General features: G+C 41.6%; 4 protein-coding genes and 1 long non-coding RNA gene across 9 annotated transcripts in view; 3 read left to right on the forward strand and 2 right to left on the reverse strand.

Moving 5' to 3' along the window:
- The window catches only part of LOC131706676 (uncharacterized), a 7,064-nt gene extending 2,589 nt beyond the window's left edge, over nt 1–4,475 (forward strand). Inside the window, exons 3-6 of the mRNA XM_059008239.1 lie at nt 991–2,352; nt 3,224–3,336; nt 3,671–3,764; nt 3,981–4,475. Of these exons, the coding sequence (XP_058864222.1) occupies nt 991–2,352; nt 3,224–3,336; nt 3,671–3,764; nt 3,981–4,140 (1,729 nt within the window). The 3' untranslated portion in view covers nt 4,141–4,475. The remainder of the gene's footprint in view (nt 1–990; nt 2,353–3,223; nt 3,337–3,670; nt 3,765–3,980) is intronic.
- A 3,097-nt stretch (nt 4,476–7,572) lies between these two features.
- On the reverse strand, nt 7,573–17,382 carry LOC117962334 (evolutionarily conserved signaling intermediate in Toll pathway, mitochondrial-like). 4 transcript variants are annotated; one of them, XM_059008119.1, is made up of 8 exons: nt 17,251–17,382; nt 13,228–13,386; nt 12,211–12,646; nt 11,096–11,319; nt 10,355–10,412; nt 9,498–9,646; nt 9,291–9,396; nt 7,573–8,686 (listed from the first exon to the last, which is right to left on the reverse strand). In XM_059008119.1, the coding sequence occupies exons 1-8, from the start codon at nt 17,251–17,253 to the stop codon at nt 8,469–8,471; spliced, it is 1,353 nt and encodes a 450-aa protein (XP_058864102.1). In that variant the 5' UTR covers nt 17,254–17,382; the 3' UTR covers nt 7,573–8,468. The 4 variants fall into 4 exon arrangements, with proteins under 4 accessions (XP_058864102.1, XP_058864103.1, XP_034769444.2 ...); XM_059008120.1 differs by having other exon boundaries at nt 17,247–17,382; XM_034913553.2 differs by lacking the exon at nt 17,251–17,382 and adding an exon at nt 14,257–14,407.
- A 1,962-nt stretch (nt 17,383–19,344) lies between these two features.
- Nucleotides 19,345–21,239, forward strand: LOC117966831 (forkhead box protein D1-like). The gene has a single exon (XM_059008122.1). It carries the CDS (start codon nt 19,949–19,951, stop codon nt 20,909–20,911), a length of 963 nt encoding a protein of 320 aa, XP_058864105.1. The 5' UTR covers nt 19,345–19,948; the 3' UTR covers nt 20,912–21,239.
- Nucleotides 21,240–45,232: 23,993 nt separating this feature from the next.
- LOC117401980 (protein lyl-1) lies at nt 45,233–57,599 on the forward strand. 2 transcript variants are annotated; one of them, XM_059007883.1, is made up of 4 exons: nt 45,233–45,675; nt 49,884–50,893; nt 53,996–54,090; nt 56,209–57,599. In XM_059007883.1, exons 2-4 carry the CDS (start codon nt 50,415–50,417, stop codon nt 56,787–56,789), a joined length of 1,155 nt encoding a protein of 384 aa, XP_058863866.1. In that variant the 5' UTR covers nt 45,233–45,675; nt 49,884–50,414; the 3' UTR covers nt 56,790–57,599. The 2 variants fall into 2 exon arrangements, with proteins under 2 accessions (XP_058863866.1, XP_058863867.1); XM_059007884.1 differs by having other exon boundaries at nt 56,224–57,599.
- Nucleotides 57,600–71,277: 13,678 nt separating this feature from the next.
- LOC131706567 (uncharacterized) overlaps nt 71,278–71,896 on the reverse strand; it is a 54,542-nt gene continuing 53,923 nt past the window's right edge. The window contains exon 4 of the long non-coding RNA XR_009310648.1: nt 71,278–71,896. This exon is cut by the window's right edge and continues 546 nt beyond it. This is a non-coding gene — a long non-coding RNA (uncharacterized LOC131706567).

The raw sequence follows: 71,896 nt of genomic DNA on the forward strand, positions 1-71,896 counted from the left end.
TTAAAAGCTGCATCTGCTTCCTGGTAGCCAATTACTTCCTGTGCAGAACATTAATGGACTCAAACAGTGGCACTGGAACAATTTTTAAAGTGGGGGTGCTGAAAGCCATTGAACAAAACTGTAACCCCTGTATGATGGAAGCCATGCAAAGGCAAGAGGGTGCTGCCGCACCCCCAGCACCCCTCGTTCCAGTGCCCTTGGACTCAAAAGTAATTCAACCTTAAAGTAACTGTAGCTAACAAACCCAAGCCACGATTCAGATAGAGTAGCACTTTCTTGGTCCTTTCCCCACCCCTTCAATGGTTTCTTACATGTCAATAACCAATCAACTGCTTCCCTTATTGATTGACATGCTTTCAGCCAGTAACCTGCTTTGACCCAGAAGACACTGCTAAGGTAAAACGACCCAGAGAGTCGTGGAAGGCGTGGAAACTGAGAATTGTGTTTACTTCAAGACACAATGCTTTAAAAAAAATACCTATGTGTGTTGTTTGCAAACTGAGCCCTATGCAGCCAATGGAAGTGCATGGTTTATTGAACTGTTTTAAGAACATAAGAACATAAGAAAGTTTCCAAACGAGAGGAGGCCATTCAGCCCATCTTGCTCGTTTGGTTGTTAGTAGCTTATTGATCTCAGAATCTCATCAAGCAGCTTCTTGAAGGATCCCAGGGTGTCAGCTTCGACAACATTACTGGGGAGTTGGTTCCAGACCCTCACGATTCTCTGTGTAAAAAAAAGTGCCTCCTATTTTCTGTTCTGAATGCCTCTTTATCTAACCTCCATTTGTGACCCCTGGTCCTTGTTTATTTTTTCAGGTTGAAAAATCTCCTGGGTCGACATTGTCTATACCTTTTAGGATTTTGACAATGTTGACCCAGGGGACTTTTTTTTTGTTATTTTGTGGCTACAATCGCTTTTTGAAAATGACAACCTTTCCCTGGTTTAGAACAATTGAATTGTGTGACCCAATTGGGTTTGGTTTCTTTCAGGAGGACCGGTGATGCTGCAGGTCCCACTCAGGCTTTGAGGACACATTCTGCTCAAGAGGTCCAAGTGCCAGAGACCGCTATCCTCTACCTTCTGCAAGAAACAACCAAACTGGTTCCTCCCGTTAAGACGGAAATGCTCGAGTCATCTATAGATGGGAGCGCTTTGCAGAATGCACCAAACTCTCCAAAACGAACCGAAGGCCGCGATCCTCCCGCTCCGCCCAGGCTAAGCTGCCCAAGCGATAAAGCGAGCGACGCGGTAACCGGCGTGCATCCCAGCGCCTACTCCGGTTCTTTTAAATTCCTGCCGAGTCTGGAAGGATGCAGCTCCCTGGACGTGATGAGTCTCATTAGTGTTCAGTGCAAGAGACTGATGAACCCGGAGAGTTTGCTTGAGCCCGCTTTGCCGTCGACAGCCGCTTTTGGACGAGTGAGGGACGCAGAGAGGGAAACTTCTAGAGAAGTGGGCTCGGAATGCCCAGAGGTCCTCACGAACGATGCTGAGAAAGAGGCCGGTGCTGGGGGTCTTCAAGGGGGGCCCAAGAAGGTGGCCCCTCATGACCCCAAGGATGGCTGCAATACAAGTAGTGCTGATGGATTAGTTTTTGTACCACTGAGGGTTGTGGAAGAGAAGAGAAGAACAGAAGGCAATGGCATGCCTGCGTTGGGCGAAATGGTCCAGGTTTATGGAGAAGACCCTAAGCAATGTAAAACAGAAGGTAGCTCTTTCCAAAGCCTTGCTTTCAGAACACCTGGTTGCCCAAGAAAAGTCAAAACTACATCGGATCTCCTTGCTGATACTTCATTGAATAGCAGCTCTGGGCCCTTCTGTGCAACAGAGGGATGCTTTGGGAAGGAAGACAGACCGGCAAGCATGCTGAAACTGGAGCGTGGTAAGAATTCAGCTGTGGGATGCCATAGAAACTTTGCAAGACTTTCTATGGATAACACATCTGTGAGCCAGACTGGCGTTTCCTACAGAAAGATGGACAGTAATTCCAATGAGCTTCAGCAAGACGAACCAGACCCGTTTGAGAACAGGAACAACGTACAGTCCTCCCCGGTTCCTTTTAAAACGCAAGCAGTTTCATCAAACGAGTTCAGTGAAATGCACGAGTTCAGCGGACGTTCAGAAAGTTGTGGAAAGTTTGCTGAGGCTGAAAAGCAGGAGGGTGGTCAGAAGGAGTCGACTTCTCCTGCTGACTTGAGCGAGCGGAGGAGAATGTCAAGGAAACAGAGACACCCGATGAAAAGTGTGAATCGATGGGACCCAGACTTCAAAGGAGTCACTATCCATATGCAGACACAGCTTAACAAGGACAGTGCGGACCAGGGCCGTCTCCTCATCACTTCACAATACAGGTACCACCGCTCCAGCTCCACCGCCTTGTACCATAACGCAAACCAAAGCTTAAATGTTTCAAGGTTAGACGAGGGTCAAACGGTCACAGTTTTGCCTAAACATTTTAACCATTGTCAGATATTCAATATTATTATCGATACTGAATATTTGACATTATTATTATTATTAGTTTATTTAGCAGACGCCTTTATCCAAGGCGAATTACAGAGACTAGGGTGTGTGAACTATGCATCAGCTGCAGAGTCACTTACAACTACGTCTCACCCGAAAGACGGAGCACAAGGAGGTTAAGTGACTTGCTCAGGGTCACACAATGAGTCAGTGGTTGAGGTGGGATTTGAACCGGGGACCTTCTGGTTACAAGCCCTTTTCTTTATCCACTGAACCACACAGCCTCCATTATGAAGGCTGCAGCCAAAACATTTTTAAACTGGACTCACCTTTTAGTTTTCCGTACACCTAACGAAAAAAAAAAGACGACACAAATTGAAAAATGTGACATTTCAAAATCAACACAAACTACTGTACTACTGACTTCCGGTGGACTCTACCCCCCCTCCACCACCTCCCTCCTCCACACCCGATATAATTTTGTAGTTTCTTTGATTTACATGATGATAAATAAGATAACTACATTTAAATTGATGTCCCAATCCTAAAATTCTGGGTGATGCAAACCTTTTTGGTTTTAGCTGTATATAATTACTTACTTCAGGGTCTGGATTGAATTTTAATTGGTTACATTAAACAATTTAGAACAGGGGGGTTGGAACAAAGACCAGGACTGGAAAAACCAGCTTTGGACACCCCTCCCTGTCTTGCAGTAAATTCCTTTGCAAGCATGCTAACCGACCAACGCTTGTTTTGCAGTGCGAGATACTGGAAGATGAGTCGCAGAGCGAGAGGCAGCAAAACTCGCTCTCCTGTCAATGCTGGCAGGACCAGCAGCTCCGAAGAAGAAAGTGATTCGCCTTGCCCAATAAGTAAGGGGGCTGCATCATCACAGCTGGAGTCATATACCTGATATTAGAACTACACTGCATTGCATTGATCATAATCCAAAGAGAGATACATTTCAAGGTCCATTGTCATTAAACAAGCTGAAATAAGATGCAGTATATTTGTTTTGCATAACAAATACCATATTTAAGAAACTTGAGATGCTGTCTGAACACAATTTACTACAGTTTACAGACTTTAGCGTCATGTACTGTGAAAGTGTGCGCGTGAAGCCCATGACTGCAGAACTGCTAACGATTCAATTAAAAAAAAAGAAGGGAATTTTGGTTTTTTTTATTTGACTTCTTCCCCTCGCAGAGAATAAATGCTGTGCCTCTTGCAACACGAAGAAGACTCCGCTGTGGAGAGACGCTGAAGACGGGACTCCACTCTGCAATGCGTGTGGGATCAGGTAAAGGATTCTTTTCAGTTCCTTTTTGAGCAAAGCAGATTTTTTTTTTTGGACCCCCTAGCGAAGTTCCATTCCAACATTATGAGGATTCCGATATGTTCTGCCCAGCCGTTGCTTGACCCATTAACGGGCCATTGTCCTCATACGAGGACAGGCTACTTTTGTCATTTCTAACTGGCATCTGTCTTACCTGTTGTTGTTTTAAAAAATTTTCAGGTACAAAAAGTATCGGATCAGATGCTTTCGCTGTTGGCACATCCCCAAAAAGGATGGCAATTCAAACTCCAGGTGTCTGAAGTGCGGCGACACGAGAGGACGGGCGGTGCCTCGGTGCCGGGGCTCCCCGGAAAAACACGAGCTGATAGAAAACTCTTAACCAAGACTTTCACTGAGGCTGCCGCCAGAGCTCGTGTTGGGACCGGCGTTAGGCAACAGACTCCAAATACTGACTTTGATAACCGGTGGCCGCTTTTAACAGTTGTAGCTGTCCCCTCGCTTCGTATGAATTCATAAAGACCTCTTTATCACGTGATGTTAAAAAAAAAACCAAAAAAAAAACACGAACAACACACTGTGACTTTTTTAAATCTGGGAACTCATCAGAGTGTCCGGACCAAGTCCAGTACTGTACATTGGACCGCAGCGCTGTTTTCTGGTTAGAAAGATGCATTCGTTTCACCACCAAAAAAGAAGCAAAAAATGGAAATTGCTTTGGGGTGGGGTGGGGTGGGGTGGGGTGGGGGGGAATGTATTTTTTTTTTGTGTGCTTTACAAAAACAAATTGTATAAATGTAATGATATGTTTATATCAATGTTATTGATAAATGCTTTTTTTTTTTTTGTTAGCACAGGGCAGGGAAACAGTGTTTTGCACTATTGTGTGCGCAGAATGACAGCAACAAGCCTGCACTTGTAGTTATAACCCCTCCACTGTCCGCACACTTGCACGATGTTATGTTTCCTATCGACGTGTCTATTTTATGATGCACACATGTTTTTTTTTTTTCAAAGTTATGGCAGGGCGATTTCTTGAACTCCACAGAGTTCACACAAACTGTTTAAAAAAAAAAAAAAAAAAGTGACACATTGGTTTGTTTGGTTGTTTTCGGCAGCGGTTGCTTGTCTTTCAACAATGTGTATTGACGGTGTTTTGAAGGGACACCTGCGCCCTATTAAATTTAACCCTCCTTTCCGATTCGTAAGATGTGCTTCATTGAATCTTATTTCCAGTACCGTCCGTGTTTGCCATTGCTGCACTCTGTGCTTGGTTTGTGGCTGAAGTTTCCAGAACACGTTAAGTGCTGTTGTCTTCATTTGAGGACAGCCTTTTTAAAATAAAGGGTATCAGACCTGAGTTATTAATGACATTTCGAAACAAGAAAAGAAACATTGTTTAATTCAAAATGATATCATTTTCCAATTTGAATTAAGAACCCATCCCTGAATGTGGCGGACATAGGCTACCATAAAATCATATGTTGATAATGACAAACTTAATTCTTATCACCCCAACTATGATCTTACATACACGTTTGATTTTGCAGGTTGTTTATTATTATTATTATTATTATTATTATTATTATTATTGAGTCATTTTGCAGACGCTTTTATCCGAAGTGACTTACAGAGACTAAGGGGGTGAGCTATGCATCATCAACAACTGCTACTGCTGCAGAGTCACTTCCAATAGGAGCTCGTTTGTTTTGCTGTGTATTTTTGCTGTTTTTGTACGGTAAGAATCACCGTCTATCGCTTTCTGGAATGCAGTTTCCCCTCAGAAGTTAAAGAACAAACAAGCGTTGGGACGAGAGCAAAATCCTGAGGTGCAGCCAGGAGGTCTGCGGCTCCAATGGGGATGAGCCGGTGCACAGGAGTCTGATTCCGTCTGATTCCACCTGAAGGATAATGTGAATTAGTGATATACTGAACCTGCAGGTGTTCTGTGACGATCCTTCCAGAGCTCACAAACCTTCTAGAACTCAAGTTTCATTCTGACTGACAAGCGAATGATCTGGATGATCTGCAATGATTATTATTATTATTATTATTATTATTATTATTATTATTATTAGTTTATGTAGCAGACACCTTTATCCAAGGCAACTTACAGAAACTAGGGTGTGTGAACTATGCATCAGCTGCAGAGTCACTTACAACTACGTCTCACCCGAAAGACGGAGCACAAGGAGGTGAAGTGACTTGCTCAGGGTCACACAATGAGTCAGTGGCTGAGCTGGGATTTGAACCGGTGACCTCTGGGTTACAAGCCCTTTTCTTTAACCACTGGACCACACAGCCTCCTATTATTATTGTGAATAACATTCACATTTTGTTACAGGTCAGATTTAATTAATGCAGTGAAATCAAAAGAAAGGTCAACACGTCTCTTCTAATAGTTGAGGTTAAGGTTCTCCACAATGCATGTAATAATAATAATAATAATAATAATAATAATAATAATAATAATAATGAATACCTTTCCTAATAGATGAGTTGAATGAGTTCCACAAATTATTATTAATAATAGCGCAGAGATCTGTCATTGGTTGTTAAAAAGTAGACGGATATGTTTCTATTTTTTTTGTTTTGTTAACTGTTTGTAGCTTTCTCCATAAGGATATGAGACGACTACAAAGCGGTGTGGAATTAGACATGTTAACTGTAACATTATTCAGCAGGTTTCATCCGACTTTATGAAGCTAAATTAGTTCATTCTAGAGGGGGAGTCCAAAACGTTTGGCTGTAGCTGTATGTTTAATTTCCGCTGTCTACCATCACCTCATCTGCCAGGTTTGTGAAGAGAAAACCAATTCGGGCTGTGAAACGCGTGGTTTGGTTTGACACGGGACCAGAAAAAAAAAAACATACAAAATCGGAGACCAATATTTGGAACCCCCTCCCCTGAAATATTGAACATTGGCTCTTTGGATGACGGTAGCGCGGGCGATTTCAAATGGAGCAATGTTCGGTGTCCTGAACAAAAGGACCAAGGAAGTTAATTAACGGTGAAAAGTGGCAACGGGTGTAGCTGAAGCACTAAAAGATCTTGGGGGTACCTCCCCCAACCGGCGCTGCCTTTTCTTATTTTGAGCCCCGGAATTAACCCGCTTCTTGCAGAAGTGAGAGGAGGACAGTGTTTGGAGCGGCTCGCTGACAACGCGCCTCCACTGCGGTTTCTATCAGGACCCTGGATTTCAGATGGGCGATCAGAGAGGAAAAAAAAACCAAAACCCTTTCACTGGGAACGGCAGGTAAGAAGTTAAGTTCATCCAGGGTTAACACACTGTGAGGTGAATGCGCATGCGTTTTGTTTGTGTGCTTTTTAGAGAACATAGTGATACAGTTCGGTGTTTTATGTGGGAGAAATCGGGGCAATTTGACCTGGTTGTGTTTTACCGCCAAACCTTTATCACACTGCACACAAGCGCGCAGGTTTGCTGTTGGGACTACTGAGGCCAACGTTTTGCTTCAGCTAGAATTTTAGCATCGAGACATCATTTAAAAAAATAATATATATGATTTTAGATATTTTATTTAACATCGTGTAATCAAGGAAACTACAAAATGATATCGCAAAAAAAAAGTCTACCGGAAGCCATAGTAGTGGTATAGTAGTATTTCATATTAGATTTTGAAAGCTGTGTGTGTAATTCAACGTGTTAACGTAACAACATTCAGCAGGTTTATGAAGCAGCATGTGTTAATTCTATCGGGTGACGCAAACCCGTTTTGGCCACAGCTGTAGGTAATTGCCCACTGTGTAAGTCTGTGTTGTATTGCAAGCACAAAAATAAAACCGAAACAAAAGGATTGTTCAGATTTTATTTACTCCAAAGAGATTAAGATCTGAAAAGGGTGAAGCCCCATTTGTTTTTTTACATTTCAATGCATTGAGATAAACCTAACCTGAGCATACATGATCAATTGCATGCTATCTGTCCTAGGCTGGTTTTGATTTCGAACAGTAAATCTGATTTGAAGGCATCACCGACTGCACCTTGCTCCAAATTAACCCCCTTGTTGCACGACAAACATTATGCAAATCAGAGTTTAACCCTTTAAGGTACAAGGGAACACACGTGTCCCACAAATAAATAAAAATTATACTAACTTTCTGATTTTTTTGCAATGCGGTGCACGAAACAGGGTTTAAAATGTACTGACAGACAGGCAGGTTGGATCCGGTCATCCGACTGGCCAGCTTCCTCCTTGTGATGCTCGAGTCCCTCTCAAAATGTGTTTGAAGAAGAAACCGTTTTGAACAAGCGTTCAATGCCTTGTCTAGCTTAAAGGGTTAAACAGATGTTATTCACAATCACATTTTCATTCCAACTGAGCTCTCAATTACTTAACTAAACCCTTAATTTGAACTAATAATTTGCTTTTTTTTTTAATTGTTCTCAGCTCCTAAAAAGATTTTTAAAATGTTACAAATAACTTGAAATCTGCAACTTTAAAGAGATGAGGACAAATCGAAAGGTCGGCTGGTTTCACAGACCCCGATTTCCACTAGCCTTGGGCTCCGTTACCTCGGTAACATTAGGAGGTCCAAGACTAATCGATGTCAGTGAAACCAGTGTTTTAGAGTCCTGAGTGGCATAAGCATAACCCTGCATGTGCTGCTGATGTTCAGTCACACTCTCTACTCCATACTCCCAACGTTGTCGGTCGTTTAATCCTCAATATTTATTTGGACCCGCACCATCATTGTGTCATTTTCCGGCTTTGTAAAAGGTTCTGGTCTTCCTTGCGCTCCGGTTCGGAGGAAGTCTGGATCTCCCGGGGCCCGGAATTCAGCCGGAATACGGTGGGGGTGCGGCCCAGGATGGGGTTTGTTTCCTGGAGCCCGGAGATCCACTTGCTGAGGGTCGCCTGATCTCCAGAGCTGGCCATGCACAAAGCAAACACGGGGCCCTCCTCCACTGCAAGAGAACAGAACCACGGTGAGTGTACTGCCCCGTCCGACTGATCCACCCCTCCTGCTCTGCACTGGACCTGCCTGACCTCAGCACCATGTTACTGGATCCTCAGCTGATGTGCTATCCTTGCACTGCTAATGTGTCACTGTAGATTTAACTCGCTGCCATCATAACTTGTTGCATCCTAGTTCACAGTGTATTCTAGTAGTATTATTATTTGCAGTGACTGTAAACTACACTGTATTTAAATATGAAGCTTGCATTGTAACCCTGTGCTGCCCTGGAACACCTGTGTGAGTCGCCTTGGATAAAGGCACCTGCCAAATAAATAAATAAATAATAACGAATCTGAAGAGCTTTAAAAATAAACTTATTGCTTCAATATTCGCATAACTCTCACCGCGGATTCCTCGCTGTACATTTTACTTGTAGCGCTGCATTCCTTTCTGCAGCTTTTAAACAGTAAAACAAAGACCGTGAAATTATCCTGCCCATTTTCAAAATCCACCACTTAAAAATCGAGCTTTCAAAAAACTAATAATAATAATAATAATAATAATAATAATAATAAAATAAAAAAAAGTCTTACAAAAGACAATTGGTTTACCTTCGTCCACGTCAAAGTCATCGTCGTCTCCCAGGTCCCGGTCCAGGTCCAAGTCCAGCTCCAGAGGATAAAAGAAGCTCCTCTCTGGGTCGACGGGCTCTTCAACCTGAACGCAAACACAACTGTTTATATCTGTGAAACCAGGGCCCCTTTGACCTAGAGCTGTCCGCTTTCCCCCAGCCTGATTTAAAAGCGCACCGTGCTGACCTTTTCCTCGGGCGGCAGCGGGTCAGCTCGGAGTGTGTAGAAATAGACGCAGGTCTTCCTCAGCCACAGCGGAAAGGGTCCTTCCACAAACACGGGCCTCTCGGGGTTGTGCTTTGACAAGAGTGTCTGCTGATCGGGGCTCTGAATCCCTGAGAGGAAAACGGAAAGAAGAGGATGAAACAAATTGCAGGGCTTTGTGTGCTTCTCTGTGTATCTCGCCCGCACTGCATGCATGATGTTTAAACTTTATAACCAAACTGTAGCAGTGCTCTGCTAAAAAAAAAAAAAAAAAAAAAAAGCAAATACAATTTAGAGCTATTTTATTTACTGCCATCTCAGATTTGTTTACAGAAACTTATTTAATAGTAACAGGAAATTCTTGAAGAAATATATATATATATTCATTATATATATATATATATATATATATATCTATATATACACGAGTAGAAGTTTTTGTCATGAGACTAGTGAATTTCAAAATTATTTATTTCTAAGCTAGAGTAGTTGGAGCATTCTCTTAAGGGAGGGAGGGAGCAGTTCAGTCTCCGTGCCTCAAGCCTGCCCTGGACTGGAGGGAGCACCCTTTCTCTTAGGGGGGTGAGGGAGGGAGGGAGCAGTTCAGTCTCCGTGCCTCAAGCCTGCCCTGGACTGGAGGGAGCACCCTTTCTCTTAGGAGAGTGAGGGAGGGAGGGAGCAGTTCAGTCTCCGTGCCTCAAGCCTGCCCTGGACTGGAGGGAGCACCCTTTCTCTTATCTGGTCAAACAGAAACTGAATATAACTTATATATTAGATGACTACATATAACACAGAGCAAATAAAAAAAAAAAAACGACATGAAAATAATTTCCATATACCTACGACATAGAGCTGAGATGAATCTTCACCACATTCAGAGAGGTCTGTGGAGGGCATCTACAGGAAATGGGGTTGAAAAAAAAATGTAATCTGAGACTCATTTGCTTCAGTTTTGTACAAGAATCTAGTTACATAAAATACAGTAGCTTTTCTCATTTAAAAACTGCTCAGGAATTACAGGGTTAATACTCTATACTGTGCATGCGCGAGTTTCTGAATTTAAGCGAGGGTTCATGCCAGAAGGCACTTTCTGTCTGTGATTTCTTAATTGATGAACAGCCTCTATATCGGTGGCTGATCGCAGTCTTTGTTTTGCATTTGTTGCCATGAAAAAAAAGGTAAAATATAGCAAACTGTTTGAACCTTTTACCTTCCCACCCTGTTTACAAAGACGTGGTAAATTCTCACTCCAAGTTTAGACGACAAACTGGATGGTGAAAGCGACACAGATAGATAAGATGACAAGTGACACATTTAAATAAAGAAACCAGCGGCCGCGTTAAGTATCCGAGCGACTCAGAGCGAGAATTTTTCTGCTCACTCTGATCGCTGATGAAATCCGCTCTGCAGCTCTGAGCTGCTCAGGGGGAGCGGAACTGAGCGTGTCGTGAAGTGGGTTCTTTCAAAACCCAACGGCGCTTCGGTCCCGTATTCTCCTCTGAATTTCCAACGGACCCTCCCTTTTAAATTCAGGCGGTGTAGACGATGTCAGCGTGTATGTTGCGTGCCAGCGGCTGTACCTCGTAGACCGTGACCCTGGCGTCCAGGTCTCCCGCTATCCTCTGCAGACTGAGTCTCGCCAGGTCCACAGGGTCCCGGGGCAGCTCTCTCGGGACCGGGTAGGGGTTCACGTGCTTGAAGCGGGGGAACCAGTACATGAGCCGCTGGTACTTGCGCATGGGGTGACCCTTCTCCCCGAAGATCTGCACGAGAAGGACCTTCGTCTCCACGTTGGGCATGACGCCTGCGGGACGAAAGACGGAGAGAGAGAACAAACGCGTTAGAGGAAGGATGAATGAGAGAGACGGAAAAGGAAGAATTAATGCAAGAGAGAGAGAGAGAGAGAGAGAAAAAGAAAGCAACATCCTGTTAGATGCGATTTTGTACTAATTTGTAGAAAGCCCTATTATTCTCTTGGACAGTATGAAGGTTTTTCGACGGGGTGTCCTGTCTGCTAGATAAAAATTTGCTCTGTGTAACAACGGAACAGGAACGGCTAAAGCAGTGGTAATGTGGCAGCAGTTCGGTCTCCATGCCTCAAGCTCGCCCTGGTCAGAGAGAACAGAACTTGAAGAAACTTTCAGCTACAGTTGAAATGATTTACAGTTGAATTATTGTTTATTTTTTTTTTTTTAACAGCCTTTTTTAAAGTGGTGCAGTAAACTTGTTATTTTCAAGATAAATATATCGGCATGACAGCGTCTATATATATATATATATATATATATATACAAATAGACGGGGCAGCAGTGTGGAGTAGTGGTTAGGGCTCTGGACTCTTGACCAGAGGGTCGTGGGTTCAATCCCAGGTGGGGGACACTGCTGCTGTACCCTTGAGCAAGGAACTTTACCTAGATTGCTCCAGTAAAAACCAAACTGTATAAATGGGTAATTGTATGTAAAAATAATGTGATATATGTATAATATGAAATAATGTATAATGTGACATCTTGTAACAATTGTAAGTCGCCTTGGATAAGGGCGTCTGCTAAGAAATAAATAATAATAATAATAATAATAATACAGAGGGACGCAACACAGTAGTCTACAGGACTATAAGAAGCTTTCTTTCTTTCTCTTTCTTTCTGTGTTTTAATGGTTTTCAGAGAAAGGCTCTGCATTGCTGAGGACGTACCGTAGTTCTCCATGTGCTCCAGCAGCTGCACGCCACACTCCTGCTGTCGGGGGTAGTGGTTGAACATGCGCTGGATGTAGTTGCGAGGCACAAACACCTCCTTGGGGAAGACGTCCAGCAGCTTGTTGTAGACGGACAGATCCCCCTCCACTCCGAACTCCGGCATCTTCTTCAGGGCAGCGTAGATGAACTCCACGTGACCCCGCCGGCGCACGTCCTCCTTGCAGAAGACCTCGAGGACCCGGGTGAACGTGGCCTTGGTTCTGGAGTCCCGGGCCGCCCGTTCAAACAGGTCCTCATAGGTGACCAAGGTCTTGCCTGCGCCAGTGTGAGACGACTCCCCCTCCTGGTTGGAGCGCTCAGAGGAGGGGGCAGGTTTGGCGTCTGGACGTCTTGCGCTGGAGTGGAAGCATCTGGAGGGCAAGCGCGTCGCGCGCTGAAGAAATGAAATTCACTGTAGTATTACAAAACAGACCGTGTGTCAAAATGAAATGCACTGCAGACGCTGAGGTTTGATTTAGTTTTATGAAATGCACAGCTGTGGCCAAAAGCATTGCACCCCCCCCTGTAGAATTAACTAATTCTGCTTCATAAAGTCGAATGAAACCTGCTGAATAATGTTAACATATTGAACTGCACACCACTTTGTAGTTTTCCATATAAAATGGAGAAATGTGACATTTCAAAATCTAACATGAAAAACCGTACTACTATGATGGCTTCCGGTAGACTTTTTGCGATATCATTTTTGATTGCATGATGTTAAATAAAATATCTAAATTATGCTTCTCTCAATCCTACAATTCTAGGTGACGCTAAGCTTTTTTCCAGAGCTGTGTTGCAAGTTTAATGTTTAGTATAACAGCGGTATCTGGATTGTATGTGTGGCTTCTCTGTGTCCCAATACTTCCTGACAAACAAGACTCTCTCTCTCTCAAGCGTTATATTGTGGAGATAAAAAAAACCTAACTGTATTTTCAGCCCAGCCACCATCTCGCTCCCTCAAAAACGACCTACCTGCCCAAGGCTGGCATGCTTGCTTCTGAAGAGCCCAGCAGAGGCTGTGTGAAGTGCGGACGGTGAACGAGGAGCCGGACTGCGAGGGGCCAGCGCAGCCAGGACCCTGGCCAGCAGCAGTGAGCGCGTGCAGTTCATAGCCGGACACGTTGTCCTGACCTGAGAAGCAGAAGAAACAGAGCATGAAGCACCATGTCACTTGGTAGGTCTGTTGTTTAAACACACCAGCATGCAGTATCACACTAAATGCAATCCCAAGATTTTTTTTGTAGTTGTGGATCAATCCTGATGCACTGATCATCCAATCGCCAAACCCCCATACACAGAAGTTTCAGCCTCATCCAATTGCAGTGCAGCAAAGGGAGCAGCGCCTGAAAAAGAGGACTTGGGAGGGAAACGTTGATAAGCTGAAAGCAGACAAGAAGTATTTTTTTTTATTTCTTAAAAAAACACTGGGTCTCATGCATTTGCTGCAATGCAAAAACGTAATAATTGGACACAGACACTTTAGTTATATCAGATTAGGGAACAATGATACAAATAAGCCTGCCTTACAAAATGCATAAAAGTAACGGTGTTATTATTCGTTGCACAACCTGTAATAAATAAACCTATGTAGGTCGAATAAAACCCGGGTGCAACAGATCGATGGACAGCAATGGAATGGAACGATTCCCAAGCCATGATTTTAAAGGGATCGTGCAAAATGCAAACATGCATGTATTTATTCATGCATTTGTTTATTTTAATTTAAGTTAAATACATAATGTGCACCTCTGATTTGGAAGACAGTAACGTTGCATGTTGATTTTTTGACAGTTCGGTTAGTGCGCTGTACTCATTACTTTAAAACAAGCACATTTTATTCTATTTGTGTACTTAGAAGATCTGCCACGAAATATGCAAAGCCTGGAATTACCAGTATGCTTAAAATGTGATAAAAACCATTTGGTACGCGGTTAGAACACATGTCTAAGTACAGCCACTATTTGCGTGTTCGTACGTCGTACGTGCAGCTGTAATACTCACGTAATTAAAACGAAACGCTTCTTATTTATTTGTGAAATAATTCTCCTTCAGATGTGAGGTCATAGGCGCTGCCATATTGAAATTCAGGTCATATGTGTGCATTTTCTGGTGCAGCACCGTTAATACTTCCCCGATTGCCGCAGGAAAGATAGTTCCCCTGGTTTACACATTTTGGAATCGGTTTTCTGGTAGTAATATACATTCTCGCCACTAGGTGGTAGCAACGCACCCCTGCTAAATACAGAACGGATTATACGGATTATAAAACGATCTAAGGAACTGCGGTTGTAGAGACACGTCGTATGTACCATGTCTTAAATACGTATTGTATGTTGTTTATTTTCAGTTTTAAATCACTGTAATTTAAAACTGTAGCAGTGTGGAGTAGTGGTTAGGGCTCCGGACTCTTGACCGGAGGGTCGTGGGTTCAATCCCCAGTGGGGGACACTGCTGCTGTACCCTTGAGCAAGGTACTTTACCTAGATTGCTCCAGTAAAAACCCAACTGTATAAATGGGTAACTGTATGTAAAAATAATGTGATATCTGTATAATGTAAAATAATGTATAATGTGATACCTTGTAACAATTGTAAGTCGCCCTGGATAAGGGCGTCTGCTAAGAAATAAATAATAATAATAAATAAATATAAATAAAGATTTAATCATTGTAGAAAAAAGGGTGCAAAATTTGTACAGGAGCAAAAAACAAACCAACCCTTAATGTTTAAAATAAAATAAATATATAAAGATATATAGTTATATATTATAGAAAAAAAATATTATTGTTGACTGGTTGTGCGTGTGTAATTGTTGTAAAGTAATACAACACCATACAAATTGCTTTTACATAGCTATAGCACTCCTGCAGAGTCCCGGGACACTTTACAGTAAAATAATAAAAAGCCACTGGACAATCAATCGAGCTCAAGAATAAGTTTCCTATCTATGAATCTGTTTTATAATGCACGGGTGGTTTTTTTTTTTTTTTTTCTTTGTTCAGGACAATTCTCAAACTCCACAGAGTTCACGCAAACTGTTTAAAATTGCTATACATTTTAATAGAAAAATCGTGACCGAAGGAATAATATATATATATATATATATATATATATATATATATATATATATATATATATATATATATATATATATATATATATATATATAATTGATATGACTCTAAAACAGCTCCATGTTAATCGGTCTGTCTCTTTTAGCCTAAAGGTAAAAATAATGTAATTGTATGTAAAAAATAATGTGATATCTTGTAACAATTGTAAGTCGCCCTGGATAAGGGCGTCTGCTAAGAAATAAATAATAATAAATAATAAATAATAAAGGGTTGGATAGCTCTGTGCTTTTAATACATGTAGGGTAGGTTATAAAATAAATACGAATCCACACATCATCCACGCTGGGTTGCTGTGTCAGTATTTCACTATACCGGTATATTTAAAAACCCACAATAACTGAATGGATTTTCCTTAAAGCTGTATAGTTCTGTTATTCAATATGCTATAATTCCCCCTTCTAGTTATTAAAACCACGGTGCGTGTATTTATTTTCCCGTGTTTGCGGCTGTTTTTAATAATCGAAGACATGCATGGTAAATGTATAAAATGATCTCCTAAAACCGCCAGGCTCCAGCCCACCCACATCACCCCCTGTATTAACTCTCCCCGACCTGTCCTACGGGGGAAGACGAGATCAGAGGCAGGAAACGCGGGCATCCCGGGAAGCAACCGTAGACTCCTTCAAAATGATCTGAAACATGCCTTCTCCCTCGCGCGAAGTGACGCGCTCAGTGTATGCGTTTCATTTATTTGTTATAATCTTGGGTATGCAGTATCCAATACACTTAAAACACATATTATAGCATGCCTATATATATATATATATATTAGCTCAAAGAGCCAGCTGCCCAACGTTTCGATATGTTGTACATATCTTTCTCAAGGGAGCCTGTGTTTGAATCCAAACATTGGAGGTATTTATAGGTTTTTGACGGCATGACAACTACTTGTTATTGTTTACATTCAAATTCATGATTTATTCTTACATGATGTCATGCTGTTCTATATATTGTGACATCATTTTTACTTCTATCTTTGAATCTGTATTAATTCTAATTAACACTACTTTATATAAACTTATATTTTTATTATATCATGCAATGCTGGCTTTGAGGATCAGTCTAGATTTGGCCTCCCCAGCGCATCAGCATGCATATATATATATAGAACAAGATTATGTACAACAATGTGAATAATTATTGTATTTCTTGCTCTTATTGTATTACTTGTATTGTAACACTTGAAATGTATTTGCTTACGATTGTAAGTCGCCCTGGATAAGGGCATCTACTAAGAAATTAATAATAATAATTGATTAAATAAATCAATTCTATATCAGGTCGGCCTATAAAAAAGCAGTACCTAAACAAGCTGCTGCTATTTATGTTTCGAAGGAGGTATAACCGCAGGGTACAAAACTGACAATACGTTTTAAAAAAAAAACAAGTTTCAGACACAAAGCCCTTGTTCAGCTGTGTTTACTTTTCTTGCTACACAGCTGAAGAAGGGCGTTTGTCCGAAACGTCCTGAAATAAAATACTTTTAAAATCATTGAAACCTTTTGTGTACAATATCTATCTATCTATCTATCTATCTATCTATCTATCTATCTATCTATCTATCTATCTATCTATCTATCTATCTATCTATCTATCTATCTATCTATTTTTAAGTACCACATAATAAAACAAACTGGTTTGGTAAAACATAATGGTTACATTTTGAACTCGTTACTGCTGTTTTCCATATAATTGCATTTCTGTGAAATTGTAAACGGCAGCAGAGGAAAAAAATGTGCATACGCTGAAAATATAATCTACCGAGTCAATCACGGAAGAACTGTTTCACACTGAATTCCAATTAAGAATCCTCGGTATGATTTTTATAATCATTACAAGACTATCTGTTAAAACTCACCAACCATCACATGTTTGTCCGCTCTTTTTATTGCTGGTATGTTTACCAGTTGAGTTTCCCGTGTTTCAGCTGATTTATACAGTCTTAACAAAACAGCAAAGCAACGACAACAAATGAAACTCCAACCCAAAATATACTCTCTATGCGGCAGAGGATCCGTTTAGCTTTTAAAAGGGACAGGAAGAACGCCCTGAAGGGGTTTGGTAATTAGTGGCAGGGAATCCTGTACAGAATAGCGCTGTGTTTTACAAACACGTTTAACTGTGCACATTAACAATGCATGTATCTTATAACTTCAGTAAAACGCGTTTAACCCGTTTAGGCAAATGCTCCTGAGCTACACGTTTACAGTGTAAAACACGGATGACACGTTTATCTATTAAACACCTAGTAAAAGTGTAATGGAACTAATTTGAATATCGATAAAACAAAAGTGATCGCACTAATGATAATTTATACAAGGCATATTTACAGAATGCCCAATTAGTTAGGCATCTTAAACAACTTCTAAAAAGTCTCATGCATTTTATCATTTTAAACAAATTCCATATGTGGCCTGTTAAAGTCATCAATTAAATTTAAGCAATCACTTAATTTGGCAATTTGTTTCAGTTTTCCAAGATTTTCAGGTCCAGTGGTTGGGTTTAATACGCACAGGAAATCGAAACTGCAGAAGCAATGGGGTGTTGGAATAAATTTGCAGACTCCTGTGTACTTAATGAACTTTCAGTGGCATAACTTTGAATACATATTGCCAGTGAACTTAACACTGGAGCCAGCGTTCAGTGATCTAATCCTATACAGCAGCCCCTTGTCGGATCAGACGGATTGATAATAATAATAATAATAATAATAATAATAATAATAATAATAATAATAACACTGCGCATTAAATCCCCATTTTAATAAAGTTTTTTGTGTAGGCGTTTTTGTTTTTTTGTTTTTTTTTCGTAGGATACAAATGATTATTTTCAGAATTTGAAAACGTATTATTAAATCGAGCAAAAAAAAAAAAAATCTAAAATGTTAAGTTATTCCCAAACAGGTCAGTACGTGTTCTATTTGTCTGGCAATTATTTTAAAACAATGCGATTGAGCACTAACGACTACAAAGATTGGCTTCAGTATTACAACATATTTTTTTATATCGTTTGTGGTACAAAGCCTACAGAGTATGTACAGGAGTATCTATTATATTGGAGGTGAACTACAGGTAACAACAATACGTCATTAAAGGAATAAACTAGGGCAGCAGTGTGGAGTAGTGGTTAGGGCTCTGGACTCTGGACCGGAGGGTTGTGGGTTCAATCCCCAGTGGGGGACACTGCTGTTGTACCCTTGAGCAAGGTACTTTACCTAGATTGCTCCAGTAAACACCCAACTGTATAAATGGGTAATTGTATGTAATGTGAAATAATGTATAATGTGATATCTTGTAACAATTGTAAGTCGCCCTGGATAAGGGCGTCTGCTAAGAAATAAATAATAAACTCTAATTGAACTATGCATGGAAATAGTCCGAGGCGGGCTCTCAATTGAAATCTAATCATAATATTTGAGCTTCTACATTTGCATCTGTTTACACATTACACAAGTTTGAATGTGTCATATAGAGAACGCCTGTAAAATGCCCCCCCCCCCCCCCCCCCCCAAATAAATAAATCATTGAAATGCTTTTCGGTGAAGAAAGACACATCGCATTTTTGGACGAAAAAAAAAACGCATTTACTTGAATGAGCTTGTGGGCAACGATTACGATCACGAGATCACGATTTTTTCAATAGCACTGCATCGTCTTTATTGCATAACATAAACGAATGAACTTAATGGAACGCAGAGCAGACCGATTATGCAGTCTTTCGTCTGGTCATTTGCTGAAATGCAACTATACGTCAGCGTTGGAAATCGTATTGTTTCTGTATGGGAGCATGTTTCTTGAATTTAATGTAACACCACTTTTTTTTTCAATATAATGTTAAAACAGACTAATGCAACGTTGTGATAATTTAGAAATATGGGGATGGTGCTGAGGGGGTGGGGGAGGAGGGTTGTCTATATTTGGAGAGCTTTGACCAAGTGAGTGAGATCATGTGTAATATACGTGTGCACACAGTTTTTAGATTAAATATAAAATGAGGCTATTGGTGTCCAATGTTCAGAGGAGGATACGGGGAGTTTAGTTAGGCTACAGCAGGAAATCCGAACCTGGAGAACATACGCAATCTCTGCGCCCTGGAGAGCTCAAGACGTGGAATTCCACGGTGACGTCACGGTGAGCTGACCAAGCACGGTTTACAATTCCATAGCGAATTTACCAAGTTTTTATCGCATTAGTCCAGAGGACGCGGAAGACTTTTTTTTAAAAAAGGGAGCTTTCTTCTGTGTACAATTGTTCTTCAACTTCAAGAACGCAAACATTTTTTGGTTTGGTTTGCAACGCTCCACTTCAACTGCTAAAGAACAGCTCGTTTGGGATTGGGTTTTGTGTGGGTCTTGTGTTTTGCCAGTGGTTATAGAATAAAACACATCATCCGTTTCTGTTCTCGTCTCGCTTTGGGGAGGCACGCACAGATGTTGCTGGGGTTTGTGAGTGGAATTTAAATAGCAAACCGGCTTGGCACAGGACACCTTTTGTTAGTTTCGTTGTTTTTAAAGCGTCACTCAGCGGCGAAGGGGTCATTTTAAACCAGCATTTATCTGAGATGACTTTGAATTCCGAAACGGAACCCGACCACATGGAGGAATCTGACATCGATGTGGTTGGCGACGGAAGCCAGGAAAGCAAGCTCCAAAGACTCAAAACATCCACCTTGGCCGAGGAGACTCCCAGTTTGGACGTGGAGTTCAGTCAAACATCTCCAGGCGCAAATGGAGACGTGGGCATCGGCACCCTTCCCAGCACCCCGTGCGCAGGCAAAAACAACCCGCCGGTGAAGCCACCTTACTCCTATATCGCCCTGATAACCATGGCTATCCTCCAGAGCCCCAAAAAGAGGCTCACCCTAAGCGAGATATGCGATTTTATCAGCCACCGCTTCCCTTATTACAAAGAAAAGTTCCCGGCTTGGCAGAACTCCATCAGGCATAATCTGTCACTCAACGACTGCTTTGTCAAAATGGCTCGGGAACCCGGCAACCCGGGAAAGGGCAACTACTGGACCCTGGACCCCAATTCTTCGGACATGTTCGAGAACGGGAGCTTCCTGCGGCGGAGGAAGCGGTTCAAGAGACAGCACTCCAGGTTCGGTATGCTGAAGGGACACTGCGGTGCCAGCTCGCTGCCCAGCTTCACCTATGGAACCCACGGGCTCGGCGCTGCCCGTCTCCAGTTACCCGGTTTGGAATTTTATCAAATGGGGTTCCATCCCAGGCAAGCACAGTCCGCAGCCCTGTTGCCTCCCGCCGCCAGCCTCTTGCCGACCCTGTCCACGCTTTTCTCCAGGACACAGGTCGGTGGTGGCAAAGCGTTTCTCCCTCAAGCTACCTCGGTCCTGGAAGCGGATTCCGCGCTCCAGGTGTCATCCTTCGTGGGTGGCATCGCCGCCCCACTCCCATCACTTTCCCCGGCTTTGGATAACAGAACCCCGGGGTCACGTTTCGTTTCCAGCGCGATGCTCCGTGCCCCCACTTCCCCACATTTTCTCAGCTTGCAACAGGGGTACTAAACTTTACAAGCCTTACACAGCAACTCGGGGTTGGCAAACAAACTTTAGCAACAGCTGAGCAAAGCGAGTAACTTTTAAGAGTTTTTTTTTTTTGTAATCAGTTGGTTTTAACCTCAGGTAGGAATGCTGTGTGTGTGTTTGTGTGTGTGTGTGTTTGTGCGTGTGTTTGTGTGTGTGTGTGTGTGTGCCCTACAGCTTTTTCAAAATGTTTTTTTTTATTTGTTTAGAGATGACCTTATCTGAGGGATATTGTTTTAAATAGAACCTAAATCATTTGTTCAAGGTTGTGTATAAAGATCGTGCATTTTCTATGTCAGTTGCAAAAATAACAGCAGATTCTATTTATGTGTGTGTGTTTGTGCGTGTGTGTGTGTGTGTTTGTGCGTGTGTGTGTGTGTGTGTGTGTGTGTGCCCTACAGCTTTTTCAAAATGTTTTTTTTTATTTGTTTAGAGATGACCTTATCTGAGGGATATTGTTTTAAATAGCACCTAAATCATTTGTTCAAGGTTGTGTATAAAGATCGTGCATTTTCTATGTCAGTTGCAAAAACAACAGCAGATTCTATTTATGTTTGCAGTTTCTTATCATTGTGCGCATTCAATAATAATAATAATAATAATAATAATAATAATAATAATAATAATAATAATAATGAAAAAAATAAATCTCATTTTCATATTCTAGCAATACGATGAAAGCACATATTTGGAAACTCGCTTTTGTTACCTAAATGCGGAAAATAATACATGTAAATATATTTTAAGTGTTTAAGTGTTTAAAAAACAAACAAACAGGGAAATGAGTGCTGAATATTCACTGCAAATTAAATACATTGAATAATACATATATTTGTGTTTTTTGTTGTCTAAATAACGCGTGGAATGTATATGCTTTTGATAAAGGAGCGCCAATACAAAATAAAATGACGCTATATATATATATATATATATATATATATATATATATATATATATATATATATATATATATTCTAAAATAATTTCCGCTATACCCAGCCTATATGTATTTAATTAGTCATTCAGCAGACGCTTTTATCCAGAGCCACAGAGACACTAGGAGGTGAATATGCATCAGCAACTGCTGCTGCAGAATCACTTCCAACGGGACCTCCTTTTCAACCTCTTATTAAAATGCGTAAACGAGTTCTTTTATCAAGGAATATTGAAATGGTCTGTTAAGTGTTTCCCTTGTGCAGCTGGATAGTGTTATTCCCCTTTAGTAATGTGAAACGCTGAGGAGAAATACGACGAGTGAGTTGACAGCTCCGACGTACGCAGCAGGAGCGCCTGCAGCGTTGAAACGTCTTATAAACACCAAGATTTTTTCTTTTAATTTTTTTTTTTGGTTTCAGTTTGGTTTCACTTAATTTCCGTCACTTTGAAGACTTTGATTGAGCTAATAAACAAAACCGAGACAGAAAATAAACGCCGCTGTAAGTTAGTTGGCAAGCCAACTAAATGACTAGTAGTATATATTTTCTTTACTTCAAAAGGAAGAAAGAAAACAAACGTGGGTCTGATTTTATAATGGAAATAATCTATTGCAAAGATGTTTATTTGAATCCGATACAAGATTTGTAAGCCTTATAAATCCCAAGTCTTTGCAGATGCAGCAACGCCCTGTGCTGTTTAAATTGCAGAAGGTGTCTTGGCAATGTTTAGCTCTTGGTCCTGTGGGAGATTTATAGATTTTTAAAAAAATCTATCTATCTATCTATCTATCTATCTATCTATCTATCTATCTATCTATCTATCTATCTATCTATCTATCAAAGAAAAAGGTATATACAAAAATGTGAGTCGTTTTTCGAGATTTACGATTATACTGTAAATCACTTTCACGAATCAGCCCCCAAATGTAGTCTCCCATCATGTTCTCGTTATACTGTCCTTCATTGACAGCTCATCCAGGAGCCTCAAAGCCGTGCTGCTCCATAATGGTAACAAGTACCCGTCTCTTCCCCTGGCTCACTCGGTGCACCTCAAAGAGGATTACAACAGCATCAAGACCTTGCTGGACGCCTTGAAGTATGATGAGTACGGCTGGGACCCCCGGAAGGTGCTGATGCCACCACTGCACATCAAATTGGGCCTTATGAAACAATTTGTCAGAGCTCTAGATAAGGAGTCGGCAGCCTTCAAGTACCTTCAAGACTTCTTCCCTAAGCTGTCTGAGGCAAAGGTCAAAGCCGTTGTCTTTGTCGGACCACAGATAAAGAAGATCCTGGAGTGCAATGAATTCCCCAAGAAGCTCACTAGTAAGGAGAAAGCGGCTTGGAACAGCTTTGTCGCAGTGGTTCGGGGCTTCCTGGGCAATCACAAGGCCGAAAACTATGTGGAGCTGGTTGAGACTCTGGTGAAGAACTACGGCACAATGGGCTGTAGGATGTCCCTCAAAGTCCATATCCTTGATGCTCATCTTGATAAATTCAAGGAGAACATGGGAGCGTACTCGGAGGAGCAAGGCGAGCGCTTCCACCAGGATATACTGGACTTTGAACGCCGCTACCAAGGACAGTATAACGAGAACATGATGGGAGACTACATTTGGGCGCTGATTTGTGAAAGTGATTTACAGTATAATCGTAAATCTCGAAAAACTACTCACTTCTAAATCTTTTGTAGTCATTTTTGTATTACTTTAGTATAAATACATGTTAATTTGGATTCATATGTTGTTTTTTTCTGACTTTATGTGAACGAAAAGACACAAATTCGCCCGTTTTCTCATTGGAAATAGGTAAATTTCAAAATATCACTGTCCTGGTCACAAAAGCAAAGTTTGTGGGGAATAATAGCCATTTTCTATACTTTTGAGGCATAAGCAATTAGGAAATAACACTTACTACCCAGGAACCAAAATATATATATATATATATATATATATATATATATATATGTTACACGGTGTAATTGATGCAAAAAATATAAATCAACAGCTGTCTTTCAAAAGAAAAATTCCGGAGGGTGATCACGTGATGACTTCAGATTAGAATGTTAATTCCAAGAGGTTCCAAAGCACTTCCAAAGCTGTTGTTTTTTTTTTTTTTTTTTTTTTCAAGTCTGCAGTTGTCCCATAGATTTTGCATATCTACTGTAAGCTTATCTCCATCTACAGGCATTTCATTTAGGGATATAGCGTCGGTCCTATGTTGAACACCTCCCTGAAGTTCCATCGTCACCGCTCTCTTTACCGAAGAATACTCTCCCGTACACCAGGCTGCGCCGGCGGCTGGTGAGCACACCTGCATTAAATGGACCCAGCACCACTTGTGACGTCAGTCGGGTAACTTAAAGGTTCGAGAATACCCAGTAAAGGAGCCCCCCCTCCCCCCGGCCTGAATCCCTTCATATATTCATTAGGACAACCCACGGGCGGCTTCACTGAAACTATCGTTTGCAATTGTTACTATTACAATACATTTCAATGATAAGTCACCTGTATGCTATCCACAGACCACCTGTCTCTCACAGCCTGAGGCCGCTATACCAGGACTCGTTTAGTATACAAATAAGCAGGTTTTACGGTGTTTTTTTTTTAAATAATATTATTTTCTTGCCAATTTTTATTTATTTATTTCAAATGAGATGTTTGATTTTAATGAGGCGGTTCGAATTTAGATTTGTATTTGTAACCATGTTAGTGGCACCAAATACGAATTATCTAATAATTATATCTCAAACAGCTCGATTTGGAGCGGTGGGTATTATACCATTATAGGCATTGAACTCCGTGTAACTAACTGGTTCAGTACGAATCTTTTGTTTATATATATATATATATATATATATATATATATATATATATATATATATATATATATATATATATATATATATATATATATATTTAGCTCAAAGAGCCAGCTGCCCAACGTTTCGATATGTTGTACATATCTTTCTCAAGATAATTCTCAAGGGAGGCTATGCATATTGGCTATAAAACAAACGATTTTGATGGGACACATTACATAACGTTTGGTATCAGTATTTATGAAACTTTTCTTCAGATGTCGATAAAAGTTTTTAAGAACATCATGGCTTTATTTCAGTTTTCAAAACGAACTTGCAGTCTTTAAATGAACTTGGCAGTTAAAAGTTTTGGGAAAAGAAGCGTATAATACGCTTCTTATATATATATATATATATATAATGTGTGTGTGTGTGTGTGTGTGGGTGTGAATGATGGATAACAGCAGCGTGCGTAAATCTTTGACGGATCGGGTGCATCCATGAACGCCTAATCGAATTCATTTGCAGCACACTTCAAATATATTTGTTTTTAATATGGACCAGATTCTGTAACGCGATGAAAATGATCATTAACAGACCCCGGTGCAAAGCAGGCGCTGTGGACCACATTCACCAAAAGTTAACACCAGTTTCCATTTCCTAAGAGAAAACAAAAGGTAGATGGTAAAAATAATAATAATAATAATAATAATAATAATAATAATAATAATAACCTAGCAGGTTCATTGAACAGCTTCTAAGGCTGTTTCTTGCATTGCCAGTTAGCTTTGCGTGTAAACAAACGTTTCCCAAGATCACGTTCCGTTTTAAGCTTCTTCCAGAGATTGAGAAAGTGAGCATTCTGTTTAGTTTTGGAAAGCAGACATCGTTACCAGTCCAGTTTATTTACATTCCCATATATATATATATATATATATATGATATATCTTTACCGGATTAACGCATAGGCAAACTAGACATGTGATAGGGCCGCAACTCAAAAAGGTGAAAAATCTAAAAATAAAAGGTCATGTAAGTACATAAAAATGTCAATAATTGATAACAAAAAATCTATCAGGAAGCGAGATGGAAAAGGCAGTGCGTAACAAGCTGTTATAAACTATATATATATATATATATAACTCAATGTATCACTGCATTGTAGCATGGATATCCTTAAATATAAATATTTTTATTATTATTATTATAAAAATACAAATTATATATATATATATATATATATATATATATATACATATATATATATATATATATATATATATATATATATATATATATATATATATATATATATATATATATATGCAGTGTACAAAATTGAAGGCATATGAAATAAGTTTTTTTTAAATGTACACAAAAAGTTTAAAAGATTAAAAAATCTTTTATTTTCTGGACGTTTCGGGCAAAATCCCTTCTTCAGCTGTTCTGCACCGTGTTTACTTTTTAAACCGCTGTGGAAGGGCTTTTGCCCGAAACGTCATATACGTGATGAAATGATAAACGTGTTACTGTAAATCTGGAAGAACTCTTTATCAAACCATAAGGAGATAAAGGATCCACTGGGCGAGTCTCTTTATAGAAACCGGTTCTGTCAACGGGACTGTATTCTATACCCACACCCTCCAAAAAAAAAAACGGTTTGGGAAATGCATCTGCACAAACGCTATGAGGTAATGGACTACAGTGCCAGCTGCGACGATAACCCAAACCACCCACGCTTGAAGTTTTGCAAAGAAACAAAATACGAACTCGGTCTAAGAAAAATGCCACCTGATTTTAATTTCCCCTCGTTTGCACACCATGGTAAAAACGTCTGGAAACCGTTATAGAGTTTCGAATCTAACTTTGAGGACACATTCCCATCTATCTATCTAATCGCATTATGTTGGATTAATTGTATTCAAGCCTTTAATTACACGCCTTGAGATACACACTTTCACAGTTATGTACGTTAACATCTTCAAATAAAAGCGCTACAATTATGTATATTAGTTTAAAAATAATTTATTTCAGTACGTTTCGGACAAAAGCCATTCCTCAGCCCTGCACTTTGCTTACCTTTTTTTCAACATAATCTACATTGCATTTATTCTCTCTCTCTCTCTCTCTCTCTCTCTCTCTCTCTCTCTCTCTCTCTCTCTCTCTCCTCTCTCTCTGTATATGTGTTTATATATATATATATATATATATATATATATATATATATATATATATATATATATATATATATTATATATTTGTTGTGCAGCATTATAATCATAGGAAACAAGCAGACGGGGAAGCATGGAAAATATGACCCATGTTTTCTCTTTGATTTTTCTAATTGTCTCTTTGTATCCCAGCCCCACCCTCCACCTCGTAGTCGAGTCACACCACCAGCCACCTCTCTGGTAACCAGCCTCAGTAGGGTACAAACTGGTCGCCATGGCGACGGATGCGATTTCACATACGACAGGCCTCATGTGCACACACACAGTACAGTACACAGTATATATATATATATATATATTTGTTGTGCAGCATTATAATATAATAATGTTCAATAAAACATTTTCTATATTTTGACTCCTCAATGAAGACAAGTCTCCTTTGTAAACTTCTATCTGCTACCTGGATAAGGGCGTCTGCTAAGAAATAAATAATAATAATAATAATAATAATAATAATAATAATAATAATAATAATAATAATAATAACCACAGTAGTATCAGACCACGTGATCTGAGCACGGGTTTTAATTGGAGGGGTCCAGAGAGTTTTTTTTTCATCAGTGGTGGCAAGCCTCCGTTACAAACTCCTATCCCCTGTAACCAGGCACAGTAGAGCACTAGCCTGATACCTGGAGGAGCGACTCAAATATATCAACGAAAAGTAACAAGGGTGTTTTAATTTCATTTTCACTTGATCTGTTTTGTGTGTTTGGTGTCTTTATAGTGTTTTGAGGTCTAAAAAGTCCATTCCATTTATAATGCCGAAAGTTCACATGGCGGTGAATGCGTTGGGATGAAACGCTGACGCATGCGCATATCTCAAAGGTAATGCCCAGTTCGGCAGGGCGTAAACTTAGAGAAATGAGTTTCTTGCTGCTCACATTGAAATAAGGAACCTTATTTACTCGATGTCAACAACCAGACCTGATTTCATCCATTTCCTTTACTGTGCTAGAATCATAGGCGCGATTTACACGGGACGCGTATTGAAACATGTTTTTACCAGGGCTAGCTTGCACGCAGCTCGGCTGCGTGGTGGTGTGTAAACATGCGCTGATTCCCGGGTGAGCGTGGATCAAATGGAAACAGGGATAAACCGAGCCCCGCAGCTGATAAAACAAAGCGAGCCGTGTGTGTTTATGTAGAAGCTCGGGGGTAATTAAACCCTGACGTTTCCTAGGATTACGGCAAGGACAGAGCCAACGAGCTAGACCCATGATTTATAACGAGAGGGTTTTTTTCCCCTGACGCGTTTAACATTGTACAGCACCCGATTGGTTTGACGTTATATACAAAAAAATTAAACTTATTACCGTATTGGTTCGTTTGCCTTCAGAGTCCTCTATATAGTTACAACATGGCAATTCAATAAACGCGATGCTTGGAAAAATACTTTGGACTGACACAGAGGTCTCACCCTTCCTTTATTTCAACAGATTTTTCACGTCTAGCGTCTATAGTGAGCGAGCGTTTTTTATTGGCGTGCAGTTGCTGTGTGATGGTTTGCTTCCAGACTTGTATGTTCATTAATCATTTACGGGTGATTTGAATTATATACACACCCGGTCCAGCAACTCATTAGCATTGGAAAATAGCAGTCCAATTAAGGGCCCTATCCTCACTTGGTTTACGCGCTATTTAGCCCTTCACCCAGCGCTTAAATAGCGGGTAAACCACAGGACACCTCCGAATTCTGCACACGACCGCTCCCCCATATCTCTTCACTTATAACTTTTTTTTACAGCAATCTGATTAAGTGTGCCACCCACGCGAAACCCGACCCAGTCTCTCAATCTCAACGACACGGGCGGGTCTTCCAAGATATTTTAATAACCATCCCAATGCATTCATCTTGTCACCCGTCACCCAGCCTCCCGGCACAGACGCGGGGGTCCGCCCTTCTCTCTATCTGCCCAAGTGCGAAGACAATGTGTTTCCAATCAACCCGGGATATTAAAACATTCCTGTCTTCTTTCTACCGACAGTGCGGGCTGAGACAGAGTTTCTCTCAAAAGGGCAAATAAATAAATAAATAAGAAAGAAAGAAATCCGACCGCAACTGAAAAACATCGACTCTTACAAAGAAAAAGAAAAACACAACGGTATCAATCAAGTGTAACTTTTACTCAAGGCGTTTAAAATTCCAGATTAATGGGTTCTGTTCTACCTTTCCGTCAATCTTCTGGGAAGTTTGCAATCTTTTCAGAGCAGCTCTGAGTTCTGTTGCTCCACAATCTCTTCAGCAAGCTCTCCAAAATACGAGGCTGCTCGGAGAGTATAAGAGCCTCCCTTTCTCTTTCTCTGCTCCACCAGCACAGAGCAGAGGGAGGCTGTTCAGAGAATATAAGAGCCTCATTTCTCTTTCTCTGCTCCACCAGTACAGAGCAGAGGGAGGCTGTTCAGAAAGTATAAGAGCCTCCCTTTCTCTTTCTCAGCTCCACTCAGCACAGAGCAGAGGGAGGCTGTTCAGAGAGTATAAGAGCCTCCCTTTCTCTTTCTCTGCTCCACCAGAACAGAGCAGAGGGAGGCTGTTCAGAGAGTATAAGAGCCTCTCTTTCTCTGCTCCACCAGCACAGAGCAGAGGGAGGCTGTTCAGAAAGTATAAGAGCCTCCCTTTCTCTTTCTCTGCTCCACTCAGTACAGAGCAGAGGGAGGCTGTTCAGAGAGTTTAAGAGCCTTCCCTTTCTCTTTCTTTGCTCCACCAGCACAGAGCAGAAGGAGGCTGTTTAGAGAGTATAAGAGCCTCTCTTTCTCTTCCTCTGCTCCACCAGCACAGAGCAGAGGGAGGCTGTTCAGAGAGTATAAGAGCCTCTCTTTCTCTTACTCTGCTCCGCCAGCACAGAGCAGAGGGAGGCTGTTCAGAGAGTATAAGAGCCTCCCTTTCTCTTTCTCTGCTCCACTCAGCACAGAGCAGAGGGAGGCTGTTCAGAGAGTATAAGAGCCTCTCTTTCTCTGCTCCACCAGCACACAGCAGAGGGAGGCTGTTTAGAGAGTATAAGAGCCTCTCTTTCTCTTTCTCAGCTCCACTCAGCACATTCTAATTGTGATGCTTCATGTTTGTATGAATGATGATGACAGTAGCTGAACCAGCAATGTACGAGCAGCCTATTGAACCCGCCGCCAGTGATGCAGCGAGCCACCCGGCTGCTGCAGCTCTGCATTACGTGTGCTGCTTTGGTGGTCCCCGGCTCTATGGACGTTGACTGTTTTAAAGAGCAAATCCAAATTGCTTCTATGCTCAGCAGTGAGAGGCGGGTAATTGTGGCTTCTGGCCGCTGCAGCAGAACTGAAATTCATACAAGATGTGCTCTAATTTACATGGAACCAACAGAGAGAACAAAAACGGTCCTGGTTTAAGGCAATGTAACAAAATAAGAGCACCATTTAAAACAGAATTAATGCTGAAAACCGAACGTCTTGCAAGACGCTGTTTCCATAAATATATATTTTTTAACGACTTAAATTAGATTTTTTTTTTCTAATACAGCGCTATCAAAAACGTTATATCGTTGCTTCCTGATTCCTAGTCACTTCCTATTCGGTATAGGTCACATGATCTGAATGAAGCTAGACCACTGGACAGCAAACTGACAGACTGCACAAAGAGGGATAAGGCAGCGTGGTAGCAGACGCTTCTTTGAGTTGTGTAGCGTTTAATTATTTAAATTTTCCTGAATTATCATGCACATTTCCAATAGATATGCTACATTGCCATCTTCACCCTAAACCAGTGTGTACAACTCAATCTCGCCTCTTTCCCAGTATCAAACTGGGGCAGGTTCCATCTACAGTCTACAATCCAATCTCCAATTGGACGCATTGAACCCAAGTCTAAAGATCACCTGCATTCACCATGTCTTTTTGGAACTGCTATTTATAAATGAAGTCACCAGGCTCCAATATTTTCCTGACTGTATAATATATTCACAGCCTTCGTGTTCACGCGATTCAGAGATTTTAAAAGCAGCCTCTCTCTAGCGTCCTTCGTATTGGACACTCGTTAGGTAACATCCGCCTTCGGTGGGGAGAGATCGAGTTATGACAGGTCGCAGGGCTAACTGGGGCAGGCGGGCAGGCAGATGGGCAGAGAGAGAGAGAGAAAGTATTCTCGATCTGGTGTTGATAAAGATGAAACGCATATAGCCCGGCTGATTTCAACACAATTAAGAATGTAATAATAGACAGGTTTCAACGCATTTAGTTTTAAACGGTTAACTGCAATTCTTCAACTCGTCCCAGGGCTGTTCTCTATACACCCCCCCCCCCCCCCCCTCGAAAACCCCAAAGATTGTCAACAAAAGGAAGGACCAGCGATGACGATGTTAATGAAATGACTATTAGAGGTAAGGATTTTAATGGTATCTGTGCTCGGGATAGATTCAAGGTTTTAAGCTAATATGAACTCGGGTTAGTCTGTTTTTAGATGCAGTGCTGTATCCTTGCTGGCGGCTTGCTTGCTGTAATTGGCAAAGCGAGTGAGTGTTTAGCGCAGGCTGTGTCAGCTGCAAGCCCTCAGTTTAATTAACACAGTCTTAACGCAACGTCACAGGTTCGCGCGAGGTGTCGCGTAATGCAGGCGTGCGCCTAGCAACATAAATCAAAATATTTAAATATATATTTTTTAAAAAAAGAATAGACAAAAAGCACAAAAGACCAGGACAGAAAAGGTAGGCCCAACACAACACACCGCATTCGATTTTGGAATACTATAAAAAACAAACAAAAAAAAATACATCAAAAACACATCTAGTGCATAATACTTTGCTGCTTTGTTTGCGGGGTTATAGCGTGCTCTGTTTGCAATTTGAAATGCATACAGTAGCCTAAATACATTGTATGATAATAATAATAATAATAATAATAATAATAATAATAATAATAATAATAAAAAAAACACAGAGAATTGTGAGGGTCTGGAACCAACTCCCCAGTAATGTTGTTGAAGCTGACACCCTGGGATCCTTCAAGAAGCTGCTTGATGAGATTCTGGGATCAATAAGCTACTAACAACCAAACAAGCAAGATGGGCTGAATGGCCTCCTCTCGTTTGTAAACTTTCTTATGTTCTTATAATAATAATAATAATAATAATAATAATAATAATAATACATTAAATAAATAAATAAATAAAAACGTGTTTCACAGAACGAATATATCATCTTAGTTCCTTTTCCCCTTCAGAAGGTTAATTCATTCGGTGTAACTTGGGTGCAGCAAAATATTACGCCTCTGGCCCCGCTGAACTTCGGAAGCGTCTGCAGGTCGCCGAGGACCTGACTCTTCTTGACCCAGAAACGATTCCTCGCCGGTTCTCGATTTATTTAATTCTCGGATACTGAGACAGCCTGTTGCGTTCACCGCTCAGCATCCCCAGGGATTCATAGAGCACTCATGTTCTGCGTGTGTTTTTTTTTTTCCTCGTGGTTTATTTATGTTTTCCCCCTTCAGAGAAATAAGACTCATAAAAAAAACAGGGAGCAAATAAAGGTCTCCTTTTAAAAAATATATTGCATCAACATCAGTGTATAATGCACGATGAAGCCTCTCAGCCCGTAAATTACGCTTTCCGGGCTCGTAAAGAGATGAGTGCTGGAGACAAACGCGGGGCCTCTCAGCAGTTTGACAAGAGGGAGGAGAAGGGGAGGCAGGAGTTTATTAGTTGGTGTATCTATATCTTTATAATGCAGTGGATGCAGGTTTGTAACTATAATTAGGAGCCGTGTCTTTTTCATGAAATATGCTTCTACTGTATACCAAAGCTGAGGGAACACGAAGCCATTTTTTCGGGAACAGCGGTTTGAAACCTGGTTCCGGGAGACCGGGAGATCTGGTTTGAGGCAACTTTGCTGCATCAAACCCCAATTCTGAAGGCCCTCGGGCCGGTGTTTCAAAACTTGTAATCTGGATCAAAGTGATCCGGATTTTGTAACCCTATATTACTTTTATCTGGATCGTTTTGATCACAAAATGTAGCTGCTGGATTAATTTGATCTGAAATAAAAAAAAATAATTACGATTAAGAAATTATTATTATAAAAAAAGGAATCACAAAATATAGGATTATAAAAATGTGGATCACTGTTACCCAGATTACGTTATGAAATACCGGCCGCTGGTGCGCCGTGCAGTGGCCTGAAACCTCCCGCCCTGAAACCAAGCTTTAGATATAGAGACTGATATGGGAAGATGATGGCTGCAGAGGACTGCGACACAGTGAGATAGGCTCCTCTGTTAAGTACACTTATATCTCAGCATATTATTTTAACAATAGAGTGATTGAACTATTTAGCCACTTTTTTATATATATAGTGCATGGGATTTATAAACTGAAAGAAATCACGACTGTATTTATTATTATTATTATTACTATTTATTTCTTAGCAGACGCCCTTATCCAGGGCGACTTACAATCGTAAGCAAATACATTTCAAGTGTTACAATACAAGTAATACAATAACTTTTGTTCAAGCAAAGTACAAGTGTGACAAACCACAATTCAATAATACAGCAGATAATAGTGATAGTTACATCAGGATATGATTAAATAGTGATAGTTACATCAGGATATGATTAAATACAAAGTACTACAGGTTAAACACTTGGCAGATTACAGTATTCTGAAGTACAGGATTAAATGCAGTAAAATAGGGGGCAGATAAGAGCAAAATAAAGCACATTTAAATGAAGGGTGATAGTGTCCCAGGATACAAACAGAGGAGTTCTACAGGTGCTGTTTGAAGAGGTGAGTCTTAAGGAGGCGCCGGAATGTGGTCAGGGACTGGGCAGTCCTGACATCTGTAGGAAGGTCATTCCACCACTGTGGAGCAAGGGTGGAGAAGGAGCGGGCTCTGGAGGCAGGGGAGCGTAGCGGAGGTAGAGCTAGTCTTCTAGTGCAGGAGGAGCGGAGAGGTCAAGTGGGGGTGTAGGGAGAGATGAGGGTCTGGAGGTAGCTGGGTGCAGTCTATTTATTTATTTATTGAGAGAGAGAGAGAGAGAGAGAGAGAGAGAGAGAGAGAGAGAGAGAGAGAGAGAGAGAGAGAGAGAGAGAGAGAGAGAGAGAGAGAGAGAGAGAGAGAGAGAGAGAGAGAGAGAGCTAGCTGTCATCATTCCATGTGTGTGTGATTGGGTTCGTTCTCGGATATGAAGCTGTGGTTTTTGAACTGGTGGAATCTTTGTAAAAAAAAAACAAAAAAAACAAAAACAAAGCAGAAGACTGATTTATAATCTACTAATTTGAAACATCATGTTTCCGCACCTGAACTGCATACCAGACTCCCAGTGTGTGTGTGTGTGAGTGTGAGGGAGGGACTGGGGGGTCACACTCAATGCTCTCTTTGTCTGCTGTGAATATATATATATATATATATATATAAATATATATATATATATATATATATATATATATATTTCGTCCGACTCTTAAGCAAGATCAGTTCATTCTATAGGGTGATGCAAAACTTTTTGACCACTGCTTTACAACTGAGCATCTTAATATTCGATGCCTGAGCACAGTAAATCGAATCTCTAATCAGATTCCAGGTGAAATGCAAGATATAACGCCAGGCCTACAACGTTACCTTTTGTTAATTACAAATGTATAATTGTTTGGTTTCCGAAGGTTCGGAATTTTCCGGAAAGGTTGGGAATCTGCGCACGGAAGATTTTGAACATCCCTGCTCGATGATGGGCGCAGGTTCAATACAGGACCAGACTGTTTAAGAATGTATCCGTAACTTAATAAATCAACTAAACATCTTTATTCACCCCGTGTCGTTTTGGGGCGGAGAGACCAATTCGTTTTCAAACTATTAGTGTTTTTTTTTTAAGGCGACACAAAATAAAACCACAGCCTCTTGGATCAGGCCCACAAACTCCCCTCCCACCCCCTCCCTTCATCACCGCAACACAGATACTAAAAAGTATTTTTCGGAGGTCTTGCTGTAAATCAGGCCACCCAGATGTATTTTATGAAACTTGAGCCTCGCCTCCTGTCTCTAATAGCTTTCTTACGCGCTGCGCATCAGTCACTGCGGCTGAGCGCATAAAACTCAGGGCGAGGGAGCCAACGCTCCGACCTTCATTTAGAGCTGTCCTCTAAGTCTAGAAAGTAAAAAAAAAAGTCTGTATTAGAGATAAACAAAATTGAAATCCCGTTTGCGTCTACAATAATCTGGTATCTAAGACTTCCCTAACTTCCAAACCACACACATAATCTTATTACGCGGCACAGTGGGGTCTGTGTTATCGGGGGTGAGAGTCAATGAAACTAAAGACACCGGGCGGAAAGCACTGTATCGCTTGAACAACTTGTCATGACTAGACACAGAACAGAAATCCCTGTTCTTAAAGGCAAGGCCTCGGTAACTGGCCACAGGTTTTGCGTCACCTAGAATTGTAGGATCCAGACAATAAAAATAAACTATAGGCCTATGAACATAATTTAGATAGTTTATTTTAACTTCATGTAATCAAAGAAACTACACAATGACATCGCAAAAAAAATAGTCTCAAGAAGACATATTTTGTTTATTTAGCAGACGCCTTTACCCAAGGCGACTTACAGAGACTAGGGTGTGTGAATTATGCATCAGCTGCAGAGTCACTTACAACTACGTCTCACCCGAAAGACGGAGCACAAGGAGGTGAAGTGACTTGCTCAGGGTCACACAGTGAGTCAGTGGCTGAGGTGGGATTTGAACCGGGGACCTCCTGGTTACAAGCCCTTTTCTTTAACCACTGGACCACACAGCCTCCAACTACCACGAATGACACCCAGCTAGAAAAGTATTTTAATTGTGTCTGATCTTTTTATTCAAACTATATAATAATGAAACTATAACTTAGGCCATTACTACAGCTCCTCTGAAGCAATGCAAAAAGGAAAACGCAACACACACACACACACACACACACACACAAAAAAAAACCTCAGGCGTGTGATCCAAAAAATGTATGTGTTTTTAATGTTTTCTTTCATAAAACGGAACTGCTTTGGGGTATAAAAGACAGACCACACATGACATTGCTTCATCTCCCTCCTCCCTGCTAGATGTTTTTTTTAAATTCTGTCCCCCATTTTTCGCTCTGCTGGGCCTGATAGTGGCTTTACTGTGTGCGTGCGTGCGTGCGTGGCGTGTGCGTGCTTCCATCCCATTCATATTGTTTCACTCTATGTGTGTGTGTGTGTGAGACTGCAGGGTATATTGCGCTTCATCGTGTCTTTTAACTCCTATTTTTTCAATACCCGTTAAAAAGGAAACCGCTTCCGGTAACCTTTTATGACAGTAGATGGCGCTGGTTCTTATTACCCTAATGACGTTTTGTCTCATCTAGCCCGAGTTACATATTTCTATAGCAAGCAACTATAACTAAAGCACCGGGACACGGCGGGAACGGATACAAGACTCCTATTGCATAGCAGTTTCACCCATTCCAGGTTTTACTACGAGCTTGATCAGCCACAGTGTGTGTAGGGAACAAGCTCGGACGTGTCTTACTAAACTCCTGGTGAAAGCAGGAATGGATCGATCTGTTATGCAATGGGAGTCTTATTACCATGTAACCAGGGATCCTTCAAGAAGCTGCTTGATGAGATTCTGGGATCAATAAGCTACTAACAACCAAACGAGCAAGATGGGCCGAATGGGGCCTCCTCTCGGTTGTAACCTTTCTTTTTATGTTCTTATGTTCTTACGGCTGCCGGTCACTGTTTGTGTTTCTTGAGAGCCAGAAAGAAAGAAAGAAAGAAAGAAAGAAAGAAAGAAAGAAAGATTGCAGGTTAACCGTCCCTGGCAAAAAGGAAGGAATCAGACATTGGCTTTTCTATTCTGACTTCATCTCCATTCAAGCAAACCGACGAAATGATACACCGCGCGAAACAGCAGCGAGAGAAGTCGCGCTATAATGAAGTTTTAAATAAGAAGTGGCGGGGATGTAGTGGAGGCGATCTGTGCATGCAACACTTCACATGTTAGCACTGAGCTCGGAATCCGCTTGCACAGCTGCACTGAAACTTAGTGTTAACATAGCTGCAAGCGAGGAGTGTGTGTTGGATCACTGCCTGCTGCAGGACCACAGCGCCCCCTACTGTCATTAATTTACTGCGCAGTTGAATCTCTAATGTTGATAATGGACTTGCGGCACAAGAGCTGAAAAAAAAAATCGAAAATAAGACCAATGTACGAAAATACAGTTCTCTCAAATTCCAGGCACGCTGTAATCTTACAAGAGGCATTACAACTGAACGTGGATGTATATATATCTATTTTTAATGGTTTGAAATGTCTGGTTTGGCGTTTTCATGGAATCCGCGTGGGTGGAGGAGAGTGAATGGAAAGAAAATCCGTCACTTTTTTTTTTTCGGTTCATAAAACTTTAGTGGGGCGGTGTCACTGGAAAGCAAGGATTCATAAATAATCCGGGGAACGGTTTCTGTTCAGCAAGACAGCAAGGTGAGCTGAAGGTCATTCGCCTGACTATTTACTCCCACCCAGAGTTTATAAAGTAGCGCAGTAACCTTTTCAAATCTGGAAGCCCTATTCTTGAATAAAAAGGATTCCTTATTTTATTTTTGGTTCTGCTGCTCCCTTATCGAGCTTTCATCTTGTCTGCAGAGTCCTAAGTGCCGCCTTCCTAATTCTATTCCAATCAGCGTGGCTTTTCAGCTCTTCCAGCCCCTCCCACTTTACATGACGACAGAGAGATTGTCACGTGATTTGGAATGGAACGCGGAAGGCTGGTCAGTCCTGGCACCTAGGATTCTGCAGACAAGCTCCGAGCAGCATGATAACTCAGTACTGGAGGAACTGAACCCAGAACCACACGGCACGATTGCAAGCAACACAGCGAAGGAGAGGGAAGAGGGGAGGCTGTGAATGTTATTCAAATTGCAGCTTCTGTTTCATTTTATGTCCACATTGCACAGGAATCGCATGCAACAGCGACTCTTAGAACCAACCCAGAAGGCAGTTTACCTCCTGCACAACAGCGCCCCCTAACACCATACTGCGGAACTGCACGACCTCCGCTGAGAGAATGAAACAGCGCCCCCCAGCTCCCGATTGACACAAAACACCACTTTCTGCAGCAGTGGATTTTCCATCGAGGTAAATTGGCCAAAAATTATGTGTGTTTGAATAACGACGAGATCCAGTAAAAATAACTCAGTCCTCGTGTGCTCTGTCTGTTTATGTTTAAGTTTATTGTATGACATTGAACATTCTTTTTTTTTTTTTGACAAACTGCGCAGTTCACATCTGGCAGCCAGATGTTGGTTCTCTCTAGCGTTTTCTTTCTTTTTTCTTTCTTTCGTTCTGTGTCTCATTTTTTTCCCCTTTTTTCGGAAAGCCGAGCCTTGCACTAATCCTGCGCGGACCACCCAGATTCGGAAACGCCACGCTGTGTTTTGCAGCCCCCGAGGGAGGGATGAGAGAGAGAGAAGAGAGAGAGAGAGAGAGAGAGAGAGAGAGAGAGAGAGAGAGAGGAGAGAGAGAGAGATGAGAGAGAGAGAGAGAGAGAGAGAGAGAGAGAGAGAGAGAGAGAGGCTTTCTTGATTATCTGTGTAATTGTAATATGTCGCCTCTTTAAAACCTAGAACTTTATCCTTCTTCTGAATCGCTTTTCCTTTTTTTCTTTCTTAAGTTTTTCAGTGCTAACCACTGTACTGCCTCCCTCCTCCCTGTCCCTCTGCTCTAACCACTAAGTCACACTCACACATATATATATATTGTGCGTGTGTTCACATGAAGTAAACTACTGCAGGATGTGTTTTATAAAACGGGCTTGCTCTGAGCTTTCTTTGATGCAGGAGGTACCGGTTCTTATTCTTGAGTGTGTTTCGTGTGAGCCTTTGCACAATGCTGCCATCTTGTGGTTTAGCATAGAACTGCAACCACCTTTTTTTGCGCCTCAAAGCACTAAAACAATAAACCTGAAAGGGTCAGTAACGAAGGGTCTCATTTGCATGAACCGCTTTCCTGGAAGTTTTTTTTTTTTTTTTTGTAGTCAGTTTTGGCTTTCCAGGCTTTGTCTTTGCAGAAGTTTATTAACAATGAGCCTTTGTTTGCTCTGAGAATCCTTTTTTTAAAAAATAAAAATTAATTCAGTATATGCAAATCTTCCAAATACAACGCTTCTGGTTCAGCTGCTGCATCCTCGTATACCTATGCAGTTCGTAGTCTGATTGCAGCGGAGTCTGATTGGAGGAAGTTTGAACTGCCTCACAGGAAGTCATGAGAGACCAGGAAGTTGCAGCCACGTTTCATCTCTAGCATTGTAGTTCAGTTACCTGCATACAAAAAAAACAAAAAAAACCTTTCATTTCAAATGAACCTGCCTGTGACATGAACCTCACCAGAAACCAGGCCGCGTTGGCAGTCCAGTTTGTGTTTAACCCTAGAGGTGCTTTTCCGCTGTAGACGGGAAATCCTTCCGCTCTGGTGGTAAAGAATGCGCTGTTCTTCTCTGCCACACGCACGCTTATCTTTATATGATCTCCCCTTCAGTCGCTGCGTGTATCATTGTACCACGTTAGGTTTCCGATCCATGGATCTGTTTTAGAATCCATGTAAGGTGTCAGGCAGTTAGGATTCTCCAGACAAGCTCCAAGCGGATTTAGAGATTTCAGAGCAACGAATGATTCACGCGAGCACCGTTACAAAGCAATACACATTTAAAAAAAGCTATTGCAATTATATTTGAATCTAGTAACTAACTTTAACCAAATAAGTTTCATTCCTGTCAATATTATAAATATATATATATATATATATATATATATATATATATATATATATATATATATACAGTGCCTTGCAAAAGTATTCAGACCCCTGACCAATTCTCTCATATTACTGAATTACAAATGGTACATTGAAATTTTGTTCTGTTTAATATTTTATTTTAAAACACTGAAACTCAAAATCAATTATTGTAAGGTGACATTGGTTTTATGTTGGGAAATATTTTTAAGAAAAATAAAAAACTGAAATATCTTGCTTGCATAACACTTTTGAATACTTTTGCAAGGCAATATATATATATATATATATATATATATATATATATATATATATATATATATATATATATATATATATATATTTAAAATCATTTTTGTAATGAATAAACGACTATGAATACATTTAAAAACACATGCATTTTTTTTTTAAAACCAGCCCTACATTTTGTATCAACAATAAATTATGAATTGTGAGCGTGCTTTATTGCTCACACCTGCAGCGTGTTGCACATCCTGTTTGGAATGGTCCGCGCTCTCAGCTCTCCCCTGCAGAAAGGAAGTGAGACGGGAAACAGCTGCCTGTCGCCGGCATCCGCCCAGTGCACCCAGGTGCGTCCTGGGAACTCTGCACTCCAACAGACAAAGTCTTTTTTTAAAGGCGAACCAGAGATCAGCTTTTATTTCCTTTAGTGTGATTTTCAGATGGTCAGATATTAACTGGTAACCCCTTTTTTTCATTTGTTAGAAGCCCGTTGAACGCAACATAGGTCTCTGTCAACAAAACGTTAAGGATTTCTTTTTTTTTTTTGTCGAAGTATCTGTCACTTTGATTGACTTTACTCAATATGGGAGCAACAGAACCCATTATTTATGCTGTTTGCAATTGAGAGAGTTCTGGGTTCGATTGCTCCAGCAATTTGTCATAAGAACATAAGAAAGTTTACAAGAGGAGGCCCCATTCAGCCCATCTTGCTCGTTTGGTTGTTAGTAGCTTATTGATCCCAGAATCTCATCAAGCAGCTTCTTGAAGGATCCCAGGGTGTCAGCTTCAACAACATTACTGGGGCGTTGGTTCCAGACCCTAATAATTCTCTTTGGCATCACGAACCTCTGCTTGCCTCTCAGCACCAGTTGCATGAAACCCGAAGCTTGATTTAATTGATCCCAGGAGACGCCTTCCTGCCCCTTGTGGAGTCTCTGTCATGTCGTGTCAAGGCTGTGATCAGGTCAAAAGACGACCCAACCAGTGTTAGGGCCTGACTAATGTTTTTGCCTTCACTTAATACCATTCCGAACTCTTCTGTACCCCTTTGCTCATACAGACCCACAAACTGCCATAGAAACCCACAGACCAGCGACAGTCATTGTGCAGCCCTCAAAATAAAACTTCTACCCAAGACCGCTGTTTGGGTGATTCGAAATGTCATTTTAATAATTTAGGTCAGATTAATCAATGTCCAAAATGGTCTCAAGGAAGGGGGGTGTCCTGCACCCCGCAGCTCATCTGCAGCAAGTAGTCTGGACCAGCATTGCAGTTAATGGAAATCCCACTTCAGCCACTGACTCATTGTGTGACCCTGAGCAAGTCACTTCACCTCCTTGTGCTCCGTCTTTCGGGTGAGACGTAGCTGTAAGTGACTCTGCAGCTGATGCATAGTTCACACACCCTAGTCTCTGTAAGTTGCCTTGGATAAAGGCGTCTGCTAAATAAACAAATAATAATAATAATAATAATATGTAGTTCTGTGCAAATACTCAGGCTTTCAAAGTAATTTCCTTTAACATGTTTTAAAGGGTCTATAAGGACCTTTTTATTTGATTGGGTTACATGTTCCCATGTGTTGCTACAACTGCTTACGTAAGGTGTGTGTATTGTTTTAAATTATTATTTTTTTACATTTTGACCACTTTTTTAAACTTTTAAATTGCATTCCACTGCCTCAAGATGGCTTCCCTTGTACCCGCATGGACCTCTCAGAACTACATTTCCCATCATCCCTCTGCTCACATATGTAACTGAGATGGATTTACCAGGGAGCAGGAGGATGATGGGAAATGTTTAACAGGTTACTTGGTAAAAGATTACTTGGGGGAAATCCAATTAGCTGAACATCCCTAGACCCCCCCGCCACCCCCCCCACCTCCATGCTGCAGAAACTGCATCCTACATTCGAGACGTTTCAAGTTTGTTGAAAAGTTGAACTAGACGATTATGAGGGGGGGTAGTGAAAAGGCCCAATAAAGGGATTTTAAAACCCGTAGCATGACACCTTTGAGTCAAACAGGACAAAATATAATAAAAAATGTCCTTATGTACCCTTTACGTTAGCAGGTATTAATTAAAACAGAAACAGGCATGTGCACGAGTGAGTGGTGGTGTGGGCATCAAATACCACAGACAAGATGATAGGGGGCGCAATGCACAAAGTTTGAGGACCGCAGCGTCAGCAGACTGGCTGGAGAAACGGTAGAGCTCTCCATCTGGTTCAGGAAAGCTTTCTGAGCGGCAGGGAACTCCTGCAGCACAGTTCATACTGTTTGTCACTTTCTCCCTGAAATGTCCTGCTAATATTGCAGATTAGCCCAGGAGATCCCTATCGCCTCGGAGACAATGGTGTTTACAGTCGGGGAGGAAGCGGAGTTTCTGGAGACGCGGCGAGAGACGGGAGCACGCCTACCGTGCCCCGCGGCCTTCTGGGAAAACCAAACGACTCGACCGCTCTTTAATAGGTAAGGGGTGCCAGTCGTTGAACGTTGATCTGCCATTGCCTGGCTTTTTGAGCTTGTGTCCTCAGTCCCTGTCACTGTCCAGTCAAGTTGAAAGCCAAGTACATTTTAATACCACTGTGTATAAAGGACAACTTTTTTACCCAGAAGAGACCATTGCAGAACCACAGGCAAACCACAGCAATCAAAAGTGTTTACTTCAGGCCGACTTTGTGTCGTGGGCTTTTAGTCAAAGTTTCCAATGCAGAACCAAAGCTGAGAGAGAGAGAGAGAGAGAGAGAGAGAGAGAGAGAGACAGAGAGAGAGAGAGAGAGAGAGAGATGGAGAGAGAGAGAGAGAGAGAGAGAGAGAGAGAGAGAGAGAGAGAGAGAGAGAGAGAGAGAGAGGGAGGAACTTCCCATGTATCCTGCCATTCTTGTCCCCATCTCTCACTGGAGCAACGATAAAGCCACTTGGTATTCATTTCTGAATGTACTGTGTGTGTGCACATGAGGCCTGTCGTATGTGAAATCGGATCCGTCGCCATGGCGACCAGTTTGTACCCTACTGAGGCTGGTTACCAGAGAGGTGGCTGGTGGTGTGACTTGACTACGATGTGGAGGGTGGGGCTGGGATACAAAGAGACAATTAGAAAAATCAAAGAGAAAACGTGGGTCATATTTTCCATGCTTCTCCGTCTGCTTGTTTCCTATGATCTTCCTGTGACTCTCTCTCCTGTGTGCGTTAGGGGTTTGTTAATTCCTGACTGTGGAGCAACGTGGGAATGGCAAGTGAACAACATCAATATAAAACAGGCAACTTCAATGTCAACAACCTAAACCCACAACCTAATTCTAAACTGCTTTCTCTTAGGGAGGGAGGGAGGGAGGGAGGGAGCAGTTCAGTCTCCGTGCCTCAAGCCTACCCTGGACTGGAGGGAGCGCCCTTTCTCTTAGGGGGGGTGAGGGAGGGAGGGAGCAGTTCAGTCTCCGTGCCTCAAGCCTGCCCTGGACTGGAGGGAGCACCCTTTCTCTTAGGGGGGTGAGGGAGGGAGGGAGCAGTTCAGTCTCCGTGCCTCAAGCCTGCCCTGGACTGGAGGGAGCACCCTTTCTCTTAGGGGGGGGTGAGGAAGGAAGGGAGGTAGGGAGCAGTTCAGTCTCCGTGCCTCAAGCCTGCCTTGGACTGGAGGGAGCACCCTTTCTTTTAGGGAGGTAGGGAGGTAGGGAGGTAGGGAGCAGTTCAGTCTCCATGCCTCAAGCCTGCCCTGGACTGGAGGGAGCACCCTTTCTCTTAGGGGGGTGAGGAAGGAAGGGAGGGAGGGAGCAGTTCAGTCTCCATGCCTCAAGCCTGCCCTGGACTGGAGGGAGCACCCTTTCTCTTAGGGGGGTGAGGAAGGAAGGGAGGGAGGGAGCAGTTCAGTCTCCATGCCTCAAGCCTGCCCTGGACTGGAGGGAGCACCCTTTCTCTTAGGGGGGTGAGGGAGGGAGCAGTCCAATCTCAGACTTTCCAGTGTGTGTTTGTGTGTGTGTGTGTGTAGTATGTCCTTGTGAGTCTGTGTGAGTGGCTGCCTCTGTCTTCAGCTCTATAGGCCTGTGGAAGCTGTTCAGTCCCCCAGACTTGATGTTCGAGCGACTGAGAGGGAGGAAGGAAGCAGGGCCTAGAGGAAGCTTTTAGAAAGGAAAGTTAATCAAATAGCCCCGTTATTGGAGGTGCGCACCAAGGCTTGATTACTGTAAACAGCCAGCAGCAGCACACTGCCAAGCAAGCCTTTAGCGTGTGAACTGCAGGATCATTTCCTATTGTAGTCCGATCAAGTGATCATTGATGCAAGATACTGGGTTTTATTTACAGGACTTGATTGTTTTTTTGTACTTGAGATACTGGGACCCAAGAGTCAATAGGAATGCATGAAGTGTGATTGACATCCATTTCATTTGTGATGTATTTTTTTTAAAAAAATCATTAGCTTTGACTTTCGTCTCTCCCTGCCGCAGGCTTTTAAAGTCACTGCGTTGCGTAGCAATGCCCCTGCAATCCGTTGCACAATGAATAGGTTTCAATAATAAGAGTCGCTCACAATCAAACACGTTACTCTAAAGGAGAGTGATTTATTACAGTGTTTGGTGAGTGCCCTGGAAAATGAACACTGAGCAGGAGCAAGCCCAGTTAGATCGCTCTGTGCGGAGGTGCATGGCCAGTGAATGGCACTCAACTGTGTAGATGCGAGCCGATGTGTTTAACAGGTTACTTGGTAAAAGATTACTTGGGGGAAATCCAATTGGCTGAACATCCCTAGACCCCCCCACCCCCCCCACCCACCTCCACGCTACAGAAACTGAGACACCCTGCCTGCTTAAAACTACAGCACAGGCAAAACAGTTCTACACCCGAGACGTTTCGAGTTTGTAGAAAAGTTGAACTAGACGATTATGAGGATGGGTAGTGAAAAGGCCCAATAAAGGGGTTTTAAATCCTGTACCACGACACCTTCGAGTCAAAACAGGGTAATTCAATAATATTGCTTGTTAAACGCTGCACCTCCATGCATCCGTGTGTTATTCCACTCTGTCATAATTCGGCTTCCTTCTGGGTTCAGTCCAGGTCTCGACTCTGGTGGGTTGACCGAGGGGGGGCTGGCTTCCTTCTTATCAGGCTGACCCAGCCAGCTTAGAGCCTCTTATCAACTGGGAACACATTGTTTAAGAGCATCCTCCTGTATATTGAGGAAAGGAAATCTCTCTGCAACACAGGAGCTCCGACACCAGCTACCAACCAACCAGAAAACTCTGCTGAGCTGAGAGAGAGAGAGAGAGAGAGGGAGGGAGAGAGAGATAGGGAGGGAGAGAGAGAGAGGGAGGGAGAGATAGGGAGGGAGGGAGGGAGGCAGTAGGCAGTCATAGTTGGACTAACCGCGGCCAGGAAGCAAATTAGCGCCCTGTTCTTCTTAACACCAGATCTCAACCTGCCTCGCTTCATTTCCTTTTTGATCTACGAGAGATCTGTGTTCGGAGGAAGATCTAGCATTAGAAATCTTAAAGAGTTTTTAGAAAGTTGTTACCCGGGCTTCGTCTGAGCAAACCCCAAAGAGAAAGTCGCTTGTGACATGCGATCTGGTGCTTGTGTCTCGCTCTGAGGTGCAGGGACACACGGACTCCTGTGCATGTATGTCTGAGTGCAAGGGCAGCAGTCTCGCTTGGGGTTTGGGGTTTGTTACAGAGTGCAGATTAGAGGACGGCGTCAACCTCAAGGATAGGATTTAAAAAGACGCTGGGAATCAGAAAGATGGAGGAACGGCATGCAGAATGTGAACAGCGCTGGACATGGCATTTAGTGAGGTAAGGAGGGCCTATTGTGTTATATACATCTATCTATCTGTATAGGAGAGATGTATTGCCGTGCACATCTATCTATCTATCTATCTATCTATCTATCTATCTATCTATCTATCTCTCTATCTATCTATCTATCTATCTATCTATCTATCTATCTGTATGTATATAGTGTGTGTATGTATGTATTGAGAGTGACCAGGAACTACTTTATTCATGCATGAAATGGTGTCATTATATATATATATATAATATATATATATAATATATATATATATATATAATACAGTAATATCTCTGAACACTCGAGTGATGTGTTTCACAAATGAACCTCACCAGGGCATCTGAAAGGCATAAGTCGACCTTGTGATGTGTCTTAATATCCATTGTATTCATTTATGTGAATGCTGTTTTATGCCTGCAGCACTTTGAAACTAATGCTATGTGATGTGTGTGTATACTGTGTGTGTATATATATATATATATAAAGACTGACAGGTAAATAGATAGATTGATGGATAGTCAGATAACATTTGAGATATATATATATATATATATATATATATATATATATATATATATATATATATATCAATTCCAAATGACAAATTCTGTAACAATACACCAATGTTTTCATTTGGAGCACACACACACACACACACACACACACACACACACACACATATATATATATATATATATACTCTTAGAACATGTAACACAGTTCTGAGTTCATACAGGGAAATTACAAACCAAAACAAAATAATATGTCTTTTTAACAGAAGTCTGTGTGGCTACAGTATTGTGTAAGAAAAACACGCACACACACACACACACACACACACACACACACACACATATATATATGTGGAATAAAATACTGAGAATACATTGTATTAAAACATGGAAAGATTATATACTGGAAAACTAATTCTATAGAATTAGTATAGAATTCATTTTCCAGTATATAGTCTTTCCATGTTTTAATAGAATGTATTGTCAGTATTTTATTCCATATTGTTTGTGGTAGAGGGTTATTGTGCAATGTCGCTGTTGTAATTCCTGTAGACGTTATGAAACACGTGTGTGAATTGCAGTACATTACAATGATCAAATATATCAACAGAAAATACAACATATGCTTTGTTTATGAACACTCAACTTTAATATATATAAAGAAAAGACAACTTGTTGTTTTTCATATATATATATAAACATGAATATATATTACTGTATTTATTTCTAAATACTGGTGAATGAATATATATATATATGTGTGTGTTTGTGAAAAATGCAGGTACCATATATATTGTGAAGCTATTTATTTGAACTTTATATTTAAAAATATATTTTTTCTTTCCATATAGGAAGGGAAACCTTTATTTGTTTTCTTTTGAAACATTATCAAAAATAAAAGCAATTCATTTAAAAAGAATATAACTGAACATTGTTAAATAACTCGTATATAATAATAATAATCATAATAAATAATAATAATAATAATAATAATAATAATAATAATAATAATAATAATTTAAACACAGGTCGAAGTCGTAGGAATATGAACATTCTTTAGAAACAGGTTTACTAATTCTTGGGATACTGTAAAGGCCTACATATTTAGTGCCGTGCCATTTCATATCAAACCAGACACAAGTGACTCAGCGGGCAGAGCGGAATAACGTCCATTCCTAATGGTGTGTGTTTCTATGCCCCTGGTCTGCAATGCACAGCATGTAATCTGAAGTATAACACACAGCTGAACCGATTCAAGGTTCGCCGCTGTCAAGGGTTCAATTGATGCCGTATTTCGGTTTACGTGCTTCAGAGCTGGAGCTGTCGATTTCCACAGCAGACATATACCCGCGTTGCTATACTTGGTTCAGTTGTATGGAAGTCTCATCTATGATACATTAATAATACAACTGCGATAGCTAGCTATCGATCTGTCTATCCGTTGCATTTTTGGATATACACAAAAGAGTTAATAAAATTTTTAAAAGCCTTTTTTAAAGCTATTTTCAAGATAGATATATCACCTTTAGAATGAAGTGTAGGAAAACCCTTGACAGCGTCTGATAATCGCTCCTATATAATTGAGCTCTTTCAGCTGTATTATTAGTTTATCATACGAGATGTCAATACAAATAATATACATATATATATATATATATATATATATATATATATAATATGCATATGCCTATTTTATGTATGAAATAGGCCTAAGTATACTACTAGTATGTGGGATAAATAAGTTTACACAGATACATATTAATATATATATATATATATATATATATATATATATATATATTTTTTTTTCGATAGGTATACTTATTTGCCAGTGCTACCGCATCTATAGTGTGTGTGTGTGTGTGTGTGTGTGTGTGTGTGTGTGTGTGTGTGTGTGTATGTGTGTATGCTCTTTGAACTAATATAGATCTATCTATCTATCTATCTATCTATCTATCTATCTATCTATCTAAATATCTCTCTCTCTCTCTCTCTCTCTCTCTCTCTATCTCTCTCTCTCTATATATATACACTTTTTTTTAAATGGGATTGATCAGCAAATAAAAGCTGTTGTAAAGTCCCTTATCAGAAACGAAATACACAGTGTGTTTTTTTTTTTCTTTAATCAAACACTTTGTTTGTTTTGTTAATTGAACACATTTGTGCCGGATCTTAAAATCATTATTCGCATGAAAGATTAATTAGTGCACTTTGTGCATCGATCTAAAATATCAGTAGTCTCTGAAGTCTCTTTACAAGAAGTAGCTACAATTTATATATATATACATCTACTGTAATAGCAGAACTGAGAGACTGCCTCACCCACACATTTAAAAGAAGACAGCGAACTGACGCATTGGAGTATATTAAAAGATAATGTGTTGTCAGCCAAATCTGTGTAACGCAAACATACATACATATATATATATATATATATATATATATATATATATATATATATATATATATATATATATATATAAAGAACATGAGAAAGTTTACAAACGAGAGGAGGCCATTCAGCCCATCTTGCTCGTTTGGTTGTTAGTAGCTTATTGATCCCAGAATCTCATCAAGCAGCTTCTTGAAGGATCCCAGGGTGTCAGCTTCAACAACATTACTGGGGAGTTGGTTCCAGACCCTCATAATTCTCTGTGTAAAAAAGTGCCTCCTATTTTCTGTTCTGAATGCCCCTTTAATCTCCACTTGTGACCCCTGGTCCTTGTTTCTTTTTTCAAGTCAAAAAACTCCCCTGGGTCGACATTGTCTATACCTTTTAGGATTTTGAATGCTTGAATCAGATCACCGCGTAGTCTTCTTTGCTCAAGACTGAACAGATTCAATTATTTTAGCCTGTCTGCATACGACATGCCTTTTAAACCCAGGATAATTCTGGTCGCTCTTCTTTGCACTCTTTCTAGAGCAGCAATATCCTTTTTGTAACGAGGTGACCAGAACTGAACACAATATTCTAGGTGAGGTCTTACTAATGCATTGTAAAGTTTTAACATTACTTCCCTTGATTTATATGCAACAGAGCTCAAATTCGTCGCGTTGCTGAGTCTTGGTCGGTAGTGTTTTGGTCGGAGTATGGCGCTGTCCGTCTTGACCATTCCCTCGCCATGTTCCAGTACCCAGCGAGTAACCGTCTCGATTTTAAACAGCGTGTACAAAACACAAAGACTCCACATTGACCCGATTTTAAGACGTCACAATGGTAACCACACTGCGATACATTTTGTTACAGCTAGTGCCAGCACGCTTTTATCCATTAACACGTACACCATCATTTTCTTTCACTGAAAAGCCAGCGAGAATAAATACACAGTATACGGTCCGCAGTGTATTGTGTTTATTTTCCTCCTCTGTTTAACCCGTTAAGCGCCGTTGTCCTCGTTTTGAGGAACAGGATACTTTGTTATTTTAATGGAGCTTTTTTTAAAACTGGTATCTTACCTGTTATTTAAATTTTCTATATTGTTATCATACTAACATGTTGTTAACCGCAAAAATGTCATGCATGAAATGTACATAAATACAGTTTGTGTTCTGATTTATTTATTTTAAAAAAAATAATATATTTGTTGCTTAATGGGTTAAGGAGGGACTAGAGGTGTTGCTTGTCTTTCTAAGGTGAACTTGTGCTGTGCCCAGGTGTCTGTCAGTATAAAAGACATTTCTAATCTTGCATTTCACAGGTAAATATTCAAGGGCTGCTGGTGTATTTCTATTGGACTCTTCCAAAGATGTTCGTGTCTGGAAGGCAGTACCTCATTTGAAAGAAAGAAAAAAAAAAGTGACCACACACACACACACACACACACACAAACCGTAGACACGAACATTACAATGCAATGTCTAACACAATATAAAGCAGTTTTAACATTGCTTCAGTGTTGTACGAACACAGTGTACAGTAAGTCTTGTTATTTTAAGCACACACATAAAGGCAACTCTTCTGCATAAAATAACAACTTAAAAAGAAAATCACAGGCCTCCCCCGGCACGCAACAGACTCATAGAGGGACAGACAAAAAAAATAGACCGACTCAAATAGGGACAGACAAACGCCTATGCAAGACAGACACGTTGTGGTTTAAACACTTTACACAAGACAGACATTTAAAAAAAAAAAAAACACATAAATGACACACATTAACAAAAGCCCTTGACAATCTCACACACACACACAAACCAGACAGAGACCAAACACACGGAAGACATACAGAATGATGGAAAAACTGGACCCCCAGTCCTCCCCGCCCCCTCCCACTCCTGCCCTCAGCGAGAGACAGAGTCCTGAGCAGAACGCTTCTCCTCCCATTAGCGGCTCTCCTCTTAACGAGAGGGACGAGGCAGGCAGCACGCCTCAGCCCCAGGAAGCCAGCTCCCCTAGAGATGACGCCTCTGCCAGCTGCGAGGAAGCATCTGAGCCCGTTTCCACGGAAACTGTCTCCTCAGCCAATCAGCGAGGGCTGGCGTCGCTCCCACCCAACGTGCCAGTCATCAGCCTTGGGCACAGCAAGCCCCCTCCTCCTGCCAGCCGCTGTGTGCCCACCACCAAACTCACTGCCCTGCACCCCATCCCCTCTCTGTGCCCGACGGACAGTAAGCTGGGCCAGCTTGCCAGCCCTCAGACGCACCCTATTTCGGCCATGGCACCCCACTTGCTGCCTCAGTACCTGCCTGGGCACCCCTTTCTCAACAGGTGAGATAGTATCCAGCCTCACTGGCATTTAGAAGCTATGGGTTGTACTCTGTATGGCAGCAGTCTTGCTGCAATGCACTGGTTGCCAATACTGACTTTCGAGGTCCGTTTCACTAGTTCAGTTAACGACAGTAACTTAGGACCTGGTTGGAAAGAATTTCTGGAATGGAATGGGTCTTGAGGGGAGGAGTTGGGAACCACTGCTCTAATTCATAGGAGACACAGCGATTGGAATTCCCAAAGAGTTCTGGAGCTTGGAGTCACATGATTGGGTGACTTACGCTATATAGTATGTGCTATATAGTTGACCCTGATATCCATGTAATAGAGCTATCGGAAATGTCTCTGAAGCAGATGGAAATTACGTCACTTTCAAGCTGTTCAATTGTCTTATTTATCTATATATTATAGTTATATTATAGCTGAATTATATACAATATAGTATATACAAAGTGATTTTCACTCACCGATTTCTTGCGAAGTGTATATCAGCTTGTAGCATTCTTGACTTTAGGACAGGGGTGGCCAACACTGATCCAGGAGAGCCACAGTCCAGCAGGTTATATAGGTAACCCTTAAATCATCCATTTCTAAAGACTTGAAACAACTTCATTTTGACCAGTTAAGCAGTATTTTAAGTAGTAATTTGTTCAATTAAGTAATTTTAGAAAGAATTTGGAAGAAAAACGTGAACACTCTGCAGGTCTCCTGGACCAGAGCTGACCACTCCTGATTTAATTGAACACGTTAACTTGCTAAATTGATCAGCGACTTACATTGCCTATAAAACCTGCTGCATTGTGGCTCTCTGGGACCAGGATTAGCCCCCCCCCCCCTCCCTGCTGTATGATATTCTGTTTAATTTCCTTTTACTGTGGACCAAGGTGCAGTTTTTTTTTTAAATGGTGTTTGACTTGGTGGAGGTAAAATAACCCCTTCAGTCGCCGTGTGGACAATTGTAAGTTTCCTGTCTATTTTATAATGCAGGCAGGGCAGCTTCTTGAACTCCACAGAGTTCACGCAAACTGTTTTAGAATTTCTAAAAAGTTACTCAGGCCCGGTTTTGCTCATTGAACTTCATAACAGTTCAACATTTCCCTTGACAGCCTAGAAAGTGAGGCTAGCTCGGGTGCAGCCGTGCATGTCAGAGCTTGCCTTTCCTGTAAACCTGCACTCTCTCTGAAGGCAGCTGCACAAGTCTAATAACAAGCAGGCTGCAAACTGCTTGAGCCCTTTTAATGGGCGCTGTAAGATGAGTCATTGGCAGACGCCTTGCTTGTCGTGAGAAGATTCTGAGCTAAGTGGATGAGGTGGAATCTTGCAAACAGTTCTCGGAATCCAAGTTGGATGATGTCACAAAGCGCAAAAGTTGGTGATGTCACAGCTGAGCTAGCAGACCGTGCAATTGGTTAGAGCAGTTGCTAACACGGTTTGAGATCTATGCAGAATAATATGGCTACCCTGTGTTCAGTACAGTTCACATATAGTGTAGCACAGCAAGGCTATTAGTTAGATAGGATTGAAAGACCTCATATGTATGTAGTATATTGCTTTCTATAATAATAATTATTATTATTATTTATTTCTTAGCAGACGCCCTTATCCAGGGCGACTTACAATTGTTACAAGATATCACATTATTTATTTATTTTTACATACAATTCCCCATTTATACAGTTGGGTTTTTACTGGAGCAATCTAGGTAAAGTACCTTGGTTAAGGGTACAACAGCAGTGTCCCCCACTGGGGATTGAACCCACAACCCTCTGGTAAAGAGTCCAGAGCCCTAACCACTACTCCACACTGCAGCCCCAAAATGCACGTTTTCAGATGTATAAATTTTTGTAGCGACACTTTTTTTTTTTTGTATAGACACATTTAACTAATCGTAGGCTTTTTCGTTGGTGCCGATTTGTTCTTAAGGCTCTTCAGGGTTTGGTAGCTCCTTATCTGAATGTTATGGTGGAAAGGGTTAACGCTGGCTATAGCTTGCGCTGTCAGGATCCTGTTTGGCAGCCCTGAGGGTTCCCACACGCATGGGGTGGAACTGAGTTTCACCTCTCGGCTCCCAAAAAACGTGGAATGCTTTTACTTGTAGTGTGAAGATGGAATTTGACAATCTCTCCTCTGCTGGCTATAAAGATCATATTTGGGATTTGATTAGAGCCTCTTGCTGCTGTTTCCCCGTCACACTAGCCCGTAGGTGTGTGTCCTGTTTATGTGCTTTTTGTCGGCTGCTGAGTACGTTTGACCCACGTGTATTTATTGCGTTGCTTGTATTTGTAATTGTTTTATCGTCTAACAGGACCCCTTTGTAAACGAGGTCTCTGTCTCAATGGGTAAATCTTCTGTATAAATAAATTAATGTCATTTTTTGGTAGCGCTTTTATTTTGAGCGGCATAAGTATTTAACTGATGAGCAATTACTGAAGTGCGGTTACATGTTAACAAACAGTCAATGAGAAATGCAACCATATGAAAATGTTAAAATAACAGTATTATACCAAAACTTAATAACCTAGGTTAAACTTAGCTGTTTTTTTTATGCATTGGATATTATTGCAGTAGGAAACTACTAATATACTTGTAGGGCAGCAGTGTGGAGTAGTGGTTAGGGCTCTGGACTCTTGACCGGAGGGTCGTGGGTTCAATCCCAGGTGGGGGGACACTGCTGCTGTACCCTTGAGCAAGGTACTTTACCTAGATTGCTCCAGTAAAAACACAACTGTATAAATGGGTAATTGTATGTAAAATTAATGTGTAAAAAATAATGTGATATCTTGTAACAATTGTAAGTCGCCCTGGATAAGGGTGTCTGCTAAGAAATAAATAATAATAATAATAATATTAATACAGGAACTGTGGAATATGAGCGCAGCATTGCAAAGGCAGCCTTACTGCAGTTGACTGTGTATTAACATGGAACTGCACTTCATTGCATGAGCAATTGCATATTATTAAACACCTATTAATGCCGCTCAAAATAAGTGTTTTGGCTTCATGCTTCTGAATAATCGAGTGTTCTCAGAGCCTGTTCAGTCAGCTGCTGTTGTAACGAATCTGATTTAAGAGTCTAATGCCATGTGTCTTCTCCTCCTTCAGTGGTTACCTGGGATCTTCCGGGACCTTCGGTGTGTTCTCCAGCCGTGGCATCAAGAGACGGCCCTTCACTCACTTTGAGGTTGATATTTCAGAAGGTACTGTGCCATACATTCAGCTTTGGGGTCCAGAGGGGAATTCGGTTCTGGAAGAAACAGACTCCTACAGTCTCTTTACAGTGTTGCCTGATTTACTGTCCCAGAATGAACCGTGGTTTTCATGCGCAGCGCTTTGTAGCGTGCATTATTTCTCTATTTCATGGTTCAAACCCCCAGAGGGGCTGATGTATAGTGCAGCACCTTCCCTTTTCAAAGTTGCATAATGACCAGGAGAGCTGTGGAAATGCTGCTGAAGCACATTTTAAATGTATTACTAAGGGTTTCAAGCGATATTCTTTTTTTGGGGGGTGGGGGTGGGGGGACTGTTCCTGCGTATGAACCAATGGGAAGACGCACATTCGGCGGCCTACTGTTGAACTTTTAGGGACATGGATCCAGTCTGATGCTTTTGTAAGAGCAGGAGGAAGTTGCAGCTGTGAGTTTCAGAGTGGAAACTAGAGCTCTTGCAAAACGCTGGGGGAAGGGGCTAACATCAGCGAACAGTACAGCACAGCGGGTCCGCAGCAAAATGAAATAAACATCCAAGCCGATTATCTTCATGTTTTCTTTGTTTTTCATCACATCCTTTTGAAACGTATTTTGAAACCGTTTTGAGCTCCAGAAGAGACCATTTAAGAAATATTTCTAGTTAGTTCCTCACCAGGTTTTTTTTTTACATCACCAGTGTGAGACTAATGGTAAAAGAGTGAGACGAATTCGATTATTAGTGTCACATTCTGCACGTGTGTGAGTTTCCCTGTAATCAGAAACCCATCAGACTTGATGCATGCTGTTAGGATCAGCGATTAACTCCGGGAGTCCATCACAACACAAGCAGTGCCCGGAGTCAGTTGAAATTGTGACTGGCTAATTGGACTAGCTGACAAAAACTTCAATTTAGCTGATTTTCAATTGACTTTTTCAACTTACAGCTCTGGCCAAAAGTTTTGCATCACCTAGAATTTTGAGACATTAATAAAAATACACTATATGAACATAATTTAGATCATTAATTTATCATCATGTAATCAAAGAAACTATTAAATGAGATCGCAGAAGTCTACCTGGAAGCCATAATAGTAGTACAGTAGTATTTCATGTTAGATTTTTATATGGAAATTTGCAAAGCGGTGTGTAATTCAATATGTTAACGTAACATTATTCAGCAGGTTTCATTCGACTTTATGAAGCAAAATTAGTTAATTCTGTAGGGGGATGCAAAACTTTTGGCCAGAGCTGTAGACAATGCAACACAAATAAACAGTGCAACACATACGAATGTATTATGAATTGTTATTTCAATTATTTTTAATTGTGTCTGCATACTTACTAGCAAAGTGCAAATCACTGATCTAAGGTTTTAGTAGCTCTGTCGTCTCGCGCCGTGGCATCTGTTGCATTGCACGCTAATGATCGTGTTGCACACAAAATAAACCTGAGACTATCAAACCAGCAGTCTTTAGTAGAGAGCATGTTGCAATAAACCTTGCTGAGATCAAACATTTTCATATGCCTTTGCACTTCAGAATAGGTGAAATCGCCTCTAATGTCATTTTATTTATGTTTGCAACCACTGAGAGCTTCTGGTTTCTGATCCTCTATATATTCAGTTATTATAATTGATCTCTATTTCTGTCTGGCTTTGTCTGGAGAATCCTAACTGCTGAGCTCTGAACAGATTTCCTCATCCCATTTATAGTATAACTCGATTTTGGTGTGATTCATGCTTTTCAGAAGGTAAGAAATCAACACGTGGTTGTGTAATTAAAACAGTACTAGCCGTGGGTTTTAAAATCTATTCCCTTATTACCCTTCTAAAGGTTTACCATAGTAAAAGCCTAGCAAAGTGTAAGTGAACACACAGCTGCTTGGGATTTGGGATGATCGCTGCTTTTCTTAGGCTCTGCAGAGAACAGCAAGCCACACAAACCCAAGCAACTGTTTCTTCACTCGTTTCACTTGGAATAGTAAACCAGCCCGCTCGACACCAGAGAACCTCCAGAGCATGATCCGAACGATCTAATAAATCTGTGCGTGCAGCGCTGGTGAGAGTCCGGTAATCTGGAACGACTTTAAAGCTGCGTTGGTCTGCTGGTTCCTGTTAATAACCCCACGAAGGTGTGTGTGTTCCAGGTCCTCCTCAGAAGATGGCTCGCCGGGTCTTCACAAACAGCCGGGAGCGCTGGAGGCAGCAGAACGTCAACGGAGCCTTCTCGGAGCTGCGCAAACTCATCCCCACCCACCCGCCCGACAAGAAACTCAGCAAGAACGAGATACTGAGGCTGGCCATGAAATACATCAACTTCCTGGTCAAGCTGCTCAACGACCAGGCCTCTAACCAGGCTGGGGGAGGAGAGACCGAGGAGGAGGAGGAGGAGGAGGAGGTGGAGGGGGCGATGATGACGGGAGACCCCAAGAAGAAAGCCCCTCGCTCGCTAGAACCCCAAACAGACTCCGATCACGCCTCCATGTCCCCTAAATCGGCTCTACCTCCCAAACCGGGCCTAGTGGGAGGCATCCGAGGCAGAGACTCTTCCGATTCCATGGTTGCCATGGGAACCTCGCCCAGCTCCAGTTGCTACGGCGACACAGGTAGCCCGGAGAGTGAGGAAGGGGCGGACCCGAGACATTTGGTCAGCAATGGACTTGCAGTGAAGGAACAGACCCTTCTTGCAACCACTGTCAGTGACCACCTGTGATTTAATCAATGAAACAGTAAAGAAAAATAATAATAAAGCAAGTAGTGAATAATATTTAGGAAGTGGGGCTCATGAGAGTCACTAGGAACCTGCTTCCTTTTTTTGTTGTGTGTGGTTGTTTTGGATTTCTGTCGTTTTTTGTGTTATTGGAAGCTTTGAAACCTCTTCTAAAGCTCTCAGAAACCTGCGCGTGATGTGTCGCTGCCACAGCAACGGTCACTTTCTGATGGCCACAGTGCACTAAGCATGCCCCCAATATATACATTGAATTGTACAGGATCGAGAACATGGCAACATTGTAATTGCTCCCTTCTGGGCATGTATGTTGGCAGAAAAAATGTAGCTGGCAGGTTTGAACTGTAAAGGAGTGATGTTTTCAAACACGCCGTTCGAACCTTCCTCTTGAAGCTGGCATGGGTCGGGCTGGCCCAGCTGGATCACTGTTTCCATGAGCAGTTTGAAAAGAGAGCTGTGTTGAGGGAGATGGGGCACAGAAAAGCAGATTCCCAAGCGGTCTGAGGATTCTTGTCATGTGACGTCATTCCGATGTTATAAATCATGTGTGAGAAATCAACCAATCGCGGTTAAGGGTTTGTCCGAATTCCAGTATATCTTGGGTTGACCCGTTGCATCATCTCGTGCAGTTTGGACAAGACGACCAGACTGGACAAGATTGCATCTCCTAAAATGGACAAGAGACACCCAGCACACTGCGTCTGTACAGCGTTATAATCTCTGTAAATACATGTATCCTTGCAACACCTTGTGCTGAGCGATCCAGCATCAAATAGATCTAGCATTTGGAAACTATCTTGAATTGAGTGGTTTAATTTAGGTTGAAACTTTATTTTTCATGCATTGCACTTGTTATACAGATGCAATGTTCCTTGAATGTTCCTAGAGAGCTGGGGTTATTTCACTCATGAGGAGAGCAGTAAAACATCCCGCTCGCTCACTTTGCGGGTTCATCGGCCATCCTCACTCGTGGAATAACTTTAGCACTCCGCGGCTGTCATGCTGTGTCTTCTGTTTATTCAGACAGGGCTTCTTTCTAAATGGATCAGACCTGAATGGGGAGAACGCACATCAGGTAAGGCTTCTCAGAAGAGCATGTGAAAGGTTAAACTTGTGGCGGTTTCTCTCTGCCCATCTGTCTGGATGACTCGGGGAGAGCTGGTCGTCATGAGCGCTTGCATCACGCTGATCGGATACCAGAAATTGAAACCGTTGGTGCTGTCTCATCACCGCCAACTTCCTGAGAAACCAACACAACGAACTCTCTCTCTCCCTCTCTCTCTCTCTGTCTCTCCCTCCCTCTCTCCATCTCTCCATCTCTCTCTCCCTCTCTCTCTCACTCGCTCAGTCTGTCTCTCCCTCCCTCTCTCTCTCCGTCTCTCCATCTCTCCCTCTCTCTCCATCTCTCTCCCTGCCTCTCTCTCTCCCCCTCTCTCTCTCCCCTCCCTCTCTCTCCCCCCCTCCCTGCCTCTCTCTTTCTCCCTCCCTCCTTCTCTCTCTTGCTCTCTCTCTCTCTCTCTCTCTCTCTCTCTCTTACTGTAGAACAGGGAAGGAACTTGCGTAAGTCCAGGGGCTTACATCACCACACATAACGGTGTTATAGCTTGAGAAGGGGTGAGATTTGTCACACATTGAATAGTTGTACAGCAGGACCAGAGTTGCTGATTGATCTCAGAACCTCGTCCTGTCGGCTCGAGTGGAAAGGGTCCGGAAATGTATCATTCTCTTTCTGGTCTTGCTTCTTCTCTTGTTTCTGTTTGTATCACTTCTTTGAAATGGCCAGGAGCTGTAGGGATGCTTATTGATGTTGCTGATTGATTGTGTCATCTCCCGTTGTCTTATCAGTTAGTCAGGTCACCCCTCAGTGTGTCGGGGTGAGGTTTTCTGCTCTCCCACTCTCTACAGACGAAGAGCCCCCCAGCCAGTAAGGTTAAGCCCCTAGATGAGAAGTAAGGCTGCACCCCAAAAAACGAACCTCCCGAAATAAAACCCTGACTTTCCTTGCATTTATATATTAACAAATGACGAGCCTGTAGTGGCTCTAGTCACCCGGATTTAAAATATCATTTTTTAACACAGTAACACTGTAAAATGATTTGATGAATGTGTTATGAATGTAACACAAGGGTTGTTAATTAAGAAAACAAGAACTACACATACTCTTCTTTCATTTGATATCGTTTCCTAATTTTCAAAATCATTGTTTAATTGACCCATAAGATGTTTGGGTTTGATAATCCCTCCTCTCTTCAGTGGCATGAAACGCTGCAACTGGGCAATAAGATGCACGATTCTCAACTCCAGCAGTGTGCAATCTCGCACAAGGGAAGTGAATCTCGTATACCAGATTAGAGTGCAAAACTGTCATATGGAGCCAGGTGGTACAGTTGCATTGTTCACTAGCCCTGTCTGCCTTTCTCCTTGGAGGTCTGGGTTCAAATCCAGCTCACAGTATGAATGAACTGAGTGTGGAACTGCACCCACAACATAATGGTGTTCTTTGATGAAGAAATACATCTTCATAAGAATAAATAAAAAACAAATATCCGGTTTTGTGTTCTTATTTTTTCACATCCCTGATTTTGACTTTAATTGGATTATATTTTCAACGCATCTTTATCAAGCATTTCAGAGATTCTTTAGGCAGCGCTCTGGCTGGCTCAGTTGGTAGAGCATTGGACTCTGATTCTCCGAGTAGTCAGTTCAAGTCCCACGTGAGGCTCAAGTGTTAGTCCTTCATTTTCAAAACATATTCTTTAATTGATCTTTTTATCAATAAGGTTTGGCTTTGAATCCAGTTCGTCACAGCTTGTCCCCAGGTCCATCTCACACAATGTAATAATGTGTTTCACGCAGCATGAGAAGTAGCTGGCTGGCTGGCTGGCTGGCTGTGTTGGTAGTGTATGGGAGTCTGCTTCCCAAGGTTGTGGGTTCAAACCCCAGGTTAAAGGCTTGTATTTTTCTTTCATTTTCACTTTGCCTTTTTTGATAGACTCAGTTTTACAAAACAGGACAAGGTGTCACAGTGGTCTTACTAATAATATAGACTAATAATATATGATATAAGAGCTTATCTGCAATGCTAGCCTCTCGCATGCCAGTGATTTAGCCCATTCTACCATCTCATTTTCATGGAGAAGCCTTCTTATCATTGTCTATATAGGAAATGAACCAATTGTTTGGAAATAAAGGAAGATGATCAACTGGATTTGAAACAAGTCCTCCAAGGGGCATGGAGGTCCGTTGAATTAGACCACTGCCCCACCTGGCTTCTTGGGACAGACCAGCCCTTTCATCTTGTATATGAGATTCACTTCCCTTGTCAGAGAACGCACACTGCTGGAGTTGAGAATCATGCATCTTATTGCACAGCTGCAGTTTCATGCCACTGAAGAGAGGAGGAATTATCAAACCCAAACCTATTATACCGCAGGTCCATAAGGTATAGCAAACAATATTATTGAAGATGTGGAAAAAAAACATCACTGGTGTTGCATGTGGGACTTGAACCAGCTACAATAAGAATGAGAGTCTGATGCTCTACCAACTGAGCCAGCCAGGGAGCTGCATCCACTCCTCTCAACTGCTCCTCAGTATTTGAATCCTTCATGCCCAGTGCAGCTGAGGGGTTGCAAGGATGGTGAAACAGACCAGCAGCCCCCCCTGCTGAGTTTACCTTTAACATTGCATCAAAGATTCTGTGACAATAAATGTAAAATACAAAGCATTTCATATTACATTGAATTCCCTTGCTCAGATTTGAATTCTATCCATCAGTGATCACATGGATGTAGAGTTAGTGAACTAGCCCATGTCCTGTCCATCTGCCTGGGGCAGGACAGTGTTTAACATTGTCTAGAAGGTTAATTCTTTACAAATTCAAGACTATAGACGTGTAATTGAACCCAGTGCACCAAGTGTAACACACACACAAGAGAAGCCAACAAATCCACCGGACCACCTGCCTACAAGCAGGAAATGTATTTGACATTAACAATCAAGGGGAACTCGAACCCACAACTCTGAGGGTATGAGCGCTGCTCTAATAACTGAGCTACTGGGTCAGTAGGTCACGTGATCCAAAAATACAGCATTTTATATCGTGGTGTTCAGCAGCTCTCTGGCTGGCTCTCTCGGTATAAGCCTGCACTTGCAGTACCCCTTTCCGCCACTGGGTGGAGTCTTGAGCACACATTCAGCAGTAGGAGGTCATGGCTTTTCAGAACCCATAACCTCCTACTGCTGCAAGTATGCCGAAGTCGTTTTTCATTAATTTTACACTGATTTGATTATTTTGTGTTATTAAATGTTCGATTATGGGTTTATTAGTGTTCTGTTTATATGCTAATGCGTTTCAATGTTGTATTTTGTTGGTTTTTTTACGTTTTTTTGCCAGAAAACAAAAAGTGATATTTTCATGAAAAACATTTACGTTTTTTTTTAAAAAAAGTTAAAAAACACGCCCTCCAGTGGAATAATGAGGTAATGCATGTCAAGGGAAATACACAAGGTCGATAGCATATTTTCCTTGGCATGCATTACGTCATTGTGCCACTGGAGGGCGTGTTTTTTTTTACCTTTTTTTAAAAAAAAACGTAAATGTTTTTCATGAAAATATCACTTTTTATATTTTGGCAAAAAAACGTAAAAAACAACCAAAATACAACATTGAAACGCATTAGCATATAAACAGAACACTAATAAACCCATAATCGAACATTTAATAACACAAAACAATCAAATCAGTGTAAAAAGAATGAAAAACGACTTCGGCATACTTGCAGCAGTAGGAGGTTATGGGTTTTGAAAAGCCATGACCTCCTACTGCTGAACGTGTGCTCAAGACTCCGCCCAGCGGCGGAAAGAAGTACTACAAGTGCAGAGTAACACCACACTGAGCTGCACAGCACGGCTTCAATTCATATACCCAGAGAGCCAGCCAGAGAGCTGCTGAACACCACACTGAGCTGCACAGCACGGCTTCAATTCATATACCCAGAGAGCCAGCCAGAGAGCTGCTGAACACCACACTGAGCTGCACAGCACGGCTTCAATTCATATACCCAGAGAGCCAGCCAGAGAGCTGCTGAACACCACACTGAGCTGCACAGCATGGCTTCAATCCATTCTGTGCACAGTAAATACATTGGGGCTCATTTACTGTCTTCAAGCACACCTGGTCAGACACCTGGCCACCTTGCCTGCTTTCATGCCACTTGGTTTATCAATAAGCACAACGTTTTTGAAAAAATAAAAAAAATACACCCATGTGATTAACCTGGTGGGTTTGAACCCAGAGCACTAGATAGACCTCTCCCACACTCTACCAGGTGAGCTATCCAGCCTCCTTACTCCGCTCTCTGGTCAAATGCATTCTTAAATGTTGTGGGGTAGACTTGGTGATACATAAAGACCAGTGCAAGTGATTTGAACTGGAGTCAAACCCAGGCTCACGATAGGACTAAATTTAACAATATTTTTAAGAATGAGGAAAAGAAAACCACGTGTTTCATGTGAGACTTGAACCAGCGACGCTAGGAAGCAGAGTCCAATGATCTACCAACTGAGCCAGCCAGAGAGTTTCTTGAAACTGCTCTCAAATGCCCTCCAGTACTTTATACAGCATGGAGGTGATTGCTGCGTTGAAAACATCCAGTAAACGTGTCACTTCTATTGTGTCTTTGACAGACTCAAACAAAAACACGCTGTGGGGAAAATACAACTGCGCTACCTAGCCAGCAGGTCCCGTGATCTGAAAATACAGCATTTTCTATCGTGGCCGAAATTTTAAGAATTTTTTTTTTTTTTTTTTATACAAACGCCCTCCAGTGGAATAATGAGGTATTGCACGCCAAGGAAAATACACCAGGTCTTTGTACAATAACACAAGACTGAGCTGCTATCGACCTTGTATAGTTCACTGGCATGCATTACCTCTTTATTCCACTGGAGGGCGTGTTTTTTTAAACTTTTTTTTTAAAAAAACGTAAATGTTTTTCATGAAAATATCACTTTTTGTTTTTTGGCGAAAAAACCTAAAAAACGCACAAAATACAACATTGAAACGCATTAGCATATAAACAGAACACTAATAAACCCATAATCGAACATTTAATAACACAAAACAATCAAATCAGTGTAAAATTAATGAAAAACGACTTCGGCATACTTGCAGCAGTAGGAGGTTATGGGTTCTGAAAAGCCATGACCTCCTACTGCTGAAAGTGTGCTCAAGACTCCGCCCAGCGGCGGAAAGAGGTAATGCACGCACAGTGTAATATACCGTGTCTGTAGCCGGGGAAGCGCAATGCTGCCAGCTATAAATAAACACGGCGACAGACCCGGTATATTACACTGTGCGTGCATTACCTCTTTCCGCCGCTGGGCGGAGTCTTGAGCACACGTTCAGCAGTAGGAGGTCATGGCTTTTCAGAACCCATAACCTCCTACTGCTGCAAGTATGCCGAAGTCGTTTTTCATTCTTTTTACACTGATTTGATTGTTTTGTGTTATTAAATGTTCGATTATGGGTTTATTAGTGTTCTGTTTATATGCTGCTGCGTTTCAATGTTGTATTTTGTGCGTTTTTTTACGTTTTTTTGCCAAAAAACAAAAAGTGATATTTTCATGAAAAACATTTACGTTTTTTGTTTAAAAAAGGTAAAAAAAACACGCCCTCCAGTGGAATAATGAGGTATTGCACGCCAAGGGAAATATACAAGGTCGATCGCATATTTTCCTTGGCATGCATTACGTCATTGCGCCACTGGAGGGCGTGTTTTTTTTACCTTTTTTTTTAAAAAAACGTAAATGTTTTTCATGAAAATATCACTTTTTGTTTTTTGGCAAAAAAACGTAAAAAACCGCAAAAAATACAACATTGAAACGCATTAGCATATAAACAGAACACTAATAAACCCATAATCGAACATTTAATAACACAAAACAATCAAATCAGTGTAAAAAGAATGAAAAACGACTTTGGCATACTTGCAGCAGTAGGAGGTTATAGGTTCTGAAAAGCCATGACCTCCTACTGCTGAACGTTTGCTCAAGACTCCACCCAGCGGCGGAAAGGGGTACTGCAAGTGCAGAGTAACACCCCACTGAGCTGCACAGCACGGCTTCAATTCATATACCCAGAGAGCCAGCCAGAGAGCTGCTGAACACCACACTGAGCTGCACAGCACGGCTTCAATTCATATACCCAGAGAGCCAGCCAGAGAGCTGCTGAACACCACACTGAGCTGCACAGCACGGCTTCAATTCATATACCCAGAGAGCCAGTCAGAGAGCTGCTGAACACCACACTGAGCTGCACAGCACGGCTTCAATTCATATACCCAGAGAGCCAGCCAGAGAGCTGCTGAACACCACACTGAGCTGCACAGCACGGCTTCAATCCATTCTGTGCACAGTAAATACATTGGGGCTCATTTACTGTCTTCAGGGACACCTGGTCAGACACCTGGACCACCTTGCCTGCTTTCATGACACTTGGTTTATCAATAAGGACAACGTTTTTGAAAAAATAAAAAAAGTTACACCCATGTGATTAACCTGGTGGGTTTGAACCCAAAGCACTAGACAGCCCAGTCCCACACTCTACCAGGTGAGCTATCCAGCCTCCTTACTCTGGCCTCTGGTCAAATGCATTCTTAAATGTTGTGGGGTAGACTTGGGGATACATAAAGACGAGCGCATGTGATTTGAACTGGAGTCAAACCCAGGCTCACGATAGGACTAAATTTAACAATATTTTTGAGAATGAGGAAGAAAAGTAATGTGTTTCATGTGGGACTTGAACCAGCGACTCTGGGATTCAATCTCCAGCGATCTACCAACTGAGCCAGCCAGAGAATTGCTTGAAATTGCTGTCAAATGCCCTCCAGTACTTTGACTAATGCTTTATATAGCATGTAGGTGATTACTGCGTTGCAAACATCCGATAAACGTGTCACTTATATTGTGTCTTTGACAGATTCAAACAAATACACGCTGTGGGGAAAAAACAACTGAGCTACCTAGCCAGCAGGTCCCGTGATCTGAAAATACAGCATTTTCTATCGTGGTCGAAATTTTAAGAAAAAAATGTTTTTTTTTTTTTTTTACACAAACGCCCTCCAGTGGAATAATGAGGTATTGCACGCCAAGGGAAACACACCAAGTCTTTGTACACTAAACGTAAATGTTTTTCATGAAAATATCATTTTTTGTTTTTTGGCAAAAAAACGTAAAAAAAACGCACAAAATACATTGAAACGCAGCAGCATATAAACAGAACACTAATAAACCCATAATCGAACATTTAATAACACAAAACAATCAAATCAGTGTAAAAAGAATGAAAAACGACTTCGGCATACTTGCAGCAGTAGGAGGTTATGGGTTCTGAAAAGTCATAACCTCCTACTGCTGAACGTGTGCTCAAGACTCCGCCCAGCGGCGGAAAGAGGTAATGCACGCACAGTGTAATATACCGGGTCTGTAGCCGGGGAAGCGCAATGCTGCCAGCTATAAATAAACACGGCTACAGACCTGGTATATTACAATGTGCGTGCATTACCTCTTTCCGCCGCTGGGCGGAGTCTTGAGCACACGTTCAGCAGCAGGAGGTTATGACTTTTCAGAACCCATAACCTCCTACTGCTGCAAGTATGCCGAAGTCGTTTTTCATTCTTTTTACACTGATTTGATTGTTTTGTGTTATTAAATGTTCGATTATGGGTTTATTAGTGTTCTGTTTATATGCTAATGCGTTTCAATGTTGTATTTTGTGCGTTTTTTTGCCAAAAAACTAAAAATGATATTTTCATGAAAAACATTTACGTTTTAATTTTTTTTTTTTTAAAACACGCCCTCCAGTGGAATAATGAGGTAATGCATGTCAAGGGAAATACACAAGGTCGATAGCATATTTTCCTTGGCATGCATTACGTCATTGCGCCACTGGAGGGCGTGTTTTTTTAGCTTTTTTTTAAAAAAAAAACGTAAATGTTTTTCATGAAAATATCACTTTTTATATTTTGGCAAAAAAACGTAAAAAAACAACCAAAATACAACATTGAAACGCATTAGCATATAAACAGAACACTAATAAACCCATAATCGAACATTTAATAACACAAAACAATCAAATCAGTGTAAAAAGAATGAAAAACGACTTCGGCATACTTGCAGCAGTAGGAGGTTATGGGTTTTGAAAAGCCATGACCTCCTACTGCTGAACGTGTGCTCAAGACTCCGCCCAGCGGCGGAAAGAAGTACTGCAAGTGCAGAGTAACACCACACTGAGCTGCACAGCACGGCTTCAATTCATATACCCAGAGAGCCAGCCAGAGAGCTGCTGAACACCACACTGAGCTGCACAGCACGGCTTCAATTCATATACCCAGAGAGCCAGCCAGAGAGCTGCTGAACACCACACTGAGCTGCACAGCACGGCTTCAATTCATATACCCAGAGAGCCAGCCAGAGAGCTGCTGAACACCACACTGAGCTGCACAGCACGGCTTCAATCCATTCTGTGCACAGTAAATACATTGGGGCTCATTTACTGTCTTCAGGGACACCTGGTCAGACACCTGGACCACCTTGCCTGCTTTCATGCCACTTGGTTTATCAATAAGGACAACGTTTTTGAAAATATAAAAAAAGTTACACCCATGTGATTACCCTGGTGGGTTTGAACCCAGAACACTAAACAGCCCAGTCCCACATTCTACCAGGTGAGCTATCCAGCCTCCTTACTCAGCCCTCTGGTCAAATGCATTCTTAAATGTTGTGGGGTAAACTTGGTGATACATAAAGACCAGCGCAAGTGATTTGAACTGGAGTCAAACCCAGGCTCACGATAGGACTAAATTTAACAATATTTTTGAGAATGAGGAAGAAAAGTAATGTGTTTTATGTGGGACTTGAACCACCAACCTTTGAATTCAAACTCTAGTGATCTACCAACTGAGCCAGCCAGAGAATTTCTTGAAAGTGCTCTCAAATGCCCTCCAGTACTTTGACTAATGCTTTATACAGCATGGAGGTGATTACTGCGTTGAAAACATCCGATAAACGTGTCACTTCTATTGTGTCTGTGACAGATTCAAACAAATACACGCTGTGGGGAAAAACAACTGAGCTACCCAGCCAGCAGGTCCCGTGATCTGAAAATATAGCATTTTCTATCGTGGTCGAAATTTTAAGAAAAAAATGTTGTTTTTTTTTAAACGCCCTCCAGTGGAATAATGAGGTATTGCACGCCAAAGAAACTACACCAGGTCTTTCTACACTAACACAAGACTGAGCTGCTATCGACCTTGTGTATTTCCTGGCATGCATTACCTCTTTATTCCACTGGAGGGCGTGTTTTTTTAAACTTTTTTTTTTTAAAACGTAAATGTTTTTCCTGAAAATATCACTTTTTGTTTTTTTGGCAAAAAAACGTTAAAAAACGCAAAAAATACAACATTGAAACGCAGCAGCATATAAACGGAACACTAATAAACCCATAATCGAACATTTAATAACACAAAATAATAAAATCAGTGTAAAAAGAATGAAAAACGACTTCGGCATACTTGCAGCAGTAGGAGGTTATGGGTTTTGAAAAGCCATGACCTCCTACTGCTGAACGTGTGCTCAAGACTCCGCCCAGCGGCGGAAAGAAGTACTGCAAGTGCAGAGTAACACCACACTGAGCTGCACAGCACGGCTTCAATTCATATACCCAGAGAGCCAGCCAGAGAGCTGCTGAACACCACACTGAGCAGCACAGCACGGCTTCAATTCATATACCCAGAGAGCCAGCCAGAGAGCTGCTGAACACCACACTGAGCTGCACAGCACGGCTTCAATTCATATACCCAGGGAGCCAGTCAGAGAGCTGCTGAACACCACACTGAGCTGCACAGCACGGCTTCAATTCATATACCCAGAGAGCCAGCCAGAGAGCTGCTGAACACCACACTGAGCTGCACAGCACGGCTTCAATCCATTCTGTGCACAGTAAATACATTGGGGCTCATTTACTGTCTTCAGGGACACCTGGTCAGACACCTGGACCACCTTGCCTGCTTTCATGCCACTTGGTTTATCAATAAGGACAACGTTTTTGAAAAAATAAAAAAAGTTACAACCATGTGATTACCCTGGTGGGTTTGGACCCAGAACACTAAACAGCCCAGTCCCACACTCTACCAGGTGAGCTATCCAGCCTCCTTACTCCGCCCTCTGGTCAAATGCATTCTTAAATGTTGTGGGGTAGACTTGGGGATACATAAAGACCAGCGCGTGTGATTTGAACTGGAGTCAAACCCAGGCTCACGATAAGACTAAATTTAAAAATATTTTTGAGAATGAGGAAGAAAATTCAGGTGTTTCATGTGAGACTTGAACCAGGAGCACTGGAAGTCACAGTCCAATGATCTACCAACTGAGACACCCAGAGAATTACTCAAAATTGCTGTCAAATGCCCTCCAGTACTTTGACTAATGCTTTATACAGCATGTAGGTGATTACTGAGTTGAAAACATCCAATAAACGTGTCACATATTGTGTCTATAGCCGTCTTTATTAATAGCTGGCACCATTGCGCTTCCCTGGCGACAGACACGGTATATTACACTGTGCGTGCATTACCTCTTTCCGCCGCTGGGCGGAGTCTTGAGCACACGTTCAGCAGTAGGAGGTCATGGCTTTTCAGAACCCATAACCTCCTACTGCTGCAAGTATGCCGAAGTAGTTTTTTCAATAATTTTACACTGATCGTTTTATTTTGTGTTATTAAATGTTCGAGTTATGGGTTTATTAGTGCACTCTTCATATGCTGCTGTGTTTCAATGTTGTGTTTGTAGGTTTTTTAAAGTTATTTTTCCCAAAAAACAAAAAGTGATATTTTCATGAAAAACATTTACGTAAATATATATATATATATATATAATAAAAAACACGCCCTCCAGTGGAATAATGAGGTCATGCATGCCAAGGGAAATACACAAGGTCGATAGCAGCTCAGTCAGTGTCAACATTTAAGAATGCATTTGACCAGAGGGCGGAGTAAGGAGGCTGGATAGCTCACCTGGTAGAGTGTGGGACTGGGCTGTTTAGTGTTCTGGGTCCAAACCCGCCAGGTTAATCACATGGGTGTAACTTTTTTTATTTTTTCAAAAACGTTGTCCTTATTGATAAACCAAGTGGCATGAAAGCAGGCAAGGTGGTCCAGGTGTCTGACCAGGTGTCCCTGAAGACAGTAAATGAGCCCCAATGTATTTACTGTGCACAGAATGGATTGAAGCCGTGCTGTGCAGCTCAGTGTGGTGTTCAGCAGCTCTCTGACTGGCTCTCTGGGTATATGAATTGAAGCCGTGCTGTGCAGCTCAGTGTGGTGTTCAGCAGCTCTCTGGCTGGCTCTCTGGGTATATGAATTGAAGCCGTGCTGTGCAGCTCAGTGTGGTGTTACTCTGCACTTGCAGTACTTCTTTCCGCCGCTGGGCGGAGTCTTGAGCACACGTTCAGCAGTAGGAGGTCATGGCTTTTCAAAACCCATAACCTCCTACTGCTGCAAGTATGCCGAAGTTGTTTTTCATTCTTTTTACACTGATTTTATTATTTTGTGTTATTAAATGTTCGATTATGGGTTTATTAGTGTTCTGTTTATATGCTAATGCGTTTCAATGTTGTATTTTTTGCGTTTTTTAACGTTTTTTTGCCAAAAAAAACAAAAAGTGATATTTTCAGGAAAAACATTTACGTTTTAAAAAAAAAAAGTTTAAAAAAACACGCCCTCCAGTGGAATAAAGAGGTAATGCATGCCAGTGAACTATACAAGGTCGATAGCAGCTCAGTCTTGTGTTAGTGTACAAAGACCTGGTGTATTTTCCGTGGCGTGCAGTACCTCATTATTCCACTGGAGGGCGATGCTTTATTTTTTCTTAAAATTTGGACCACGATAGAAAATGTTATATTTTAGATAACCGGACCTGCTGACCCAGTAGCTCAGTTATTAGAGCAGCGCTCATACCCTCAGAGTTGTGGGTTCGAGTCCCCCTTGATTGTTAATGTCAAATACATTTCCTGCTTGTAAGCAGGTGGTCCGGTGGATTTGTTGGCTTCTCTTGTGTGTGTGTTACACTTGGTGCACTGAGTTCAATTACTCATGTCTGTAGTCTTGAATTTGTAAAGAATTAACCTTCTAGACAATGTTAAACACTGTCCTGCCCCAGGCAGATGGACAGGACATGGGCTAGTTCACTAACTCTACATCCATGTGATCACTGATGGATAGAATTCAAATCTGAGCAAGGGAATTCAATGTAATATGAAATGCTTTGTATTTTACATTTATTGTCACAGAATCTTTGATGCAATGTTAAAGGTAAACTCAGCAGGGGGGGCTGCTGGTCTGTTTCACCATCCTTGCAACCCCTCAGCTGCACTGGGCATGAAGGATTCAAATACTGAGGAGCTCCTTGGCTGACTCAGTTGTTAGAGCTGGGCTACTCAACCTTGGTCCTGGGGGGCTGGTGTCCCTCCTGGTTTTTGTTCCAACTGTACCCTAAATTACTTAATTGGACCAAAGTGCGTATTACAAGCTTAATTGGTCCAATTAATCAATTTAGTCTACAGTTAGCACAAAATCCAGGAGGGACAGCAACCCTCCAGGACCAGGGTTGAGTAGCCCTGTGTTAGAACATCAGCCTCTGATTCATATAGTAACTGGTTCAACTGGTAACTGTTTTTTTTGTGTTTTAAAGCTTTTAGAGCTATCATGGGCTTGGATTTAAATCCAGTTTAGTGTCTCAAATGAGTCAAGTCTCTTCTCTTAGCCCCAGCTCCACATCACATAGTGTTGAAAATAAGGGGGAAAAACTAACGAAATAGTGCTTCCTGTTGGACTTGAACCAGCTGCCACGAGGGTGAGAATCCAATGCGTTACTAACTGAACCAGCCAGAGAGCTGCTGAACGGCGCTGTAAAAATGCCCACCCATACTTGAATTAACGATGCCTACACTACAGGGGCTGAGTGAGACTGGCTTGTGCTTCAATGCATTTATATCGAAATACAGTGAAATAAAAATGACTGAAGGGGATACAAAAGGACAAGGTTGGAAGATTGACTATAAGGGACGGCCAAAATGAAACACTTCCTGCGGAAGTTTTTTTTTTTTTTTTTTTACCTGTGATGGAACTACCACGCGGTGTGTTTGCAGAAATGAACGTGTCTGTTGCCACGCAACGCAGACAGAGAGCTACAGGGTACCTCTACTGTGCTGCCGCACAACACGCATGCAAACTGAGAGCTTCTCCACAAGAGAGCGCTGTTTTACAAGCAATGAAGCCAGCGCGTCTGACAGGTGAACTAGGCATGCAATTACATACAGAAACATAGAGGCCACAGCGAGGCATGCAATTACTTACAGATCACAGCGAGGCATGCAATTACATATTATTATTATTATTATTTATTTCTTAGCAGACGCCCTTATCCAGAGCAACTTACAATTGTTACAAGATATCACATTATTTTTACATACAATTACATTATTTTTTAATACATTATTTTTTACATACAATTACCCAGTTATGTAGTTGGATTTTTACTAGAGCAATCTAGGTAAAGTACCTCGCTCAAGGGTACAGCAGCAGTGTCCCCCACCTGGGATTGAACCCACGACCCTCCGGTCAAGAGTCCAGAGCCCTAACCACTACTCCACTCTACATACAGAAACATACAGAAACAAAGAGACCACAGCTAGGCATGCAATTACATACAGAGCTACAGAGACACACAACCTTTTTATGACAAGTGCAATCCCTCTAGTTTTATTTATTAAAAGGTCTGTGTTAAGTTACTTCCACCTCAGTTCAGGAGCTGTTCTTTCGTTCTAGCTGCCTGCCCTAGACGTGTGTAGTCTGGGCTTTACCAAGAGTGCTCCTCTAATTTTGCTGGCAACGCAGTGCTGTGAACGAGACAGTGTTTGCACTTACTAGTGCAGAGACACCTGGACTGGTCCAGCCTGCATTGCACATGTCTGTGGCAGGCCATTAGAACTGATGAGCATCTCCAGAACTCCATGTCAAAGCACCTGGAACACA

Source organism: Acipenser ruthenus, chromosome 36 (assembly GCF_902713425.1).
Source record: "Acipenser ruthenus chromosome 36, fAciRut3.2 maternal haplotype, whole genome shotgun sequence".
NCBI classification, from domain to species: Eukaryota; Metazoa; Chordata; class Actinopteri; order Acipenseriformes; family Acipenseridae; genus Acipenser; species Acipenser ruthenus.

Bases quoted from the DNA above. Each gene is read 5' to 3' on its own strand.
- LOC117962334 (XM_059008119.1), bottom strand. The intron at 10,413-11,095 runs GTACAGCCGCTG...CATTTCCTGTAG, and splicing joins CCAGGGTCACGGTCTACGAG to ATGCCCTCCACAGACCTCTC. The intron at 8,687-9,290 runs GTAAACCAATTG...GTTCTCTTGCAG, and splicing joins TGACTTTGACGTGGACGAAG to TGGAGGAGGGCCCCGTGTTT.
- LOC117401980 (XM_059007883.1), top strand. From the start codon at position 50,415: ATGATGGAAAAACTGGACCCCCAGTCCTCCCCGCCCCCTCCCACTCCT. The intron at 50,894-53,995 runs GTGAGATAGTAT...CTCCTCCTTCAG, and splicing joins GGGCACCCCTTTCTCAACAG to TGGTTACCTGGGATCTTCCG. The intron at 54,091-56,208 runs GTACTGTGCCAT...AACCCCACGAAG, and splicing joins TGAGGTTGATATTTCAGAAG to GTGTGTGTGTTCCAGGTCCT.
- LOC117966831 (XM_059008122.1), top strand. From the start codon at position 19,949: ATGACTTTGAATTCCGAAACGGAACCCGACCACATGGAGGAATCTGAC.